Below are 72,089 nucleotides of genomic sequence, written 5' to 3' on the forward strand. Positions count from 1 at the left end.
TAATTACCTTTATATGTTGAGTGCACTGAGGTCATTGCATGATTTAAGTGTGTGTGTGAGGGGGGGGGGGGGGGAGGTGTCAATTCAAGTAAGAATTATTGATAGTTGTAGAGCATTGTCACAAAGATTAAAAGTGCCTAAATTTTTTTTCTTGTTTTGGTAAGATAAATGTTTTAATTCCTTGCTTGGATACATTATGAGAGTTGAAGTTTTTTGAAATTCCATCTAATGTGATGAACACCTTCTGATGAGAATAGTAATGGGTTTGTTAAGGATAATAACGGTTTTTTGCAGTCGGAGGGCAAACAGAAAAATCACAGACAACCCTAGTCGAATCGAGGGTTGCCCTAGCCACCACTACTCCATGTGTGCATGGCTTCAAGAACTCCACTCAAACTCAACTACCTCCATGCGTGCAAGACTTAAAGAACCAGACTCAAACTCAACTTTTCAAGAGACTTCAGCAGGTTAAATCTCATCCACAAGTGGATCAAACTCAGAGTTACACTCAAACACAAAAAAGACATAGTTCATACCAAACACAAATAGATAACTTGAGTAAATCAAACCCTAGAGTTAGGGTCTAAGATTAATATTGAACACGACTCTTGTAACTATAAAATGTAATATGTACTACAGTCAATCTCAAGGAAGCAAATCACATTCACTTGGACGTAGGTTGCAGAGAACAACCGAACCACGTAAAACTGAGTCTCTCTCTCCATCACCCAGAATCATGTCTCTCTAACCCTAACTCTTGGCCTCTAACATGGAATCAGAGGTCCAGGTTCCCACCCATTCGTTTCCCTCCGCAATGGCTTCCTTCAACAAAGCTTAATGAGACGAATTATTTGTTATGGAGATCTCAGATTGTTCCTTTTCTGAAGACAAACAACCTATTTGAGATTGTCGATGGCTCTTCTCTTTGCCCATGCATTGCCATTCCCAATAAAGATGATGATGCAATCTTTCAACCAAATCTTGACTAACAAAAGTGGAATCATTAGGATCAACTATTGATGTGTTATATCATTGCTTCCCTTACTGAACCAGTTCATGCACAAGTTATTGGTTGCTCCACCTCTAGAGAAGTCTGGTCCAAGCTTGAGTGGCTCTACTCAACTTGCTCTTTCGCTCGCATAATGCAACTTTGCCTTCAGATCCAAAATATTTATAGAGGTAATAGTAGCATTCATGATTACCTTCTTCGCATAAAAAGTATTTATGATCAATTGGCTATTGTGGGACGGCTTGTGAATGATGAAGAACTCTGTTTTTATGTCTTCAATGGTTTGGGAGTTGAATACTCTCCATTTGTGACTGCCATACCATTCGCAATTCTCCCATCTCCTTTGATGAATTACGAGGTATGTTATTGACTCAAGTAGTTCAGTTAAGAGATGAACTAACGATTGTTCACTCTTCTTATCCTATGGAAAACATTGCCACTAGTCAACCCACCCCTATTAGGCCTCTATGTCAGCCTTACAGAGGGAGTTTTTCTCCAAGAGGCGGATCTGGCCGTGGTCGCTTTTCTCCTCATCGTGGCTCTCATACACATCAGCCACCTCATGAACTAGCGATCGTCTTATCTGTCAAATTTGTGATCGTCCTGGACATAGAGCCAAGGATTGTTACCAATGTTTCAATCATGCCATTCAAGGTACCTTTAATGCAACCCCATCTATGGATATATTTGAACTTTATAGTGCTTCTCTTCCAGATGAAATTGGTACCCTGACTGACGCTACACATCACATCACCAATGCTCTTGAGAATCTCCGTATTGCACAACCCTTCCATGGTTCAGATCGGGTTCAAGTTGGTAATGGCGCTGGTCTTCCTATTAGTAATATTGGTAACATGAATATTGGTACATCTTCTTCTCCAGTCTATATGAAATTTGTTCTTCATGTGCCCTCTGTAAGACAATAGCTGCATGGACATTGCAATCGAAGAAAACAAGTTTGCCAGATTCGAATACCCAAACACCAGCTTACCCATTGGCCCATTGTGTTAGTTAATCGCAGATGATTTGATTCACCAAGTACCACTATTGTTCTATCCAGCAAGTGGGGTTGATATCATCATCCGCAACAGAAAACGAACAACAATAAAATAGAAGGAGTTGCAACAGTAACATTAGAAATTGATACTTAGAGCTATCCAAGGAAGGTAGTACTACAAAATGCAAAAGGATGAAAAATATTTAATTCCAACTATATAAAACTGAGTGTAGAGAATTCCCACTTGAATTAGAGACAGAAAGAATATTGAAAAAAAAGTTTAGATATTCACATTTATATGGCTCTTTCTTTACACTTGCATAGTTTAGTTATCTTATTAAGGCTATAATACTTGCTCTAAACAGGCAGGCTGTCTCTTTAGATTGGCCAGGCTGCTGTCGGATTGATAAAATTTTGAAGTTTATGAATATGTTTGACTCTTTAAAATTCTGTATCATCCATAAATCAGAGAACTCTTTTGGCAGATCCACCTCCGTATATTGTAAATCCTTCTCTTTTAGCCTCTAAAGGGCTTTCTCTAGAGAGCTTATATAAGTTGTTGTTTTTTAAAAAAGATACAGTAGTTTGGCCACTAGAAAATGCATTGGTACTTGGAAGTCGGTTGCAAAGAAGGCTATACAGAGGTTTTTCTTCAAATTTAGAAAGTTTAGGAGGGGTCTTGTAAAATAAAAGATTTAGGACTTGTTTGATAACCAATCGAAAACTGTTTGTGGTGTTTATTGCTTCAAGAAGTAGAAAAATTGACCGAAAAGAATTTGATAAGAACGCTTTGTCTTCGCATGAATTTTGCAACATAAATTGAAAATTTTGAAATTTTTTCTTTGAGAAAGACTTTCAAACAACATCTGCTTGTTATCATGTATGTTTCTCAAAGCAGAAGTTGGCTGCAGGATTGGGTTTAAGTGAAACAGTTTTAGAAAAGGTATTTATGGAATTTGACACTCTAAACATAATAATGGCAAATTTCATAAATTTTATTACAATTTCTAAATTGCTTCAAGAAACAAATTTTATCAAATGCCTATGGATACTGTTTCTACTTCCATAATCAAGTTTGTCAAATGCCTAAAAAAGTGTTTCTGCTTCTAGAAACACAGAAACATTCAAAACTCTTTCTAGTGTTTCTCCAAGCAGAAACACTTGGTGAGTTATCAAACGAATCCTATTTTTTGTATCCATACCCCATGTATTTTCATTTGACATTGTTGGATCGATCTATGACATGTGGCAATCATTGTATATCTATTCTCTTGCTAATTTTTTTGTACAAGGTGAATAGTATTTGTATTAAATAATAACCAAAACACAACAGAATAGAAGACAGGATCAATCTGCTTACACTAGGAAAACAAGATTTGTATGGAGGTCTACTTTTAAGTCAAAACCCCCCATCAATCTTTACAATCCTTGTTCTTTTTGGTTTACGCAGAAAAGCCCCTATGAAGACCTAATCTTCCACAAATTTCATAGTCGACTCCTCAAATCTGCATTAGGGCATTATTAAACAAAAACACAAACCAACAACACTAAAACCATTTGACTTCAAATATAGAAATATTACAAGCAAACAGAACTCTTCCATTGAAGGTGGGAGCCAGTAAAAACTAACCATAAATAGGTCACTGTCCTTGCATCAATTCATGTAACTAATTAAGGATAGACTTCAATAAGAGACCTTAAACCCAGGACAGGATAGATCTTATATTGAGTAAACCCAGCCTCCAAGAAAAGCTCTCCCCATTCTTTCTCTGTGCGTTCTTTTCCATCTAGCAAAGTCATCATTAACAAGTCATAGAAGAGATGAGTTTCTCTTGATTTATTGTCTACCATTTTATCTTCCAGCACCATGTCTATGATGATCACCTTCCCTGGGGTTCCTTCCCTATCCTCACCAGAGATTGCATCTTTGCATCTTTTCAATATCTTTATGCATTGCTCATCATTCCAATCATGTAAAATCCACTGTTGACATGTCAAAGTTCATTTAATGTTAGGAAACAAACAATTGAAAAACAGTAACAATAATAATAAAATGGGGTTCACTAACTTTGAGCAAAACTGCATCTGCCTGGGGGACTTTCTCAAACATGTCACCTGCAATATATTTCAAATTCTCACTTCCTTCCATAGGAGCAACCACGTGTGGTAGGTCTAACACTGAGCATTTCAAGCTCGGAAATGTTTTACCAATGGTTTGAGCCAAAGTTCCAGTGCCACCTCCAACATCAATCAATGAACTTAAGCCCTCAAACACTACCTTGCACCGTGTAACAACCAAACTACTCACCAATCGAGCATCGCTTTCCATTCCTTCATTGAGGAATATGTTAAGCTCATTGTCTTCACCTGCATAGTCCCAAAGGCCCCTCCCGTGAGTAGTTTGAAATGGAGTAAGAACATCATCCCCCTGGAACCATGTGTCAAGGAAATTCCAAGGCGTCACCAAGATTGGATCAAGCATTGCTCGCAAGTAGGGTGACACACTTTTATCACTTCCCTTAAGAAGTAGCTTAGAAGACGATGTGAGCACATATCCTTCATTCTCTTGAATCGCAAAGAAACCTGAATGCACTAGTAAGCGCATGAGGCGAAATAGATAAACAGTCTTGATCTTTGGGATGGCAAGCTTCGTGACCAGCTCAAGGAGGGTGATGGGTTGGTGATGATTACGAACAATGTCTGGTATACCCAACTGAATTGCACATCTAAGTGCCATAGAATTTATAAAACTGAATAAATGGTTCCATATATGAGTTTGAGCATGGAACAACTCCTCCCCACTCAGCTCTTTCTCAATGAGATCCATAGATTTCCTCACCTTTTTGAAAAACCTTAGCTTTAATGCAAACCTAGATTATGCTGATAACTGAAACTGGTGCTTTATATAGAGAGAAATTCAAAGTTCAAAGTTAGGACTGCACATGTTTCATGAGATTTTAGGAACTATTTATACATAGAGTTTTTTTTTATTGTACCTCACTTAATTTGAGCCAAAACTCTTGTTGGCTTCCATAAGTGGTTTAAATTACTTATAACCCAAAACCAAAATTACCTCTAACTAACAACTAATGGTTCAGTTAAGACTCCAGATGAAGTGACCAAAATACCCTATTAGTATTAATTTATTAAACTACCCTTCTGTCATATTCCATACCCAACCCTTAGGTAGCTGAAGGGAACTACCAATTCAATAATTAAGAAATAGATATCTACCTAAAAAAAGCCAAAGTAAGGTGGAAATGTTGGCATCTGCCAAACGAGCCAGCCCTTTAATGATATCATGTTAGAAGTTACATCACTTTCAACTAGGCAACTGGCATGAAGCCATGAATGCAATAACTACACTACTCAAAGCATCATTTGTGGGGGAGACAGAGATACTTGTGTTGGGCACGTAGCCACTATCAGCCTTTACCTTATAAAGAAACAAAAAACATATCATGTCTCCAAATCAATGTGATAAGTTCTAATTGAGGCTTTTAAGATGGAAGATGAATTATCATGCTGGAAGATGTATTATCATAAGAAAAATGATTGAGAACAATGTGGAAGATGTATTATCATGCTGCAGAGTTTTCTCTGTGGTCACGTAACCCGCCTTCACCCCCACCACCCAAACTGCCAGAAAGAGAAGCCCAGTTAAGTACTTCACACGGTTGTGATTTGTGAAGGGGAGTGGAGTTGCATTGCCTTGTGCTTTCATGGAGTAAGCAGCTCCAATCAATTTGGATGAATTGAGAGGAAAAAACTCCAACCAACTTTACTCGATGTGTCGAAGTAAATTAACTTGAAGCTAATCAAAGAAGTACTCTTTTATCAGCAAAAAATTTGTTGACTTCATTGTCTTCACATAGATGGTCCCAAACGCCCCCTCCATGAGCTGTTCGGAATGGAGTCAGATCACCATTGAGGAATATTTATGCACTAAGGGCCTGTTTGGTTACATGAATCTAGGGATTTGAAATGAAATGGGATTTCAAATCTAATGGTTCAAAAATTAACTGTTTGGTTAGCCTCAAATCTATCGAAGTTCATAGAGTTCTTGGGGTTATTCTGCGTGAACCCGCAAATTTCATTCATTTTGTACTTAGGGTGGAATCTATGGAACTTAACAAATACCCAAGAATGGTTTAATTCATGTTTTTAGGCAAAAAACTGAAATCCTTGGATTTATGTTTTACAACCAAACAGGTATAAATCTTCGATTCATGAATCCGGAGATTCAAAATCCCTAAATTCAAATAACCAAACAGACCCTCAGGAAATTCCAAGGCATCAACTAGGGATGTCAATCTTGGAACCAACCCAAACCGCTTTGGTAAAAATTGACCCGCACCAGATTGATTCTTAAACAGATCAGTCAAAAAACTAGACCCATTATAAATAGATTAGTTCGGGTTTCTCTACTAGACACAGCCTTGGCATTATTCATAAGGAGGAGCCTAGAATTGTGGTGGAAATACGTCCAACAAGTTGATCGATATGTACAAAACCGATATGGTAATAAAGATATACTATGGAAGAAATGCGAAGACAATAATTTGTGTGCTTCAGCATGAAAGATCTGCATGTTGAAATTCATTCCATAATACCTCGGCTGTTCACCCTAAACCCATTACTAATCCTGAATTGATGAGAATTCTCTGATGTTTAGAACTTTTGAATACCAACTCCATCTTCAAGCTAACAATCACTGCACCTGACTTTCATCCTCATGCTTCTGCCCATCTCACACATCATCTGACTTCCCATGTTTCAGCCCCTTCCTTCCATCAAATGGCCATTGCCATTGAAGGGGTGGTTGGTGGTCACGGTCACTGCGGTCGCCACAGTCATTTTTTTCCTGAGCATTCTGATGCAAGGTGCTCCCATTTGTAATTGCCCAATCCCTCCACCAACCATTGGTATTACTATAACCAGTCCAAACATCCCCCTTTTCACCCCTTCCACCCCATTGCCCCACCAAGCATCAACTATACCACTGCATATTCATATCTTCCCACCCCCACCAGTCATCTACCCATTCCAATTGGTTTCGCGTTACTGGTGCTACTGACCATGTCATTCTGTACCTTTTCTTCTGTATCTTAGTACACAACTTAAAATGGTAAGGACAACTACATGTTGATCACGAAAAGAGTTTCTCACTCCACTGTATATTACCATTCCACAGGTGCCCTAGCCATCCTTTAGAGCCAACTTGATTTCTTGGTCCTCCCCTGAAAAATGCATAGTAGGGCACCTCTACTACAGAGGCCACACACAAGCAACTGGCAAATGCATCTACAGAGGCTGACCTAGCTGCAATTTCTACTTTGTGAATCTGGTGTGAAAAGCAATTGGTGCTGTCAAACTAATCTTTCATGCTTGTACCCTGCATACCAAGATTGCCTTTTCAGAAAATCAAAAGGTGACATTTTCAACTTCCCATGGGAATAGTGGTGCGGTTCTGTGTCCTCTGTCTAAGCAGGTAGCACACAAATTGATGTTCTTTTCCCTAAAGAAAAATCAAACAACAATCATGTAGTTTGATAAAACTGCTGAATTTTGAGTAATCTTGTAATCTTTGCTAATAAGTCATGTGGCAATGAATCTGAAATTTCTTTCAAATTAATTTCATGAAATAATCTCACATGAACTTCTGGTTAAGAAAATGCACTTGTTGTGGTTGCACCAATCTAAAATACTTCAAGCATAAGAAACCTAGGTGGATGATGCTAGTGGCAGAATGGTGGTGTCAATGGTGATGAGGCCATGCGGGCACTGTGGTGGTGAGGCCAACAGTTGAAGAAGGGTAACGTTTTATTACCTTGAAAATACTGTAATCCCATAAGATAAACTATATACTCAGTAAAGAGAAAGAGTGAAATCAATTTTAATTTCAAAAGGGCTTCCAATCTATATCAGAATTTCTGTCCATATTGTCTGCATAAGATGCAAAAATCAAATCAAACAACTAGTGAGATGGAAATCACCCACGATATTAGAACATTGATATCCATTCCAAATCATTCCATCCTTATTCTTGAAGATATACATGGATGGAGTTACAAGATGCAATGATCAATCAGCAGAAATCAAAACTACCTGTTTACCAACATTATGGCCAGTGAAGAGTCCAACCAGAGCTCCAGGTGCTTTTTCAAGGCCTTTGACGGTATCTTCTACATAAGTGATTTTCCCTTCTTTGATAAGAGGTAACATAAAATCCAGGAACTTGGGGTAAAGGTGCATGTAGTTGCGACACAAAAACCCTTCCATGCGAATCTGCTTACTAATAATGCAGAACAAATTGTGCACACCCTCCGAGTTTTGAAGGTTGTCCTGGGAGATCATCCCACAAACAGCAATGCGACCATTGATTTTCATGTTAAGGAGGACTGCATCAAGCATCTTCCCACCAACATTCTCAAAGTATAAGTCTATGCCTTCAGGAAAGTACCTGGGTAGCAGAAACAAAATTTTAATTTATTAAACAAGGTAAGAGTAGAAGTTTCAAAAACAGATCAGTAAACTTTGGCTCTAACATGGCATTGAGATTTCTCTTCCTGAAAGATACAGATACTTACCTCTTTAAAGCAGCATCCAAGTCATCCTCTTCTTTATAATTGAAAGCCTCATCCAACCCAATCTTGTTCTTCAACAGATCAACCTTAATTCATTAGAAAAAGAAAAACATTAAGAACCAGTAATCGATACTTCCATTTTGTTGCCCTTGTTTCAGAAAATTTGTAATTATCTACATTACATCTAACTCCTGAAGTTCAAATAAAGAAGTGAACTTAATAAACACAAACCTTTTCTTTGCTTCCAGCACTTCCAACCACATAACAACCCATTAACTTAGCATATTGCCCAACAAGTTGGCCAACTGCACCACATGCAGCTGATATGAATACTTTTTCTCCTTTCTTAGGAGAGCCAACCTCATAAAAACCAGCATAGGCAGTTATACCAGGCATCCCTAGGAACCAAAAAATGAACTGTCAAGTTGAATTGAGTTTAATCCATGCCACAGGGAATAAGATTAGAATCCAAAGAATCTTATGGATGGTTGTGTGCTTTTTGTTTGATTGAGTCCTGTTTTCTTTGCTTTGGTTCCCCTTTGCATTATTTCCCTTCCCCTGTTCTCTCATTTGGTTAACGAATTATTTATTCATCCAAAAAACATATTCATGGCTCCATCAACCCAACAAAAATAGGAGCTATAGGTATGTAAGTAAGCCATGATCCAAGGCTCCTATTAAATTCTAGCAGACAGGAGTACTCTTATCATCCCATGACATTATATAGGGGAGCAGTGATTAACTATGATACCAACAAGTGTATCTTAGACATGTATATATATTTCATGAACTGAAAAGTAAACTACTTACCAAGAATTCCTGTATAATAGGAAAGAGGTACATCAGTGTGTTCAATTTTAAGCAGTAGGTTTGTCATCGTAATCAGGCTATACTCTTCCCATCCTGTCATCCCCCACACCAAGTCACCTTCCTTGAAGTCTGGATGATTAGAGTCCACCACTTTCGACACACCACGGCCAATTATAACCTGCATGTTTTCAGCAAGGAAGTCACAGGTTCAAGCTCACACAAAGAGAAAGAGCTGCAAACCATGTCGTACTTTCAACAACTAATTCATAGACATTGTTATGAGCTCCACAAAAATCTTAAATCAGACCACCTTTCTGAGACCCTTCAGCTCAGATCTATAAAGAATGAACAAGTTCTGCATTTAAATCATTCCAAATCCTGAAATCCATTACTTGTTTGAACAATCAGAATCAGATGATAACTGACCAGTCTCCATTAAAAGACATGACTGAATTGAGCCCACTAAGTGAATTGTTCTACAGTAAGAAATTGCATTTACAGAGCAGAGATACAGAGCAGAGATGCTTTTCGAAAATTTAGAGGAACTTTTTTTTTTTTTTTTGGTAAACAATTTAAAGGAACTGTTATCCCAAAGAACAAGCAGGGTTTAATTTTCAGTGTCAATTATGTCTATGCATTACTTGAATCAGTAAACCCAAACTTTCCCACTTCCCCTCAGTTAAAAAATAACAGATAGAGCGGCATTATTCTTTTCATAATTAGCAGAACTCAAAACTAAAATCAAGACAGGCCAATGCTGAAAATCTCTTACCGATCCAGGCGAGAAAGGAGTAAAGCTGTAACAATCTCGACTCATACGAAGCTTCATGTATGGATCGCAAGATAAGTAGAGATTCTTCACTACAACTGCTTCCGAACCCTCCGGAGCCTTCAACCTTATCACTTCAGTGTTGAAAACCATGTCTGTTTCTTTCGGGCACCCAACAATGTAATCTTTGAACAGAACCTGTTTGTTACTAACCTCCTCTCCCCCCGCCATTTCTGATTTCTCTCTCTGCAAATTCTCAATGTTGAAGTCTCTGTAAAGATTTGATCAGAAACTCTACTCTTATGAACTGTGTCCAGTGCGTGACAGAATTCTGGTAGGCTCCACCGGGCCGGAAACTCCATACAAAATAAAAACCCCATCGCCAAGAAACCTTAAAATATGGTTTGAAGAGACGTTACACCTATAATCCGAACCAGCACTCCGTCAGGAAAGCACTCACACCTAATGGTCGCAGACTTATTGTTTCAGTCCTGTCTACCCAATTGAAATAAAATAAAATAAAAATTTGTTTCAGTCCTTTCGAGCAGCATAATGGCACTTTTAGTAGTTACGGATTCTACTCTCCGTCGGTAGATCGATAATGATAGAACTTCAAAAGCCGTTCGTTCAACAAGAACCAGAGAGGACGGGAATGAAACCGTTCTCGTGAAAATCCACAAGAACCTTTAAATGATGAACCGACAAGCAAGGACATTTGTTATTGATTTCTTTTTAACATAGTAGATATAATTGATTAGAAATTCAAGAGTCTCTTTGTAAATTTTGTTTTTGGCGTCCAATCACTTTACAAATTGATTGTGTTTGCGTTTACTCTTTTTTTTTTTTTCCGTAAAAAAATAGTTTCCTGCATTATTTTTCCTTGGCAACCTTGAAATATAAGCTAATGGATTTTTTTTTTTGGAAAAAAGAAAAGCTCCATTCATTAAACTTGGAAGAAGAAAAAAAAAAAAGAAGATGAAGAATACTGAAACATAGATGCATAAAAGCACAAGGTTTGGATAGAAACATCCGAAACTAAAGAGTGGAATTCGACCAAACTGTTATACATGCAAATAGACAAAGTCGTCCAGGTTAAGGTATGGATCAATCCCAATAAAATCTCAGAAATAAATATGTAAATATAATAGCAACCAATACGTTCAAAAGATATGAAATATACATCCTCCATCACAAATGCCCAAATAGGCAAAAATACGCCACAGAGGCGAAAACTAACACGTCAAATGGGCGGAGAGAAAACACACCATAGAAGCGGAAAGATAACACACCACAAGGGCAAAGAGATAATGCGCCACAAGAGCAGAGCAGCTATAGCTTGAGCAACTACTGGATCTAATGGGAAGTCAAACATGCAAGGAAGTTTCGCCACTGGACTTCGTACTTCGGCAATGGTGACTTTTCCTACACCAGATCTATGGTAGGATAATGTTGCGGAAGGGGGCTTTAACTAAGGAGTTGTAGGGGCCGTGATGGTGACAAATAACAGAACAAAGGCTACAACATAGGAATGCAACATCAGAACTTCCAAATCCGAGGGAGTTGCTTCTAAATCTGGCATCTACAAGAAATAAGGGAAAAGAAGAGGAAGCAGGAGAAAGGAGAAAGATTTGTGAGAATTTAAGACTAGAGGATGTATGGGAAAAGAGGAAGAGAAAGAAGAAGAAGAAGAAAAGGCAAAGAGAGGAGGCAGAGGAAGAAGAAGAAAAAGAAGATTTGCTAAAGAGTTCTCCTCCCTAGGAATACGAAACAAAGCTACATGACTTAAAGGATATTCATCAATAGAGGTGTGCATTCTAGTGGCCAAGGGATGCTCTTAGGTGCTGGGATCAATTGGAGAATGTGCTGGTTACCACACCATATTTGATTATATATATTTAAGTAAATGGAATCTCTCATCTCTAAAAGAGATAAGACACATCTATATATAATCAATGTACATATACAGAATATGAAAGGACTATGAGATTACATATCATAGTGACGGTCTATCATCCTTAATACCCTCCCTCAAAGTCAAGGGCCCTTTAAGGACCTTGAGTTTGGAACGAAGAAGCTGGAAGCGAGCAGGAGAGAGACCTTTGGTAAGGATGTCAGCAAGTTGCTCACTAGTAGAAATATAGTGAACCACAAGATCTTTCTTGGCAACTTTATCATAAACAAAATGAAAATCAATCTCAATATGTATCATACGAGCATGAAAGACCGAGGTTGGCAGAAAGATAAGTAGCGCCAACATTATCCCACCAAAGACGTGGGGAATGAGCTTGAAAAACACCCAACTCATTTAATAAAGACTATATCCAAGTAAGCTCAGTAGTAGCCAAAGCAAGAGCGCAATATTCACTCTCCGTACTAGAACGAGCAACAGTCGGTTGTTTGCGTGATTGCCAAGATACTAAGTTGGAGCCAAAAAAGATGAGAAATCTACCTTGAGAGAAATCTACCTTGAGACTTTCTATCATCAGGGCAACCAGCCCTAGTGTGCATCAGAATAAGCCTCTAAAGTAGTAGTGGTGGAAGAAGTAAGATGAAGGCCAAAAAGAATGGTCCCCTTGAGATACTTTAAGAGCCTCTTTAGAGCAAGCCAATGATCCTCTGTTGGAGCAGCAAGAAATTGACAAAGTTTATTGACTGAAAAGGACAAGTCCGGTCTTGTAAGTGTAACATACTGGAGACCCCCTACCAAGCTTCGATATAGGGTGGGATCAGCTAAGGGATTTCCACAAGAGGTCAAGTGAAGAGAAGACACCATGGGTTTAGAAATGGGCTTAGCATCCAAGAAGCCAGCACAAGATAATAATCCATAGATGTATTTCTGTTAAGAGAGAAGAATACCAAAAGCAAGAGGTATCATCTCAACTCCCAAGAAATATTGAGCCTCACCAAGATCCTTTAGAGCAAACTCCATGGAAAGAGTATGAATAAGCTCAGTAATCATCAGAGAAGAAGGGCTAGTGACAAGTATATCATCCACATAAACTAAAACATATAAGGGTGTAGTAGAATGTGCCCGGATGAAGAGAGATGAGTTAGTCTTAGAACCCTCAAAGCCAATTTGAAGAAGAAAAGTATTGAGTCGGTGAAACCAAGCCCGAGGTGCCCGCTTAAGACCGTATAAGGACCGTTGTAGTTTGCAAACATGAGATGGAAATCAAGAATCCATATATCTAGGTGGTTGTTGCATATACACATCCTCTAAAAGGGAACCATGCAAAAAAGCATTATTAACATCCAACTGGCGAACACTCCAATTTGAAGAAACGGCTAGGGAAAGTATAATGCGAATAGTTGTCGGTTTGACAACGGGGCTAAACGTATCTTCATAATCAATACCATATTCCTAAGTGTAGCCTTTTGCCACCAAACGGGCCTTGTGGCGGTCAATAGTACCATCCGACTTGTGCTTAATGCAATACAACCATTTACAACCAATAATGCGACGATTAGTCGGTGGTGGAGTGAGAACCCATGTCTTATTAAGAAGCAAAGCATTAAACTCATTGTCCATAGCTTGGCGCCAAACAATAGACTTAAATGCTTGACTAAAACATGTAGGCTCAAGATCACTAATGGCAGCAACAGTAAGTGCTACAAGTAAGGGATGCTTAGTGGCAAAGTAACTCTTTGGAATTTTGGGAACTCGAGTTCCATCCTGTGAGCGAGTGAGCATAGAGTAAGTACATGTAGGAGGTAAGACCACTAAGGATTCGGTGATGGGCCCAGCAGCAACATTTGACCCATTATCAGATAAGGCCACCAAAGAATCAATGATGGGCCCAGCAGCAACATTCAGCCCATGAGATAACAAACCATTATCAACAGTAGGAATCATAGTAGGCAAACCAACAAAATTGAAAACAAAATTATGAGCAAGCCCATCAAGAGTCCGATCCAGTCCATTAGTTATTATAGAACCATTAACAGGTAAAGCACTAGAAAAATGTAAATCTTTTGAACATAGATCAACTGGAGGACAACAAGAGACATCTGGAGAGTGCTCTATTGAAGCAGCTAACACCACTTGAGCAACACAATCAACCGAATGAGGAGACACCGAAGTGGCAGCCGGTGGAACAAGACCATTTGAAGAATCATGCTGCATAGGCTGCACATCAGAATGCTACAACGTATGTGAAAACACAGGCTGCCCAGTATGCTGCTGTAACATGTCTTCAGAGAACAAACCAAACTGATTGTGAGAACATGCAGGTGGTGAAGAATGTGGAATAGTAGAACAAATAGTAGGCTGTCCTAGAAAATACAGCAACAGCAGGAGAACTACATACTACCCCAGAAGGCAGAAAAACAGAGTGATCAGAATAGGGAATAGGACATACGAGAGAGGAAGGAAAAACATTAGAAGAGAAATCATGAAATGGGAAGTGGGATTCATTAAAACAACATGCCTGGAAATGATGATTTTCCCTGTAGAAATATTCAAACATTTATAACCATGATGTTTGGGACTGTAGCCAAGAAAAACACAAGGAGTGGAACGAAAATCAAGTTTGTGTTTATTGAAAGACCGAAGCATGGGAAAACAAGAACATCCAAAAACTCGAAGAAAACTATAATCGGGATGACGATGAAAAACTCTATAAAAAGGAGAGTCAAAATTTAATGCAGCATTGGGTAAACAATTTATTAGAAAAACAGCAGTAGTGAAAACATCCCCCCAAAACCAAAAGGGTAAGCCAGAATGAGCTAACAAAGTCAACCCCATATCAACGATTTGTCGATGTTTTCTTTCCATCCTTCCATTTTGTTCAGACGTATGGGGACAGGATAGTCTGTGATGAATACCACACCTTTGAAGAAAAGAAGAGAAACTACGATATTCACCCCCCCCGAGTCAGATTGAAAAGACTTGATAGTAGAAGAGAACAGATTTTCAACAAGTATTTCAACAAGTACTTCAAAAATCTGAAAATTTTGGAAAGCATCAGATTTATGAGAGATAGGATATATCCAAGTAAAATGAGTGTAATCATCCACAAAAGACACATAGAAACGATGTCCTTCAGTAGAGGGTGTGTGAGAAGGCCCCCAAAGATCAGAGTACACTAATTGAAAAGAAGCAGTAGACAACATACTAGATCTATTAAAAGGAAGTTTATGAGATTTTCCTATCTGACAAGAAGAACAAACTGTTGTAGTTGGAACACCAATAGAAGGCAAATGAAAATGCCATATTAGCCTATTCATTGTTGGATACTGAGCATGACCAAGTCTAAAATGCCACAAATCTGGAGAAGAATGCAAAGTAGACAATGCCAAAACAGAATCCTTAGAGCACATCACCACAGGAAGTTTGTACATACCATGTTCAACAGGTCCGGTGTGGAGGACATGGCCCGAGCAAGGATCCTTAATGTGAAAATAATTTGCATGAAATTCAAAATAGACATGGTTATCAGTTGCAAACTTGTGAACAGAGAGTAAGTTGTGTGATGCCGAAAGAAAATGAAGTACAGTTTTTAGACTATAAGATTTATCAACTAGTTGAAAAGAAGAGTCACCAGAGTGTTGAATATACATACCCGAGCCATCTCCAATTCTAACAGTATCATTACCCAAAAGTTCTGAAGGAGAACTAATAGAACTTAGATCAGAAGTGACATGATGAGATGCTCCTATATCAGGTATCCAGTGCATAACATTGCTAGAATGAATAGGAAGCTAAGATTGAGGAGAAGTGGATGACCAGGCAATGTGAGCTTGAGGTGAAAAGGGCATAGCACCATGACCAGAATTTTGTGAAAGTTGATAACAAATCTTGGCATGATGACTTGGTTTATCGCACAATTGACAATGTATGCTACCTTGAGAATAGCCAAATCTACCAGTGGGTCGCCCTCCCTGAAAATTCCCTCTACCAAATCGACCAAAAGATCTAAATCCACGAGTGCCAGAAAATTGGTGAGAAACAGGGGAATTTCTTGATGTTCTTGAAGAACCAAAATCCAAAGTGGTGGAAGCCAAATTTACAAACAAATTTGTAAGATCTTGAAAAGCATTTACAACACGCATTTCTTCACAATACAATAAACCATGTAGATCAACCAATTTGACAAGAGTATCACGAGTTGTGACAGAGGTCACAAAAGCTTGGTAATTAGACCCCAAACCACCAAGAATGTAAAGAGATAGATCGAATTCAGAGAGGGGTTGTGAAGCTAAAGCCAGAGCATCAGAAAACTTCTTGATCTTTAACAGATAAGTAGACATAGAATCAAAACCTTTTCGAATCGTGTGGAGTTGCATCCATAATTGCGTAACTCTGGCTTGAGATGCAGAGGCATAAGTGGAAGCCAGAGCTTGCCAAACCTCGCGAGAAGTACGCAAACTGACAACTTGCGAGTGAACCGCATCACTTAAAGAAGATAGTAACCAATTGAGGAGAACTTGATCTTGATGATTCCAAGTGAGATACGCCGGATTTGCCACTGGATTTGCAGCAGTAGGATCCAAGAACGGTGATGGAGGTAGTTGAGAACCATCAACAAAACTCATAAATCCAGAAGTGCTGAGAATAGGTAGAAATTGAGATCTCCATATGAGATAATTTTCACCAGACAACTTGATTGTAAGATAATGATGCATACTTGAGAATGGAATTGACGCTGCAATTGATGATGTTGTAGCAAAAATGGAAGGAGCAGAGGTTACGGAGTCGAAGCCATGAACAAAAAACTCCAGAGAGCAAACCCTAGAAAATAACTCGAAAAGAAAAACAGAAAAGAACGCAAGAACCAAGACTCAATAACCTCAGAGAAATAACCGTGCTCATGATACCATATCAAAGTAAATGGAATCTCTCATCTCTAAGAGAGATAAGACACGTCTATATATAGTCAATGTACATATACAAAATATGAAAGGACTATGAGATTACATATCATATTGATGGTCTATCATCCTTAATAATATAGAGGCTACGAGATTTCGCCTTTTGGTCCCTCAACTATTCCTTGTAATTCAGCGTGAATAATATCAGTTCCTTCCAGCTGGCTTCTTGGCTTCTCAATGGTTGAGGAACCAAGTTCGAGGCTGGTGAAGAGAAAGAAAAACACAACATCAGTTCCTTCCACCTTCTCAACACTATAACGTGGAACTTATCCATATGGAGAAGTCCCCATGTATAGCCTGTTCTCCTCCAATCTTGCTGCAATATTCATGCACACAACAAGGTTATATTGTTGTCATATTTAAGGGTGTTTGGAGTTGTGCAAATACAGCTACCGACATTTGGGTACATATATAGGAAATGTTCACATCCTCAATATACCCTGGTGGTTTAAGTTGTAATTCTCTCGACCGGTGAGAGATATAATTCAAAACTTTACTTGGGTCAGTTGTTTTTTTTTTTGAAAAAGTGACTTCATCTGTAATAACCAAATTGCATAGCATGTTATCATAATTATTGAAAACACACAATGTAATGTAAGAACTGCAAACAAAGAAGCAAATTGTTATGATTGAACATTTCTACTCTTAGGCCAAGCGGCCATGCTGCCCATATGTTGTTTACTTCAATCACAATCAACAAAGAGGTGACAATCTGGATTCTGAGCTATCTCCACAAAGCACACAATGAGGGTGGACTGCTATCCAATGGGAAAGATCCTCTTTGACAGGAATTCCTGTGTGTAGCAAGCGCCAGAAAGATAAAGATTAAAAAAAAAAAAAAACTTATATTAATGGACATTAATTTTTCAACTTAAGATTTTATCTGAAATTATGGGCATTCCTTAATTCTGGTTACTTAATTGATGATGCGACATATTTGTATTTTTTTTAAATTTAAAAACAACCTATTTAGGAGAAAAAAATTCAGCTAGGTTCACAGCTTGTGGAATTAGAATTACTATGATAGAAGTCACAGAATATATCAGGATTTTGAGTATACCCAATGGGAAATTGAAACCATGAATGCCTGGAGTACTCATTCACAAGCAACCACCACAACGTATTTCAGACCAACCACATCTCTAGGTACATTTTCAAGGCCTTCAACAACTTCTACATAAGTTAGCTCCCCTGCTTTTGATAATAAGTAAAATAAATCCAAGAAATTAGGGTAAAGGTGCATGTAGTTGCCAACTGCTTACTAACAAGGCATAACAAATTGTGGACACCTTTTATGTTTTCAAAGCTATATTGTGAGATCATTCAACAAATAGTAATGGGACCATCAATTTTCATGTTGAGAAGGGCTGCATCAAGCGTTTTCCCACCAAAAATTTCAAAGTATATGTCTACAACTTTAGGAAAGTACCTAGGTAGCAGAACCTGTATGTCAATTATCAAACATATGGCAGAGAAGAAGTTCCAAGAACACACCAATACACTTCAGCTTTCATATGATCATGAGATTTCTTTTACTAAGATATACAAATACTATACTAACCTCCTTAAAGTGGCATCCAAGTCATTCTCTTCTTTATAATTGAAAGCCTCATCAAATCCAAACTTGTTCTCCAACAAATCAAAACCTTGATTTTCATTCCAAAAGAAATCATTTACCACGAAAAATTTGTCAATGTCTTCTTCATGTCTAGCTACTGAAATTCTTGGGTTTATATGTGCTTAAGAGATCTATCTGAACATCCACAGAAAGATCATCACTTTCATCTTCTCTCTCCCTCATTCTTCACCTTATTCTTTCTCAAAATTACATGGTATCAGAGCTGTATGTCTTCCCTTTCCTTTCCTTTCCTTCAATCCTACAATTACTTGCAAAAATGAATCTAAAGAGAGGAAAAGAGATCATACCTAGTTTAAGGGTCATATTCAAAAAAAATTAAGGGAAGACAAAGCCTCACATTGCAACTATATGGAATTTCTGGTTGAAGGTATGTTCTAGAGTTCGATCGTTGGTGAACTGGGGCAACTCCTGGTTGGTATCGATAGAGGTTAGTACCCATTTTTGTGTTTTTCTTTAGTGGAGGAGTATTTGATTACTGTTTGCCTTGGTGTTTGTCGAAGTTTTGTTAGAAATTTTTTTTTCTGGTGTAGAAATTATGAGATCTGGAGAAGTTGTAGAAGTCTACGATTTGGAGAAGACAATTTGAAGAAGAAAGGGTTTTAAGGTTGGTTCACTTATTGGTTCTATTGGCTTTGGTTTGACTGGTTTTGAGTTAAATTGCTAAATCAATCTGGTTCTCTTTGGTTTGATTGGTTTTGAGTTAGTTTGATGGTTCAATCTGGTTCTTTTAATGGGATTAATTTTAATTCTGATTTCTGAAACTAATCTAGTTTTTTTTCTAGGATTAATCTGATTATGATTTCTAAAACTAATCTGGATCTGATTTCTAAGATTAATCTGATTTGGTTTTAATTGTGCTTGGATATGGGAGAAACTGCAAGTAAATTATTTCTCCATCCTCTCATCAGTTAAGTGAGAAGAAATTGGAGGGTGTATCAAATTTCCTACCAGTGGACGGCTATATTTAGAATTTTTCTTACTAGACGTGGACAGACAGATCATTTAACTTAGACTGTATCTAAAGACGGTGACACTTGGGCAGATGTTTAATTTCTTGGCCAATAATATTGTTGATTTGGTTACTCACGTATAAACTGTGAAGGAATTATGGGAGTATTTGACTATGTTGTATTCTGGTTAGAATAATCTGACTAGAATTTACGAATTGTCCCAAGAATTTTATCGACTAGATAGGAAAGGATAGAGATATACTCAATATTTTGCAGATTTTAAAAGAATGAATGAAGAACTAAACTTTGCTCTACCTATGTCCTATGATGTCAAAACTATGCAAAATCAAAGAGAGCAATTAGCTTTTATGAGTTTTTTGGGAGGCCTTAGAAAGGAGTTGAGGCAATTAGAGCACAAATTCTTGGTAGTGATCATGTACCAACATTAGCTAACACATTTTCAAGAGTTCTTTGTGTTGCAAGGGAGAGTACCAATAACTCACAAAAAATTTAATTTTAGCAATAGTTTCCTGCGACACTTCTAGATGACAGGCCCCTAATGGATAGAATATATGACGAACTCTAGGAAATAAATATTGGAAAAATTTGGGTTCACACAACTCTATTGACATTACAGGACAAGTTAAGACTTATCATCATCATGATCATCCAAGACATATTCAACGATAATGTTGGAAGCTTCATGGGAAGCCCCCACACATGGTTAATGTAGTCACCACCTTTGAACCAGCCTCTACACCTACTAAAGTTCATCTTGAGGCTAAGACTGTAAAGATGACTGTGGACGATTATATTCCTTTCATTCAATTTTTGGCAACTCACCCACAACTTTCCACTGCCACTACCACCCTTGTTCAGACAGGTAATGCTACCACTTGCCTTTCAACCACATCTTGCCCTTGGATCATTGATATAGGATCTTCTGATCATATGATCGGGTCTACATGTATATTTTCCTCTTTTGTTCCATCATCCTCTTTGGTTACACTTGCTGATGGTTCTTATATCAATGTGAAAGGAATGGGTACAGTTCAACTCACTCCATCCATTACCCTACCCTCAGTTCTTTACATACCTAATTTACCTTTTAACTTATTATTTGTTCATAAATTTACTTCTATTAATAATTGTTTGGTAAAATTCTTTCCTTGATATTGTTTATTTCAGGATCTTATAATGAAGAAAATGTTTGGTGGAGACCGTATGTCAGGGGGTTGTATCTGTTTAAGGAGATATCATTTACTGCTTGTTCTAGTATTTTTATCCCCCCATCAAATACATTGTCGATTGGGGCATCCCTCTTTGGAAAACTTAAAATTGGTAGATAAGCTTTCATTCTCTTTCTAAGTTGGACTGTGAGTCGTGTCAGTTTGGAAAACTTCATCGTGTGAATTTTCCCCTTGTATAAATAAAAGATCAGACCACCCTTTCTCTTTAGTTCATTATGATGTGTGGGGACCTTGTCATGTTACTTCTATTTCAAGTTACAGATACTTTGTTAAATTTGTGGATGACTTTTCAATAGTCACTTGGCTTTATTTAATAAAAAACTTGTTTAGAATTATTTGACATATTCTGCAATTTTGTTATTGAAATGCGTACTCAATTTAGTGTTCCTATTAATACTTTTCATAGTGATAGTGCTAAAGAATATTTCTATGATCCCTTTTGTAAATTTATGGCTTCTAATGGAATTCTTCATCAATCCTCTTGTGTTGATATTCCTCAACAAAATGGGGTTGCAGAAAGAATAAATACATTTATTGGAGGTCACCCGTTCTCTCTTATTTGAGATGAAGGTTCCTAAATCCTTTTGGGCTGATGCAATTTCAACTGTTTGTTATCTCATTGACAGGATGTCTTCATCTGTATTAAAAGATGGCATTCCTCATTCTCTGTTATTTTCTTCATCTCTCTTATTTGCCTTGCAACCCCTCCCCCGGCGTATTTGGTTGTGTATGTTACATTCGTTATCATCGCCATGGAATCTCTACACTCGATCCTCATGCACTTAAGTGTATGTTTGTATGGTACTCTCGAACCTAAAAGGGATATTGTTGTTATTCTTTCGACTTATGAAAATATTTTATTATTACAAATGTGTCATTTTTTGTCCACTCCTTTTTCTACTAAATCTGTTAGCTTAACTAACCTAAATGATGATATATGTATTATCCAAAGTGTTTTTCCATAGAACACAGTTCCTTCACCTCCACCTTTGCCAGGCATTACCAAAGTGTACATACGCCGTCCAATACCTCATGCTCCTCCCTTTGCACCTACGGTGCCAACTTCGTTTGTTGATCCTGAGGATGTTCCTGCCACATTTGACCTTGATATTCCCATTGCTTTTGGGAATGGTACTCGTCCTTGTGTTCATTATCCCATTTCTAACTTTATTTCATATTTTGCTTTATCACTTGGGTTTTCTATTGTTCTATCTACTATAGAGACTTATAATATTCTTAAGAATGTTCTTGAAGCCTTGTCTGATCTTGGGTGGGTCAGTGCAATGAACAAAGAATTACAAGCCTTAGAAGACAATCAAACTATGGATCTTGTGCCTTTATCCTCAGGAAAGACTGTTATTAGTTGTCGGTGGATATTCAGTATGAAAGTTAATCCTGATGGTTCTTTAGCTTGCCTGAAAGCTTGTCTCATTACAGAGGGATATGCTCAAGTTTATGGCGTGGATTATGTAGATACTTTTTCGCCTGTTGGCAAGCTTACTTCCATCGGCATTTTAATCTCTCTTGTTGCTACCTACCAGTGGCCCTTGTTTCAGTTGGATGTGAAGAATGCATTCCTTCATAGAGATCTGCATGAGGCAATGTGTATGGAACAACCACCTGGGTTTGCTACTTAGGGGGAGAAGAGTAAAGTTTGTCGCCTCCGCAAATCATTATAGGGTCTCAAGCAGTCACCTCCAGCATGGTTAGATGATTCACCACTGTTGTAATAGAATTTGGGATGACTCGCTATGAAAGTGATCTCTCTATATTCTTTAAAAACTATGATGCAAGCAAAATCTTTCTTGTATTTTATGTTGATGATATTGTCATTACAGGATATGATACTTCAGGAATTGATGGGTTAAAGACCTATTTACAAAAGAAATTTCAGACCAAAGACTTGGGCAAGTTAAAATATTTTTTAGTAGTTGAAGTTGCCCAATTAACAAAGGGCATCTTCTTGTCTCAACAGAAGTATGTGTTGGATTTTGCTCTCTGAAACAAAAATGTTGGGTTCAAAATCCCTAGACACTCCCATGGAAACTAACTTAAAGTTAATGCCAAAAGATGGAACCATTCCTGACGATTTAGAGAAGTATAGAAGGCTTGTTGGGAAATTGAATTATCTAACTGTGACTCGACCTGACATCCCCTTTCTTGTCAGTGTTGTGAGTCAATTTTTGTCTACCCCCCAAACAACACACTGGGATGCAATTATTCGAATTCCGCGGTATCTTAAGAAAGCATCAAGACATGGACTTCTTTACACTAATCATGGACATAGAAATGTTGAAGGATTCTTTGATTCTGACCGGGCTAGATCACCTATTGATAGAAGATCAACTACAGGCTATTGCACATTTATTAGAGGAAATCTTGTGTCGTGGAAGAGTAAGAAACAAACTATGGCAGCAAGATCAAGTGCATAATTTGAGTATTGTGCTATGGCACAAGCCACATGCGGGATGGTATGGATAAAGCAATTACTCTACGAATTAGGATTTTGTTGATGACACACAAATGAAGTTATGGTGTGATAATCAAGTTGCAGTTCATCTAGCATCAACTCCAATCTTTCATGAATGTACCAAACATATTGAAGTTGATTGCCACTTTGTTTGGGAGAAGTTACTACAAGGCATAATATCCCCCAGGCATGTGAGGATTGAAGAACAACTCGCAAATTTGTTCACCAAAGCTTTGGGGAATATAAGGGTCACCTATATTTCTAACAAGTTGGGCATGAGTAATATATATACTCCAGTTTGAGGGGAAGTGTTAGGAAGGGCAATTTGGGAAAGGAAAGTTCCATTAACTTTCGATAGGAAAAGGAGGTGGTAATTAGGTGTTCTATACCAATCGAACTTGGTTGATGCTCTCCTATTTTGCTTCTACTTTGTTTCCCATATAGAATGAACTTGTAAATTAGCCTATAAATAGTGAAGTCATTTTGAGAGTGCTCAGGAGATCTATCTGAGCCACCACAACAAAATCATCACTTCCATCTTCCTCCTCTCCCTCGTTCTTCACCTTATTCTTTCTCAAAATTACAATATGTTTTAAATAAAGAACTGATCATAATGAAGATTGACATTTTCTTTGCTTCCAGCACTTCAACCATATAACAACCCGTCAACTTAGCAAATTGTCCAACAAGTTGGCCAACTGCACCAGATGCAAATGATATGAACATATTTTCTCCTTCCTTAGAAGGGCAAACCTCATGAAAACCAGCATATGCAGTCATACCAGGCATTCCTGGCAACCAAACAAATGAACTGTTACTGAGTTTAGTCCACACCACCAGGAGTAAGATTAGAATCCAAAGAATCTTTTGGATGGCAGCAGCAACCTTCCAAACCCCACTGGCCCAGCAAAATAGGAGACAGAGATATGTAAGCCCTGATCCATTGCTTCTATTGAATTCTAAGCATTTCCATGTATATACAAGGGGGGAAACTAATCAACAATGATACTAACAGCTCTGTCTTGGGCATGTATATATGCTTCATGAACTAAAACTAAACTACTTACCAAGGATTCCTATACATCCGTGTGTTTTCAATTTTACGTTGAAAGGTGGTCTCTATAATCAAGCTATACTCCCATCCAATTGGGAACCCCCACACCAAGTCTCCTTCCTTCAAGTTTGGATGATTAGAATCCATTAAATTAGACACACCATCCCCAGATGTAACCTGCATGTTTTTGACAAGGAACTCACAGATTCAAGGTTAGACAAAGAAATGGAGCTGCCAGAGCGCAAGTAATGCGTTGTACTTTCGACAACTAATTGATAGACATTGTTATGAGCTTTAATAGTGACCTTCAATCCAACCAATTCTCTGAAACCTCAACTCAGATCTTATAAAGAATAAACAGCTTCTTTGTTTAAACCATTCCAGATCCTGAATTTAGGCCTTTTTTTTTGGGTAACCCAGACCCCAAATTAACTTGTGTTCATAGTTTGAAGAATCAGAATCAGATCAAAACTGAAATCTCCACTAAACTAGGGCTGTGTTGATTCTATTCAACCATGGCTGTGTTGGACTCCATTCAATGAATTGTTCTACAGCAAGAAACTCCTGTTACAGATTGAGATGTTTTATCCTAATTAAGAGGAACCGTTGTCCCAAACACTAGGGGTTAAAATTCTCTGTTTTTCAAATATCTACAGGATCAGATCAGGAACCCCACACTTTCCTCTTCTATCTCAATAAATTAGTAAACAAATAACAGAGACGATTAACATATTTCATGCTCAGTAGAATGCAGAATTAAAAAAATTCCACAAACAGTACCCATAACTGCAGGCATGTAATTCAAAAGGATCTTACAGAGCCAGGCATGAAAGAAGGTATGAATTAAGCTGAATCTATCTTGCTTCTTCATGAGGGAACTCATGTATGGGTTGCAAGAGAAGTAAAGATTATTCACTACAATTGCTTCCGAACCCCCTGGAGCTTTCAATGCTATGATTCCAGTGTTGAAAACTGTTATGTACATTGTGGTTTAGACCATTAAACTGGTGTGAGCCATTTCATTGAGAAAATTTTGATAAACTCTTCGAAGGAGTTGCTCAAGTACTTTTTGATATGCCACTTCTTGGAAGAATGCTGGCTTTGAAGAATGTCTTTCAGTGAATGCCACATGGCATTTGGGACTTCTCGATTAACACCTTACCTGGTGCCCGGGATGTCACTTCCAGGAAAAAGTAGCACTACGAAGGGATTCAGCTCATCTTTATCCAAACGTCAATCAATGCATTAAATTCAACATTAAATGCTTTGGGATGCATTAAATGCCCAACGCTCATAGGGAAGCCTCTCATTCGTTCATGTCTTTTCAAGTGTTGTTCCCTTACGTTTTGTTTGTTGGATTAAGGGATAGCTGTCACATCTGAGTGCACGTGACTCTGAGCTCTTGATCAATTTGGGATAAAGGGCAATTAGGTTGAAGCTTTTACAGGAAGATTGAACTCCTAACTTGGTGATTAAATTATCCATCGTGAGCAATCTCAACCCTTCATCCTAAGGTGGAAGATTCTATGGTCACGATACATCTTCACAATATCAGAGGTATGGAGTTGATATATAGCAATACACTCAGAACAAATGAGGGTAAGCCTAGGTAGAATAACTTTGGCATTAATTTCCTGCAAGTTCCAAAGAGGGCATTCTTTCTTGGAGCATTTACTTCTCAATACGAGGATTTGTGTTTTTCTGAATCTGACTTAATCATTGAAGGTGGCTTCCCATCCCCAGAGGTAGCCCACTCTGACATCTCTTTGATCTCTAGGAACCTGTTATGGGCTCAAAGTGGACTAGATTGCACGCAGGCAAAATTTAGAACAACAAAAACCAAATATGTTTCTTTTGGAAACCCAACAACGTAATCTTTCAATAGAACCTGTTTGTTACTGATCTCTTCTCCTTTCGCCATTTTTGAAAATCAAAGAAGCTTGTTTTATCTCTCCTTACGTCTCTCTGTGAAGTCTTGATTCGAAACCTACTCTCATGAATTGTGTTAAATGCGTAACAGAATTCTAGCCGGTTCAAGATGAAAACACCATTACACCATCACTAAAAAAAAGATGTCCACCTAAAAGTAGGTTAGGAGAATCGTTACACCATGTGGCCGCGCAACTTAATGGTGTTGTTGCCAAACGCTTCACGCATCATTTAACTCTGTAATCTATTTTATAATACTCTTCTTCAAATAAAAATTTAAGAATTTTGTAGAGAAATTTGGATGCTACAATAATTTTAGTGCAAATTGCACGACACCCCAAAATGGAAGCCTTAAAGCACTAACACTCCACTTTATGTTTAAAAAGCATAGATATTCCAAAATTGGGTTTTTATTGGATATATTTGTCCAATTTATCACTGAAAACTTTTTAGACATTGTTTATTATAGGGATATTTTTTGAAAATAAACAGTAATTTAACTGTTTTTAGTGATAAATTTGACAAATATATCCAATGAAAATTCAATTTTGGGGTATCTGTGCTTTTTAAACATAAAGTGGATTATCAGTGCTTTAAGGCCTCCATTTTGGGGTGCCAGTGCAATTTGCTCATAATTTTATCTCCATTAAGATGTTGAGGAAGAGTAATTTTCTAGAGGAAAAATATGAAAGACGGCCTTTTGACCTTTTGACGATAAGATAGATGAAATCATTAAATCCTCGGAACCTAATTGGTGGAGTGTCATCTCTCCTCTGTCTCTAGCAATTATTAAGCAAAGTAGAAGGGAAACCAAATAAGTAGAGGCTCTTCACTAAATCGCTTACCAACCCTGTGGAGCCTTAACCTGATGAATCTAGTGGTTTCATTTCTCTGGGAGACCCAACAATACTATCATTATAGTTACAGAACCCGGTTGATTTCTCTCTATGATTCTGCTCTATGCAAGATCAAAGAAACCCTTTTTCTCCCTCCATTTTATGTTTCTTTTTCTCTGCAAGAAACCCTAATCTCGTGATATGTGTTGGAAAACATTCAAGAATTCTCGCAAGTGTCACCGAAAACGAGTGTGATTCAACATCCCTGAGGATGGCATATATTGTCAAAGAATTATGTGATGATAGTTGCAGGTCCCGTTTCCATTTCCTCAGGATTTTGAAAGAAAATGGTGATTCCAACTACCTTACCTAACTCAAGTAGAAAATATACAGGAAAATGTAGTCGTACAGGGAAATGACAAATTTTTTCTTCATTTATTTATATATATATATATAGGGAACTGAGCAACCCTAACACTATATGCACACACATAGAACAGTGACAAGGCTAGGAATGCACGCCATGACATTTTCTTACATATCAACTGAAGCTTCCCTTAAACACTCATTCTCGAGCAACCACCACAACCTGTTTACCAACATTGCGGCCACTGTAGAGTCCAACCAGAGCTCCAGGTGCATTCTCAAGGCCTTCAGCAATATCTTCTACATATGTTATCTTCCCTTCTTTGATAAGTGGTATTGTGAACTCAATAAACTTGGGGTATTCATGATAGTAGCTGAATACTGCGAAACCTTCCATGCGAATCTGCTTGCCAAGCAGATGGAACAAATTGTGCAGGCCTTCAGGCTTTTCGACATTGTACTGGGAGATCATCCCACACACAGCAATCCTGCCCTTAATTTTCATATTGAGAAGGACTGCATCAAGCATCTTCCCTCCAACATTGTCAAAGTAAATGTCTATACCTTCAGGGAAACACCTACGTAGAAGAAAATGAAAATTTTAACTCCAAATAGATTTCAAATTAGGTAGAAGTTCAAAAACATGGGCCACCAACCAGTAAATATAGTGTTTCATGTGATATTGAGATTTCTCTAATGAAGAAACTAATACTGACCTCTTTAAAGCAGCATCTAAGTCATTCTCTTCCTTATAGTTGAAAGCCTCATCAAATCCTAACTCGTTCTTCAAGAGATCAACCTTAATTTTTGGCCAAAAGAAATCATTAGCCACTGTCCTCATTGTATTGAGTTTTCTGACATTCCGCAATTAAAACGCACAGCAGGAAGTGGATGTGATGAAGACTCACCTTTTCTTTGGTTCCGGTACTTCCAACAACATAACAACCCATTAGCTTGGCAAATTGTCCCACAACTTGGCCAACTGCACCAGCTGCAGCTGATATAAACACAGTTTCTCCTTTCTTAGGTGAGCACACCTCATAAAAACCAGCATAAGCAGTCATCCCAGGCATCCCTATGAAGCAACAATTGTATCATTAGGATGAATTGAGTTCATTGTGAAATCATACTAACAGGTGGATATACACACCACCAGTGCAATCACAAAAGTAGCCAGACACAGGGAAGATGGCTAAAGGCACAGGTAAAGGCACAGCAATATGAAGCTGTACTTGATACAATAATGAATGGCTTCACATATTGTCGGAGGATAGGCTCCACGATAAGGAGACACTGTAGAAAACAAACCAGGATTCACGCTCCAGAAAAGCAAGTAAAAGAGAGAATGGGGGAAACGAAGGCCTTCCTCTTCCCCCAAAAACTATAACTAGGAATGTACTTCCATTCACAGATTGAATTCAGACTACAGCATGTCCAAGAAAGAAGAAGAAGAAAGAATATTTTTTTTTATTTTTTATTTTTTATCATATTGTAGGTGTTGTTGTTCGAATCATACAAAAATGCAATCTCCTTTATTCATATTTCAGTCATGCATTTAATATTCCTAGTTCACTTAATATAACAACTTATACAAGCTACACAATTAATCTACAAACCCAGAAAGTTGTCTACCAATCACCAGGGAGTCAACAAGAGTACACAAGCAAATGCACAATTGGAATTGGGTTGTAAGGCTAAACCAAGACAAAAAGGATATCTCAGCTCACAGTTACATAAACCTTTCAGGAAGAACTTCCTAATTATATTCTCACAACACAACTAATAGATAGGAAGGAAGGTTGGTAAGCACAACAAAATAAAGTAAAGAGAAATGTAAGAAGGAAGCCCTGCTCCTGCCTCCTGGGCTCTCACAAAATTCTAAGCACGAGGAGGATTATTCTAATAATTTCGTAACATTGGAAAAGGGAAAAACAAATCAACAATGATCCTAACAGGCATATCTTGGTTAACATCCACAAGCATGTATGCTTTTTGAATTGAGATAAAAGGACTTACCAAGTAATCCTGTATAGTAGGAAAGTGGCACATCCGTGTGTTCAATTTTAAACAGAGAATCCAGCTTTGTAATCAAGCTATACTCTTCCCATCCAGTCATCCCCGACACCAGGTTACCTTCCTTGAACTTTGGATTATTAGAATCCACCACTTTTGCCACACCATACCCAGTTATAGGCTGCATGTTTTCAACAGGAATTCACATACAGTTTCTAATAAACAACAATGACCATAGTATTATACACTGTCATGAGCTTAAAAACAATCTTAGGTTTGTCCAACCCTATACAATCTCAGCTTGGTCAGTTAAAGTTTCTGTAAAACCACTATACCAATTCTGAGTTGCCTCCTACTCATACTGGAAGTTTAGGCTTCAAGTATATCCAATCGAATAAAAAACCAGATTCATAGAATCCGATTCTCTAGCTGATTCCATCTAGTTGAACCATGGCTGAGTTGATTCCAGTCAGGAAAGTGGTCTACAATATGAAAATACAGGTAACAGCATAACAGAGTCCATTATAGTTTTTTATATTAGTAGAACTTAAAAAGCTAGAATTCCACAAACAATATTCAAAGACCCAATACTGAAAAACAGAGAATTCTCTGAATCTTACAGAGCCAGGCGTCAAAGAGGGGAAATAGCTGAGCTCAACTTGCTTCGTCATGAGAAATTTCATGTATGGATCGCAAGATAAGTAGAGATTCTTCACTAAAATCGCATCCGAACCCTCTGGAACCTTCAACCTTATGGTTCCATTGTTGAGAACCATATCAGTTTCTTTCAGGAACCCAACAACATAATCTTTTAGCAGAACCTGTTTGTTACCAACCACTTCTCCCTTCGCCATTGCTGACTTCTCACTCTCTCTGCGAATTGCTTTCACTGGAAGCAGGGGCTCAGCTACCAGATAATACAGAGCAAGAAGCACTATCTATGGTTGCGAACAAGAAGCACCATCGACAAGCCTTTGAAGGGTCGAATGTTGACATCTGTCACTATAGAAGAAACTTCAAGATGCCTCCAATTTCCTCCATGCTGGGTGGAATACTTCCCATCATTCGTAATCACTTACGAAATTTAGGATTGCAACACAGAACCTTTGAGTCCATCTAGGTGCATGGTTGTTGGATGTTCCATCCGTGGTATATTAATTTGTAACCATATTCCTCCCCAATTTCAACTACGAAAAGATTGTGTTCCCTTATTTTGTGCAAAGTGTAAAGCTACAGTAACGTCACTCTCAAAAACATTAATGCTAATCTTTTGTAATCACTGACAAAATTTTGAATTGCAACGCAGAGCCTCTGCGGCCGTCAAGCCACATATTTGGCAACTTATAGTTACTATGGGCAAGGCATTCAATGGCGATATGCCTGATGGAGGCCCTGCCTGGACACAAACAATAAGAATTGGGCTTATCCAACCAGCAAATTAAAAATAAATAAATAAATATTGACACCATTAGTTTTAATTAATTTTTCATTTATCAATTACGAATATTAGTGTCACATCCTAAGTTTAAAAATGCTGCCAATGAATCACATTTTGAAAACTTTGTGAGGATTTACCATTAGGACTGGAAGAGTTAGTACACAATAGAGGAAGACAAAAAAGGGAGTAGAGCATAAGGTTCTTTTATTCAAGGTTTTTGTCTTTTAACGTGCTTATAATTGGATTTGGAGTTCCTCCCCATGAGGAGGATGGCCCATTATTTAATGAATGTCCATATAGTTGGAAACTTGAAGCCTATATGAGAGGCTAATTTCATATTTCTCTGACTCCTAAAGAGAGCTTAATTCTTGGTTGGAATCGAAGAAATAAAAAGTAAAGAGAAAAACTCAATCCTAGAGAAGAAAAAGAGTGAATCTCGTTTTCTAGGGGTTTTGCTTAGTTTTGATCAAGTACTTCATTGGATGTTCATACAGTGTTGAGTTCCGTTAATTTTTGGACAACAAGCCTGTAACTTCTTGCTCTTCAATTTCAACACTTAGATTGTGTGTTGGGGACCTCGTCAAACTGTGCTGAGGTTGCCCAAGATCCACCCAGATCTATGCTCGAACCGGGGTACTTGTTAGCTACGATATAAGGAAAATTAGTGGTACCGTATCCATAGATCCGGACTTTTGGAGCAATGACAAACGCTTGATCCTACATTGTGCATTAAAAGTTTGTTACTTAGTGCAATTGATATATTACTGTTATTTCAATTTGGTGTCTATGTTTTTGATTGGGCCAGCCTAGTATGAAATAAATTAAAGAGTTTGACTCAACTCGCTCTATCAATTTCGGAGCTTTTAGCGCACTAGTCAAATACCTAACTGTTGGAAAATGCCATGTCAGCATTTTGCCACATCGGCCTCCATTGGTTTTGATGATAACAAACATGAAACTTGAATTCACCATGTTTTGATGATAACAAACATGAATTAGAATTCACCATGGAAAAACATGAAAATAACATGCATATGAATGAGTGTTTATTTGCTATTAATTACCATTCATATTTTCCAATCATTCATGTGTTTATCATCATCAAAAAGGGGGAGATTGTTGGGAAATGCCATGTCAGCATTTGCCACATCAGCCTCTATTGGTTTTGATGATAATAAGCATGAATTACTAATAGCTATATTGAGTTATGATGTTTTAGTTCAAGATGAGAACAAGTGGACCAACTCCAAGTCAAAGCCATATGCAAGTCAAAGCCAAGATCATGCCAAGATAGACATGAAGATGGACATGAAGTCTAAGTCAAGATGACCATGCTAAGATGGACATGAAGACCGTTGCACAAAATCAAGTCGAAGATCAAGTCGAAGATCAAGACTTAGGTTGAATTAGGGTTTAGGACACTCTCGCATACACATTCATGTAAATGCATCAATTATATGTAATTCATATTACTAGAGTGACCTAGGACATGTTAGTGAGGTGTACAATGCTTAGGGTTGACCAAAAAGTCCAAAAACCCAAGCCATGTCCCAACCCCAACTTAAGCCGCAAAATAGAGTTCGGACGGACAGCCGTCCGAGCGGACGGATGTCCCCCTGCATGCGATAACCTCGTTTCTCGAGAAAACAACGAAGGCCAGACGGATGTCCGTCGCGGCAGACGGATGTCCGTCTGAGCCGATCCAGCCAAATGGATGTCCGTGCCGGGCAGATGGATGTCCGTCGAGCCGGGCAGACGGATGTCCGTCCGAGCCGATCCAGACGGATGTCCGTCTGACGATCCGAGCCAGGCAGACGAACGTCCGTCTGGCCCAGATTTGACTATAACGGCTAGTTTAAAGAGAATATCCTCTGACTGTTTGCAACGGATATTTTTGAGACGGATGACCGTTTGACCAGACGGACGTCCATCTAGGGTGAAAAACAGGACAAAAATGTGTCCGTTTTCTATCCGTTGGGGATTGGGTTTTGGCACTCAAAGGTGCTCTATATAAACCCAATTCACCTCATTTGAGAGCAAGAAGACTCACACTTGATCACCCACTGCCCAAGTGATCCTAAAGCTCTCAAATTGCAAGAAAGCCTTGTGCTTTGCCTTTCACCTTCTCCCCAACCTTGAAGAACATACCAAGGTGTTAAAGTAAGCTTGTGGAAGTCAAGCTTGAGGTGATTAAAGGCTTTGGTGGTGCATGCATTTCATATCTTGAGCATACAACTCTTATTGCATCACACACACACAAGAGGTAAAGTGTCACACCTCTTGTTAAGGTAACATCATTCTCTTGTAACTGTTTTCAATTCTAGTCTTGGTAGATTAGAATTGGTTTTGGGTACTCTTGCCCGTGAACAAAGATTTGTTGGGGCTCTTGCCCGTGAACAAAGATTGAAAAGAGGGTGCTCTTGCCCTAAGATAAACAAAGATTGTAAAGGGTGCTCTTGCCCCGCAACAAAGATTATTGTAAGGGTTTGATCTCTACCCATTGTATTGAAAGAGAATCAATAGTGGAATACTCTCTTGAGGCCAAGAGAGGAGTGGACATAGACTTGTATAGTCGAACCACTATAAATCTCGTGTTGTGGTTGCTTGTATTGTTTAGTTTCATTTGAATTTTCAATTTACCGTGTATTTCCGCACAAACCGAAAAATTTGGACAATCCACTAGTTGCAACCTAATCACCCCCCCTCTAGGTTGCACCAACACTAACATTTGGAATTAGAGCTAACACTAGGCCAAGGGTTCGAATCCCATAAAGGGATACCTAAAGTAGAGGGAAAGCTGCCAACAAAGGGTTACCTCGCCACCCCCCCCCCACCCCACAAAAAAAAAAAAAAAAGGAGCGAGCATTAAGGGAGTAGAGTGAGCCACTTAGAGAGGGCTATCAAACCCAAGTTGTGAGCCTACTTGAGTGATAGCTGTCAAAGACGACGAGTGTAGAAGCATGGTGGTATATTATGTGCTTAATGGGGCCCAATTTTGTGTATGAGCACTTGATTGGGCAAACCTAATATGGAGTTGAGAGGGACATACGTTCTATTGTGTATAGAATGCTCCACCATAACACATATACCATATTATGTGTGCCTAGCATCATTGGAAATGAGAGGATGGATCCTTGCTCTTTTCATTGTGTGAGTCCTGAACTTTATGGTCCATTAGTGACTTCAAACGATGTTATGGAACGAGGGGTTGATGTGGCTACTTTAGGGTGTTATCCATGGTCATGATTTATTCGACCTAAAGGCCCATTACTAGGAAAGGAGTCAATCCCAAGTGTAGTGATGGTCTAGAGCGAAAGGAAATGTTTGATTCAACTACACATTAAGAGTGTTTGTTGGTGCCAATTGTATTAGTTACAGTAGCAAACATTTTAAGGACAAGATTGTGATCTTTTAGAGGGATCGAGATACTTTTTGTCTAGTGAGTTTGAATAAACCTAGGACACTATGGTATGCTAATGCTTATTTGATATGTATCTTTGAGTGGTGTTGTCATTATGGCCTTCTGGGAAGGTTTCTGGGGCTCACGAGTACAGGTATATCACCGGTCGCATGATCCATTTACTAGTATGACTTGTGGATGTTGGTGTCTGAGACACAAATGGTCTATGTATCTAGGATACATGGTAGAGAGATTGAAACATGTATATCTGGGATATACATGTGTGTCTGGGACACATTATGACAGAGAGATCGATACTTGCCCTTGTGCAAGTGTGAGATGTTGGGATTTTTTAATATGCCAAAGGGCAATTGTGAAAGTTCACTTAATAGGCGGTTATAGAATATAGGGACATATTTTGGTAACCGTCAGACCACTACACTCAACAATTGAGTTATGGCATTCAATTTTGGAAACGACTCTTGTTCTCTCTCTCTCTCTCCCCCAAGGAATGCAGAAACAAGGAAAGCTTATTGAAGGTTTTCTTCTCCCATGTTTTGATTTCGATCTTCAACCATCTACCCACAACAGTATTTGGGTTGTGGACTTTCTTCCCTTTCCTCAAGATTGTGGAGTATTTGCCAATGACGATTTCGTGGAAGAACGAAAACATGGATTCTAGTTTTCTTCTGTTGTAATCTTTCTTATTTGGGATAAGTGAATCTAGGTAAAGATCTATCTCTCATCTTTTGATAGATTAGTTTGAACCAACACATGGTGTATAGTATTAAATTACAGTTACCAAGTAGTGGAATTTTGCACTAATTCAGTTACAGTTACCAGGTAGAGGAATTTTGGGCTAATTCAGAGGATCTGATTGTTCCAAAGACAATTACTTTTTTGGGCTGAGTTGATTTCACTCAAAAAAGCGGTATTCAGAAATATGAGATTACTCTTGACCACATAGGATATGCTTGTTCCAAAGAACAAGGTTTACTTGTTTGTGGTTATAAATTCATAAACAAATTACATAGCCCATTATTTTTTGTTCCACCATTTGGATTCAAAACTGAAAAATTCCACACAGTAATATTCAAAGACCCAAACGTTAATTAAAACAGAAATAAGACAAAGCAAAAAACAAAATTCAGAATCTTACAGAATCAAGCGTGAAAGGAGGAATATAGCTGAGTTTATCTTGCGTCGACATACGTCCTCTCTCATGTAAGGATTGAAAGATAAGTAGAGATTCTTCACAACAATTGATTCTGATCATTCAATATCATGGTTACAATGCTCTGGACCATGTCTGTTTCTTTTGGGAATCCAACAACATAATTTTGTTGAAAGAGGGTTTTAGTCCCACATCGGAAGATGTGGGAGAAGTTGGGATGGGTAGAGGCTATAGAAGGATGCCTCCCCTTCCACATGTAATTCATTCCAAAATTATTTCCTCTTGTATAATTATTTATCTATAGTGGAGTTTTCTCTGTTGCCCATGGGTTTTTTTTTTTTTTTTTTTTTTTCCTTTAAGGGTTTTCCACCTAAATTATTGTGTTCTCCTTTTATGTAATTTTTCTTTTATTTGCTGATTGCTCTATTCGAGGGGGTTTTTTATTACCCAACAAATCTTTCAACAAAATCTGTTTGTTACTCACTTCTTCTCCCTTCGCCATTTCTTATCACTCAAAGAAGATGATTCTAATCTCTCTCGAAAAATTTTATCAGAAATCCAGAAATGTAATGAAATACTAAAAGAAAACTAAGAAACAAATTTTCAATAGAGCCCACCATGGGTCCCCCTCTTATTATATAGTATAAAAGCATTAGGGGAGCTGATCTGGACTTGGTTCGAAGTATCATGCGATAGAATATAATACTAGTCAATATGTATCCAGCTGACAATCAACTCGTACTGTTTAAAACCCGTCAAGGCTTTACAAAGACTTCCACGTAACTCCTTAGATTGGGTGTGTTGTGGATTGGTGGAAGAAATTATGGCGCTCTGCTTTCAGTTTGAGTCTTTTATATTTCAATTTATCTCAAAATATCACAACTTGATGCTGATTTTCTTTCTAGAAGCACTAAGATTTTATATGTTACGAATGTTTGGTGGTGATGTGTCTAAAATCTGCTCAGCCTTGAGATGCTTGAGGAATCACCTACAAAATAGTGTTAGACGTGGCCCGACCTTGGGGTTCGGACGCCACCTCCGAAGGCTAAGTCAGGTAAGGAACTGATCACAAAGCTCTGGCTAGTTGCAAAGTAAAAATTGAATACGATAGTAAGGGAAATGATTTAGATACCTCTGCTTTGTGCGACCCTTTAGTTTATATAGGGTTCACCTCTTGTTCTCTATCGTTGGATTCGTTCATGATCCTTCTTGATGGCCGTCCGAGTATAGGGTTTTTCCCTTTTCTCCAGGGATGGAAGCGGATTCCATGTTTAACACAATTTCCCACTCCTCAGAGTAGTAGTAAACGTTTATAAGTCAATAACGCATCCCGAACTCTTTGGGGTCATGTCTATATCTATAACTGTAGAGTCAGTCATCCTCACGCAACTAATCTATGGTTTAAACCAAGAACCAGTCTCGACCATGCCATGGCCGTTGCTAACTAGGATCTATGACTCGATCGTGGTTCAACCGGGTTCGGTAATATTTTATCCATAACAGGTGGTTACAATCTTAAAACTAAGGGTGTAAATGGATATGGATTGGACAGTGGTAATACCATATCCACATCCTATTATAATCGATCAGATTCAGATAATATTCTATCAGTCATCAGATGGATTTTTTAGATTCGAGTGATTGTCGGATAGTTTTTTTTCTTAAGTAGATTCTTCTAAATTGGTATGAATACAAATTGAATACAAGTTTTCGACTATCTACTGACATCTTTATCATTTTATTGTGAGGACTGTGTTTGAAATTTAAGAATTTAGCAAATTTGATAGCTATCTTAGTAGAAAATCTAAACAAAAATCACATATCTCAAGTAAAAAAGTTATAAAAATAAGAAAATTAATAAATCCAAGTAAGTAACTTAATTGGATAATTTTATCAGATGAACAATAATCGGAAGGAAAGTGATACACTATATTTATATCCCATTAGTAATCGGACGGATTTGGACATCTCTAAACTGATGCAGATGCGAATTTGGAGGCAGATTTCAATTATCCATTTACACTAGTACTTACAACCACCCAGGCATCTTGTAGACTTTGATTTTATTGCCTCTATGAGGATTTCTCAGGAGAACCTAATGTACTTCATTTTTGACACAAAAAAAAAAAATGTACTGAGCTGAAACAATACGTATTGATATGTTTCTTACGGACATATATTTGAATTGCATCAAAATGTATTGTTCAGTATGATATAATATTCGATATGAGACACTACATGACAATAATGAAAGCAAATATATAATGACTTCATCTTGGCCTCTTGGGACCATCCATGTGCCCATGAATCCATCTAGGTTCATTTCTAGTTAAAATAAATAACTACTAGGATACTACAGTTCCTTAAAGATAAAAGATGTTACTTAGAAAACCTTATTCTAAATAAAAAAAATAGAAGTTTAGACTTATGTTAATTGATTTAGAATATAAAATAAACCTAAATTAGAAATTGGGAAAATTTTAATCCGATGTCAAGTGTATTTATAAAGGCCTGCAAATCAAGAAAAACGTAAAGTGTAAACCATTACCTACTCAGAACAAAACATTACTCTAACTAAAGATAATATTATTATTATTATTATTATTTCTTTCTTGAGACCAAAGAGAATATATAAATATATATAAGAGGAATAACACAATAGTACTACAGAGCAAATTATAGTCTCATAAAAACTCTCCCACCAGCCTCCTCAGCCACAATGGCTTTGAGGCTTTCAGGGGAACCCCCCCCCCGGTTCAAAAATCACCTCCTTATTATTAGTCATCTAACTTGCCAAGAAGTCAGCACCTCAATTTGTCTCTCTAACTTGATGAACCACCTCACATTGTTGCAACTTCCCTATGGAAACACAAATCTCTTCAAGTAAAAAAAGTACTTCAAGTGAGTATTCACCACTTTCTTGACCATGTCCACGCAATACTTCGAGTTTGAGTAAAGCACCACCTTGCTATATCCTTGAGAGACAACCTCCCTAAGGCCACTAGCCATCCCCATGAGCTCACAAGAAGTGATATCCTGCACCTCAACACCACCCGCTATAGCAAAAACACCATCACCAGCATGGTTACGGCATAGAGCACCATAACCACCCCTATTATTTTTAACCAATCCATCGGTATTAAGGACTACCCAGCCATTGTCCGGATGATTCCAATGATGAAACGACGGCAATCGGAGAGCATAAGAAACAGAAATACCCCACTTCCCAAAAAAGTCACGATGAAGAGAGTGGTATCTTCCACCAAAAGCACATCATCTAAGAACCTGTATTGTACCATACGAATGATTCTGCAAAACAACTGAGTAATAGTGTTTTGCCCCCTCCCAAACACTCTATTATTGCGTTCTTGCCAAATGGAGTAGACTAAGATATTAAAACTAAAGCAGCAAACAACACTCATTAGAGAGTTCCTAGCAAAATGTTCCAATACCCATTGTACCGTCTCACCCCATGGCATAAGAGCATGCATAAAAAACCCATTGAGATGAAGGATATATTTCCAAAGATCAGCTAAAACAGAGCAACTAAATAAGAGATGATCAATGTCTTCCTCACCTGAATTGCATAAGGGACAAGTAACATCCATAAACACTCCCCAAGAGGCCAAACGCTTCTTTGTGGGCGATTGAGAATAGTAAGCCAACTTATAAATGAAATTGTATTATATTATATTATGTTACTTGGAATAACGTGAAACGAGTGTAACTCAAAAGGAAATTGTTTACTAATTAATATTAGTTTGAATAAGGTTTCCAAGACATGTTTTTGTCAGTTTTCATAATATATAACATGCTACTCTATATGGATTGAGAGAAACTCTATAGTTGTAACAATAATGAACTAAATTCATTTAGGTCATAACTGTAACAAGTAATGGATAACAGGATAAGGGATTTAAAATTTCTACCTCCATCAATCACTAACAACACAAGGGGTCAATCAATAACAAATGATGAACATAATATCTGTTGATGTCTCATTTCTAAATCTTGTGCTTACCCACTTTAAATCTCTAAATTGCATCACAGGGCACCTAAATAATGCACAACTCTATTGGAAGCATGGGCAATGAGTATTCTCCAAGGGATCAAGACAGCAAAAGATTATAGTATCAACCTAAAGGCAATCTGGTGTGATGAACAAGCCATAAAGACCAAACACATACCAAATCCATTGAACTTTGTGGTTTTAAATCCCACCAAATCAAGCAAATGACACAAGCATTCTAACAATGTAATTGTAGAACAGCTAAAGCCTTTATATGTTTTCTTTTCTTATTTAAAAAAGGTTAATCATATTAATCTGGAGATGCGGGGTATCGATCCCCGTACCTCTCGCATGCTAAGCGAGCGCTCTACCATCTGAGCTACATCCCCAGGATGAGAGACCGTCCATTCAGAACTAATAAGAACACTGAAACTGTTTGAATATAATTCGGCACGACTATAATACTGTGAACATGTGATTATCCCAAACTAAGTCCGATCCAATCAGAACATTAATAGTAGGTAACTAGGTATTAGGTAAGGTGGAGAAGGAAAATTACAGAAGTAGCACTACTGGATTGAAACTTGATAGGTCTGGTAAGAAGGATAGCAGGGGTGGGCGGCAGGTGAAGGTGAGTGATGGTCCAAGTGTTGATGGTGAGTATCTTGATTGTAATTTGTCTAGACATCAACCACTTTATCTGCCATTTCCTATCGTGCTTGAACTAGATTTTTTCCATAAACCCTAATTTGGGGACATACCTAAACCATAATCATGCACAATATTTAGAAATTGTGAAACTAAAACAAGAGCAAAGCTGCTGTTTCAAATATCTTACAACCCTAATTAAGACCTGTTATGACAAAGAATTTCATAGGTCTTTGAACTAATATGAACCATCTGAACCATAAGTAACTGGTTTTCATTTATCCGGGTGACCAGATAAATGACTTTCCGGAATTAACTTCTCGGAATGCGCTGTTAGTTAACGGAGCCATACTAGGGATGACCATTCGATGGACTTCTCAATGACCACTTCTCGGCAAAGACATTTCAGTACAAGGCAATCCCTTATAGAGGGCACATGCATTAGGACATTAAATTCAACATTTAATGCTCCGTACCTATACATTAAATGCCCTGCTCTTATCAGGAGATATGTCTATACGTCAAGATCTCTAGGTATGGCTTCCAGCCATTTTGCTAAGGAAACATATCACATCTGAAAAGTACATTTGGTAGAATTCTCTACCATCCTAGTGGAATGTGCACCAAACCCAAAGCTTCCCACACAAGCTTTATCCTAGTTTGATTATTTCTACTACGAAAAGATTTGGGGGATCGAACGGCTAGGATTCATCTCCCACATAATCTTTCATTCTTCTATAATAATGGTGAGACAATTTGAATCGGATAAGCCAAGAAAAACTAGTATTAACTTCTGCAACTACCCTCTTTGAGAGGATTTGTGTTACTTCTAATCTAACTTCATCATTGGAGGCGGCTTCCCATCCACAGAGGCAATCCGCTCTCGTTGGTTCTCTTTGTTTGCTGATCTTTGGTTCAAAAACTCCCTTGGTTGAACGTGAGTAGGGAGATTCGGAACAACATTTGGCGCCGTCTGTGGGAAAGGACATACATTTCTTATTATTCTTTCCTATGCTTTAAAAGTCTTTAGCAATAATGGCAAGAGAAAATTCAAATAACAACGGTTTAAAGTCATAAGGTCGTGGATGTGGTGGTCGAAAGAAAAGACCCAAAGCTCATAAGGAGGGAATGTCCAAAGAAGCTCCTCTTGTACCACTACGTGAAACACAACATTTAGAACAAGCAGCTTTGAACACAAGCCTTCCCATGCAAGGAGCAACTCCTACGTTTGACTTCATTAAAGCTCAAGCCTTAGAACAAAGGATGATGGAGATGATGAATTCTTTTTAGGCCATAGTGACCAATTGGAGTTAGTTCATCCTCCCCAAGGGTCCTACTATTGCTCTTCCAAAAACAATGGTACCCTTTCCTATCAATCAGCAAGATGGGGCCTAAGGAATTGGAGTAGCATTGCTCCCAACTGATTCCGCTAGATCCTTGGAAGAAGAAGAGCAAAGGTAGGAAGGAGATCACCGCTCAATGTTTGATAGACTAGGAGTGCCGAGAGGCAAACATTTGTTTCCAGGAGTTGTAATGGGGGCAACCTTAAAAACATAAGAAAGTCCAAAGGGAGCATAGCATGGAGTCAAGTGGATCAATGAGCATTGATGGGGCTCCTTAAAGACATCCTACTAGTGGGGACGAAAATCTTTACCAGCAGATCAAAGCCATGAATAAGCATTTGTGTCAACTAGATCAAAAAGTTCCTGATGAAATGCAGCATATGCTTAATTAGGACCCCTTTGTTCATGAGATTATGGTGGCACCTCCACCTTTGGGCTTCCAAACCCTCTCTTTCACCGTATAAGATGGAACAACGGATCCTATGGCACATGTTAGTCATTTTAACTCAATCATGACTATGTGTGGTGGAGGAGATGCGATCAAATGTAAGTGCTTCCTAGCATCCTTGACTGGCCCAGCCACCACCTAGTATGGAGTATGCCTAAACATTCCATCCACATCTTCACTGAATTAGAATATGCTTTTGCTGCTCGATTTAAGAGTGGGATTAAGAAAGACAAGATGGAAGACAACCTTTTGGCTTTGAAGCAAGGTTGTTCTAAGTCTATCTATGATTTCATAACGCGCTTCAACAGTGTGTCCATCCTAATCAACGATCTCAATGAAAAAGTAGCTTTCACTGCATTTAAAAGGGGGGTAACCAGTGAACGGTTAGTAGTTGCTATCATCCTAAGAAACACCCAAGATATTAGCTGAGTTATTGGACCATGGGTATGAGATAGCCACTGTGGATGAATTACTGGAAGCCAACTGAAGCAATTACAAAAGTGGAGGAAGGCGAACAAACGTGGGGGGGGGGGGAAACGCTCCAGCAAAGACCCGGAGGAAGGAGCAAAGGAATGGGTAGGAGTAGAGAAACCCGCAGAGCTGATGATGAGGATGAAAAAGCCTTCACCCTCTTGAACAAGTCACGATCTGCCATTTTAATGCATATTCGAGACTCTGGGACCTAGGTTACTCAAAAAAATCGGGGAAATTGCATGCCAAGCTGGAAAACAAGGCTAACATGTCAAAGTATTGTCTCTATCACAAAGACAAGGGACATCATACCAATCGTCTTATGCTTAAGAATAGAGACCAAGAAGTTGATTGTAGGTGGCCATTTAAACCAGTTTGTTAAATCAGAGAGTACCGGGGGAAGATCACCCATTCGAAGACTTAATAGAACTCCACCGAGAGAAAGGGATGATTCTAGAGGAAAAGCTCCAGCAACTTTTCAAGACGAGGACCTCCCAAAATCAATATTATCTTTGGGAGACCCACACCAGAGTCGATCCAACAAGCTAAGAGAAATACCAAAGTTGTGGGTGTTGTACAAGAAACTCTTGATTTGCTCACAGTGAGCCTATAACATTTTATAAAATGGAACTTGTAGATGTGCACACTCCTCATGATGATGTCATAGTCATCAAAGTAAGGTTGGTGAATCATATGGTGTATAGAGTTTTGCTGGACACTGGCACCTCTAATAATATTCTATCGTTGGAGGTGTTCCATCACCTCAAGATAGATCAAGAGGCTTTGACAACCAATGGGACCCTCCTCTATGGGTTTGCGGGAAGTTCGACCACCGTGGAAGGTAACATACAACTCGACATCACTATGGGCACCTACCCTCGACAAGTAACTTTTCTAACCATGTTCATGGTGGTCAGAAATATTTTGACCTATAACATCATTCGGGGAGACCGACTCTAAGGTGCATTAGGGTTCATACTCTCACCTCAACACATGATGATGAAGTTCCCTACTGAGGGAGGGGTAGGTGTAAGCAAAACAAATCAAAGGTCATTGAGAAATTGTTATTTGAACTTCATCAAGAAGCATCCCTCTATCCTAACTGGCAAATTAAAGCTTACTATGGAAGTACTAGGTGGTAGAGATGAAGATCAAGTTCAAAGAGGGGAACCTATAGAGAAGTTCCAGCGAGGTCCCCCTAAGCCAAGTTTAACCCTTCTCAAGGGGCCATGATTGGCTCAGAGCAAGGTGAAGAATTTCAAGCAAAAGATTGCAGCATTCCTCGAGCAAAACCCGGACATTTATTCTTGGTCTACTGAGGACATGACAAGAATTGACCGAAATGTAGCCAAACATAGTTTGTGGATTAACAAGGGTTCCAGGCCAATTATTCAAAAGAGAAGGAACTTCTCAATCAAAAAACATCAAGCTATTCATGTAGAAATTGAGAAGCTGGAAAAATCTGGTTTCATCCAACCCATTGAATGTCCCACGTGACTGGCTAACATGGTCTTGGTAAGGAAAGCAAGCAGAAAATGGAGGATGTGCATAGATTACATAGATCTTAACCATGCATGTCCCAAAGATTGTTACCCCCTCCCTAGAATAGACTTTTGATTGATGCCACTGATGGGTATGAGATCTTAAGCTTGATGGATGCCTATTCTGGGTATAACTAGATTCTAATAAAGCCATAGGATAAAATTCACATAGCTTTTATGCCTAGCAGGGAAAACTATTACTGTATTGTAATGCCCTTTGGTCTTAAAAATGTTTGAGCTACCTATCAAAGTGTTGTAAACAAAATATTTTATAAGCAAATTGGGTGCAACAAGGAGGTTTATGTCGATGACATGTTGGTCAAGAGTGTGGAACGAGGAGACCATATCAACACATTTGGTGTCTCTTCCAGAAAGTTCCTAGGTTTCATGGTCTCGATGAGAAGACTAGAGGGCAAATCCTGAGAAAATTAAGGCCATTCTCAAGATGCAACTGCCAAAAACCATCAAGGAGGTTCAGTGCCTAACTAGAAGGGTAGCAGCTCTTAATCATTTCATCTCACATTCAAGGGATAAATGCTTGCCATTTTTAAGGCCCTGAATCCCTAAGAACTACAAAAGGGAAATTTTGGAGTGAGGGATTGCCATAAGGTTTTTGAAGATCTTAAGAAGAATTAAGTTCCTCTTGACTGGTCATTGGCCCAACCCCAAGAAAATAACTTTTTTGTATCTTACAACTTCCTCTAATGATGTAAGTTCCATCTTAATCCAAGAAGATGAGGGCATCTAAAAGCCCATTTATTATGTGAGTCATGTTTCACTTAAAGCTGAAACCAGATACCCTGAGATAGAAAAACAAGCTTGAGCATTGATGATGTCCATATAAAAGCTTAGAACTTATTTTCAAGCTCACTTTGTAATAGTTTTAACCATTGTACCTTTGAAAAAGGTCCTACACCACCTTGATTTAGAAGGGAGGATGGTGTCTTGGGCAGTTGAATTGAGCGAGCACCAAGTAGATCTCAAACCTAGAAGTGCAATCAAAGGTTAAGCTCTAGCTAACTTCATGGTAGAATCTTTCACGGCATGGAGCTTAGGATTACAACAACAACAACAATAAGCCTTTCCCAACAAATGGGGCGGCTGACAGGACTTGCCCCCATGCTCGGCCAGCGATCAAGGCCTAAGCTATACATATCCTTCTCACCACTCCCTAAGGTATCTGGTCTCCCCTAGCTCTTCTAGTTCCTTCAATATGGATTATATCACTTCTCCGAACAGGCGCACTTAGGATTAAAACCTAAAAAATCAACTGAGGTATGGATGCTTTTTGTTGATGGAGTGAGTAATGCGACTGGGAATGGAGCTGGTGAGGTATTGCAAAGCCCCGACAGTTTTGTCATCAACTACGCCCTTTTCTTCATGTTCTCAGCAACTAACAATGTTGCCAAATATGAAGCTTTGGTGGTTGGATTATGTTTGGTCAAGTCCTTGTGTCTCAATTACATTAACGTCTGCAGGCACATTAACGTCTCCAACAATTACCAATTGGTGGTGAACCAAGTAGAAGGGACATATGAGGCAAAAGAAGAGAGAATGGCTCAATACTTGAATAAGATCAATGAGTTGAAGATTCTTTTCCAAAGCTTTCACATCAAACACATCCCTCGGGGAAACAATGGTAAAGTTGACATATTGGTCACACTGGCATCCACTGGATATGAAGACATTGAAGCATTTGTATATTAGGAAACTCTACACGAGTCAAGTATCGATGTGGGGGAGTTAATGGGCATAGACAAAGTAGGGCCATCATGGATGGACCCTTTGATTTCCTATTTAAAAAATAATCATCTTCCTGAAGACAAGTAGCAAGCACGAATCATCCAGCAAAGAGTGGCTAAGTTCACTTTGGTAGAAGGAAAATTATACAAGAGATCCATTGAGGGACCCCTATTGAGGTGCATAGTATATGCAAATGCTCAATATGCTTTGGCTGAAGTACATGAAGGGATTTGTGGATATCACATGGAGGCTAGAGCTCTAGCATGCAAGATCTTGAGACAAGGTATTTACTAGCCAACGATGGTGAAGGACGCAAAGGAATACGTACGCAGATGCGAGCAATGTCAAATACATTCCCCGATTTAGAGAGCACCTACAGTACCTTTAACTTCCACTTTAAGTCCTATTCCCTTTGTGAGGTGGGGAATGGATATCTTTGAGTCATTTCCTCCTACGTTTGCTGGAAGAAAGTTTCAAATTGGACAATCGATTACTTCACCAAGTGGGTAGAAGCAAAGCCAAGAGCATCTATCACTGAGAAGCAAATGGAGAAGTTTACCTTGACCAAGGTAATACATCGGTTTGGACTTCCTAAAATCCTTTTGACAAATAATGGTTCCCAGTTTGATATTCCAACCTTTAAGAAGTTTTGCGAAAAGTATCATATTGACTTTCGCAATGCTATAGTTGCCTTACCCCCAGTGCAATGGCCAAGTGGAGGTCACCAATAGAACTTTACTTGACGGGTTGAAACGAAGGTTGGATAAGTGCAACCGGTACTAGGTGGAAGAGTTACACCACGTCCTATGGGCTTATAGAACCACTACGATGACTCCAACAGGGGAAACACCTTTGAAGTTGTCTTACGGCACTGAAGCCTTGGTACCAATGGAGGTTTTAGCAGGATCATTCAAATCAACCCATTATAATCTAGAGGTTAATGAAGAAAGACTTAGAGCCAACCTGGATGTTTTAGATGAAGTTCAATAAGAAGAACTTTACAAGAACATTGCTTACCAAAAGAAAGTAGCTAAGTACTACAACACTAGGGTATGGAGCAAGACTTTCCAAGCAAGTGATCTAGTGCTACATCAAGCAAATGTCTCCAATCCAAGAGGCAGAAACAAGCTATCACCGAGATGGGAAGGTCCCTACCTAATTATTCGTGAGTTACAACCTGGAACTTACAAACTTAAAGATTTAAAGTTAGAGAAAGAGCTAGCCCATGCTTGAAACCCATACATCTATAGAAGTTCTATCCATAAAGCTATGTTCGATGAACTTGTTATTTTCTCCAAAAGTGACTATACGGATACCGCCAGTTACGTGTACTTAGTAAATTTTGTTGTAACTTTCTCATAAGTCAATTATTCATTTCACACTAAAGTACCATGCCTGAGGGGGCTGGCTATAGAGAAATCGTAGTTTACAATTAAATTTTTTATAAGTCATGGCACTTTCCATCACGCAAAGGGATTTTTCATTAAAAAGTTAGAAAAAGATCTACATTGATTCACATAAAAAAGAAGAGAAAAAGAACAAAAATTAAGTTAAAAATTACAATAATCACACAGACACACGCACAACATCTTCATTTTTGAGACATGACAACATTAGAGGTTTTCATAGGAGGGGCACTTTCTCGAGGATCATTCTCTTGGGGGTTTGTGGTAGAGTCAGGCCCTATGATATCCTTCAACATTTCTTCTAGAAAAGTTTACTCCGGAGCATCCGGGAAAGGTGCATTTGGAGGCAAACCCTTAGCAAAGAAATTTGAGGTATCTTCAATGTTTTCAGAGACGGAGGAGGATGTTTGTGTTATAGAACTTAGAGGAGACATTCATTCATCAATGGGGATCTTCAGTCTTAGGTAGGTATTAGCATTGAAGGGAATGAGATGAAATAGACAAAGTGTTTCTTCAAGAAGCTTCTCAGTCGTAAGTAGACATGTAGTGTCCAATTCCTATTGAAAGGTTGGCATCGATGCCTTGATCAACTGATTTTGATAATCCTGAGATGTCCTAAAGTCACCCAAGACCCTCTCTTTGATGGTTAAAGCTTACTCTTTGAGCTTAGAGACTTGCTCATCCATCTCCTACAGCTCAACGTCAACTCCCTTTTTATTTGCTTCCAATTTGGAGCATTGAGTAGAAAGCTTGATGTTTTTAGCTTTGAGCTTCTCCACTTCTTGCTCAAGATCTTTTGTTTCTTTCCTACTCCATTTCACATCAACTATAGCTTCCTCCTTCTCCTTGGCCTCAATGGCGAGGCTTTCTCTTTTCTTGGCTTCCTCCTTTTCAATTTTGTGATACTGTGCATATGTGTGAAGCTCCCCACATTTCTTCTCTGCAACCTCCAAACTTTTTCATTGTAACCTTCAGGCTCCTTGACACCACCGCGAGCTTAAGAGCTGAATCCTCAAACTCGTTAAAGTTTCAAATTGGCCTCCGTCAACCTTTCTCTTAGTCTTCATGACCTCAAAATTGAGAACCCAACTCCTTTTGTGAAGCTCAAACATTTCACCAACCACCAAGTAAAGATCCTTGCAATACTGACAAGTCAACAAGCAAAAAAGAGAAGAAATCGAATAAATGAGCTGGTGTAGCTAACTCACATGCCGGTGGCATTATCAATCTATCCAATTGACATGTCTTGGAACGACTTTCGATCAATGGAAGTAAAAGGCATTCTCTACCCACTCTGCAACTTTGAAGGAGTCTCCCAACACAATATTGCCTTCTGCTATGCTCCATTTTGGAGCCCATCTTTTGAAGGGTTTCTTCTGGACGGATCTCCTAGCTATAGTAAGAGCTATCCTCGTTGTTGTTGGCACTTTGGAGGTTAGACTTGAAGTGGCAGTTGTTGTCACTACTTCATTTGGAATTGGTGTTGTTGTTGTTGCGTGGATGGAACAATGGTTTCCACAATTGGCACCTCAATACCCACCATGGATGCCTCCATGGGTGTTGCAGCCCCTGCTATTGTTGTTTCACTAGGAAGTGGATACCCATGTTTGTCAACAACGGCTGGCTTCCAAATGTCCCGAATGTAATTGGAGCCAAAACCAATGTCAGCTCCAATTAGTTCTTAATATGCCAAAGCTTCCACATCCTTGACTAGGGGAGGGCCTGAACTAGCAACCTTGGTCACCTTCTCCTTCCCTTTCTGTGGGGATGAGGGATGCTTCTAGTCATCCCTGACTACAACACTTGAATGAGCCGGAGGTCTAGTGGTTTGAGGTTGTGGTTTGGTAGCAACTTGCATCCCAACATCTTCTTTTCGAAAAACAGTCTGCCGAGAAGTGCCCTTTCTCATCTCTTCATCCAATTCCTTCTAAGTCTTCATTTTGGACTTAGGAGAAACTTTAGCCATGGGGCGAGGAAGATGCTTCACTTCAACAGGAGGCCCTTCCATTGGCCTTTCGTCTTCTCACTCTCTTCATATGCGGTAGCTTGAGCCGCCAATTAAGATGCAAAAGAGAGCTTCTCGACTAGCCATTGTGGGTCCTAAGAAGAAAAGAAAGCATAATCATTAGAAGGATGCTTCTTGAGGACATGACAAAGTAAGCAGAGTAGCAAGGTGCAAGGGGGCTCACCCTCCAAGATTTCCTACTTCATCAAGGGAACAACAAAGCCCATCTCCCTGCCATGGATAGGAACCCCCTCTCACTAAACGAAACCTCGATACATTAAATCCTCCTCTGCTGATAGTTGTGGTTTAGTATTAATCTTTCTTAGGCCACTCTTGGAGTAAGTAAGCCACTCTCACATAGTGCAATTATACCACGGCTAGCAGGCAATGTACCGATCCCTCCAACCTTTATTGTTAGATGGCAGTGTGCCATCCACGAATACTGCAAACATCACTTTTGATCCCTCTCCTACTGAAACTATACCAACCATCATGTTCAATGGTCTTGAGGAGGAAAATGCAATGAAATACATTCAAATTGAGATTGACTCCTAAGTTATGGTAGTACCCTGTAAAGCCTATGAGACTCCTCCACCCATTGGGAGCCAACATCCCAAGGTTGAGGTTATAACTATACAAAACTTGCATTACAAAGGCATGAAGAGGGACTCTCATTCCACCCAATATTGAATCAAAATAAAGGGGGAGCTCTCCTTCCCTTCGAAGACAAAGCCCTCTCATTTGGCTCAGAAATCCTAACTTCAAAGTCAGATGGTGTTTGGAACACCGTCTTCATCAATTCTAAATTTTGGGGACGAAGAAGACTGGAAATTAAGAACTTGGAGCTTGACCTAATGTTGAAACTTGAATGTCTCCTATCTAAATGGGTTCTTAAAACAAAGGGAGAGGGAGAACTATCATCAACAATGACCTCTAAAGAATCATCTTCTCGGGCGGTTTTAGACCATCTACTCCCAAAGGCAAAAGCAGGGTCAGAAGAAGGGTCAGGGGGAGCTCCTATGAAAGGGTCTCCTCTAATCCCATAATCCTTCTAGGGTTCTTCAGGGACATTTAGATTCCCTTGGACATCGTACTTCCTAATCAACTTTCTACCCATGGATGGAGATCCGGTTTGTAAAGAACTTACGGTGAGGGTAAAAGCTTTGGAAAAGATGAGGAAAGATGAAGGAGCTTCGATCACACTTGCTAGAGTATCTTTAAGTTTCAGAAATCACAATTGCAATAAAAAGAGAGTAAGACAAAGGAAAACAAAAGTCTTATACCCTAATAAAATTCAAATGGATGATGTAGATCGTTCTTGATCTACATTTACCAAGAGGCGACATTTAGGTTTTGAGTAACGCTCGCAAGAAAGACAAATGTGGCATCATGGGAAGCGCCTCGGGCGGTGCATACGTCTTTTCGATTACTAACAAGTTGTCATGAAAATTAATGCTCTATTTGAGGAATCATCTTGATGCTTCCAGCTCTTGGGAAGAAGCCTAAAACGAGAGATTTGAGAAGTCATATTTCAAATTGGTTTATGAATGACAACTCCGAAGACTAGGGGGCTAATGTTATGACAAAATTTCTTAGGCCTCTGAACTAATACAAACCATCTTAACCATAAGTAACCGGTTTTCGTTTATCTCGGTAGCCAAACAAATGACTTTCCAAATTAACTTTTCGGAACACGCTATCAATTCATGGAGCCATACCAAGGGTGAGCGTTCTATGGACTTATTGAGGACCACTTCTCGGCAAAGACATTTTAGTACAAGGCAATCCCTTATAGAGGGCACGCATATTAGGACGTTAAATTCAGCATTTAATGCTCCGTACCTATACATTAAATGCGTTGCTCTTATCATGAGATATGTCAATACGTCCAAATCTCTAGATAGAGCTTTCAGCTATTTTTCTAAGGAAACATATCACATCTGAAAAATACATTTGACAGAATTCTCTACCATCCTCGTAGAATGTGCACCAAACCCAAAGCTTCCCATGCAAGCTTGATCCTAGTTTGATTCTTCCTTCTACAAAGAGATTTGGGGGATCGAACAGCTAGGATTCATCTCCTACACAATCTTTCATTCTTCTATAATAACAGTGAGACAAGATGAATCGGGAAAGCCAAGAAAAACTAATATTAACTTTTGAAACTGCCCTCCTTGAGAGGATCTGAGATTCCCAAAATCTAACTTCATCATTGGAGGCAGCTTCTTGTCCACAGAGGCAATCCGCTCTCATTGGTTCTCTTTGTTTGCAGATCTCTGGTTCAAAAACTGCCTTGGATGAACCAGAGTAGGGAGACTCTGGAACAACAAGACCAAAAACATAATAACAGAATGACTTAAGTGCCACTCTCGTGAAGCAAAACAAAAATTAAAATTTTCTTTTCTTTTTCATACGTTTCTTGCCAATGAAACACGGCTTAAGAGACCCCTGAAAAGCTTCATAATGCAAAATGAAACCATTTAAGGCCAACATATCCATCCTTTTTTCTTTTTTTGTCTCTTTTTTGGTAGAACCCAAGATATCCACTTGCCACACTAGAGACTGGTGGAATTACAAAATGCAGCAGTCATTCACGGGCAACCACCACAACTTGTTTCCCAACATTTCCGTTGAAGAGTCCAATCAAAGCTCCAGGAGCTTTATCAAGGCCTTCAACAGTATCTTCTACATATGCTACCTTCCCTTGTTTGATAGATGGTATAATGAACTCAAGAAACTGGGGGTATTGGTGATAGTAGCTGGAAACCAAGAATCCTTCCATGCGAATTTGCTTAGTAATAAGAAAGAACAAATTGTGCACACCCTCCGGCTTTTCCAGGTTGTAATGGGAGATCATCCCACAGGCTGCAATCCGACCCTTGACTTTCATGTTTAGGAGGACTGCATCAAGCATCTTTCCACCAACATTTTCAAAGTATATGTCTATGCCTTCAGGAAAGTACCTGGGTAGAAGATGCAGAAGTTCAATTATCAAACAAGGTAGAAAAGCAAGGATATGATTCATGGGTCATGCATTGTTGTTGTAAATAAGGTACACAAGAAGTTTTAATAACATGGTCAAGACAAACAAGCAAATAAAGTATGAAGCTTCTCCTTTGATATGATATTGAGGTTTTTCTGATGATCAATGCAAATGCAATGGATCGATAGACCAAGATATCAGTTTTGACAATATTAGGAGAAGGCCATTTGTTTTGTGCAGGGCTTTGTGTTCTATAGCTGAAGCAGATGTACATAATCTTTTACCATATTTAATCTTTAATACAACTAATCTTTACCCCCCAAAAAAATGATTGAAGATACTGATACTGACCTCCTTAAAGCAGCATCCAAGTCATTCTCTTCTTTATAATTGAAAGCCTCATCAAATCCAAACTTGTTCTTCAACAGATCAACCTTAATTTTCAACCCCAAGAGAACAATCAACCCATTAGCCCCTGACAATGCTCACTTCTTTCTATTTTTTCCATCAAATAAACCAGTGACTGTCCTCAGCATATCTAGTAACTGTAGTTCCTGGGTTAACATGTTCATGGAAAGAAGTGAACTTGATAAGCACTCACCTTTTCTTTGCTTCCAGCACTTCCCACCACATAACAACCCATTAACTTAGCGAACTGTCCAACAAGCTGGCCAATTACACCAGATGCAGCTGATACATACACAGTTTCTCCTTTCTTAGGAGAGCACACCTCATGAAAACCAGCATAAGCAGTCATTCCAGGCATCCCTAAGAAGCAACAATCTTATAGTTAAGATGAATTCTGCTTCGTACGTAAAGCATAAAGATGTGGGTGTGCGTGCCACCGGTGAAACAGTCAACTATAGAAATGCAAGTGAACCCTGCTCCAGGGCACCCATAAAGTCCGGAGCAAAGAGAGCAGTATTTTTAACGTTTCATAAAAATATGATGAAAATTAAAAACCAACCAACAATGATCAAATATAGTAGTTATCTTGGTTAACACTCACAAGCATGTATTGAAGCTAAAAAGACTTACCAAGTATTCCTGTATAGTAGGAAAGTGGCACATCAGTGTGTTCAATTTTAAACAGGGAGTCCAGCATTGTAATCAAGCTATACTCTTCCCATCCAGTCATCCCCCACACCAAGTCACCTTGCTTGAACTTTGGACTACTAGAATCCATCACTTTGGCCACACCACACCCAGTTATAGGCTGCACGTTTACAAAACAAAGATTCACAAATGCAAGCTCAAACATAGAGTTTGCCAGTAATCAAAAAAATTTTAGGATCTTCAACAATGATCATAAAAATTTTCCAACTCTAAAAAATATCAGGTTGCTTGTCATTTAAAGTTTCTATAAAATCAATGTTGCCTCACAACCTGTCAAGAACAAATTCAGAACTGGATACCGCTGAGTTCACAGTTTAAAGAATCAGGGTTTAATTCGAATCTTACAGAGCCAGGCGTGAAAGGAGGAATATAGCTGGGTCTATCTTGCTTCGACATACGTCCTCTCATGTAAGAATCACAAGATAAGTAGAGATTCTTCACCACAATCGCTTCTGATCCTTCTGGAACCTTCAACTTCATGGTTCCAGTGCTCTGAACCATATCTGTCTCTTTCGGGAACCCAACAACATAATCTTTCAGCAGGATCTGTTTGTTACTCACCTCTTTCGCCATTTCTGATCTCTCAATGAAGAGTGAAGACAAATCTAATCTCTGGGAAATTTCTATCAGAAACCCTGAAATGTAAATGTGTTAAAGGGAGTGAAGATTGTTCTTGTAGGTTCCCATTACGCCACATTTGAAAAAGTCTTAATAATGTTTTCATGTAATACAGCTCTGAATGACTGAATGAGCTTCTAGCACAATGGGGACAATTTCTTAAGTAGAAATAGTCAATTTAAGGAGATTTTAGATTTGAACATCGGTCCTTCCACGTTTTTCTCCCCTCTTGATGACTATTTCATGAGCAGAAATAATCAATTTTTTTTTTTTTTTTTTTGGGTAAACGCAGAAATAATCAACTTAAGGAGATCTTAGATTAACATCTGTCCTTTTATATTTTTCTCCCTTCTTTTCATCCCTATTCAATTAGATGTAAATCCTTATGACTGGACTGAAATAACAATTCATATGATACATATATATCATATCATCATACTAATACTAATACTAACTATTATAAAAGCATGAACTCAAAAGTCATGGCTACATTTTTATTTCCCAAAATAGCCTCCTTCCCTAACTACATTGACATAATTAATTACGTCTAAAATTGTAAATTCTTATTTTATACTTTCAATAATATTATATTAATTACAGGTTTACATAAATCATTAACAATAAGCCTAAGGAATAGGAAGAATTTTTCTTAAAAACTAAGAAATATTAATTGAAGAAGAAGAAACTAATCAAAATCAAGCATCTAAACCTTAAAAATACGGCTCATTTAAAAAAAAATAACAATTAACAACAACTAGCCTAAGGAGCAGGAAAACCTTCAACTAAAAACTAGGAAACCTTAATCGAAAATGAAAAAACTAATAAGCATCTAAACGTTTGAATATCGATTAATAAATGTAATAATGATATAACATTAAAAAAATATATAGTACAAATAATAGGAAGAATTTCTCTCAAAAATAAAAAAATATTAATGAAGGAAGAATAAACAGTTTTAAGAAGTAATTAATATTAAGTGTACACGTATACATATACAATGATACAGCCTATCATGAACCTAGAGAAGTTGAAAAGACCGGAACTGGGAATTAATTCTCCACAGTGTAGTTACACATGTAAGCCTAATCAGTTATCTAGAGAATGAATGCAAACTTCTGGCCGATGCGTTTTAGTTGTTGAGTGGGTGAAAAATCATTTAGAATATAAACAAAATTAGAAGAAAAAAAAAGAGTAATCTAGAAGCCTTCTGTGGTGTCTACAATTCATGGATTTCACGACCCAGAAACCCATCAACTCCAGGTATGTGGAAACAAGAGTTTCAGAAGAAGAAGATGAAGGAGAGATAGTTATTGTTGTACCTTATGCTGAGTTCAGAGAAGCTGATGAGCCATCTCCTCCTGCTTCTATTAACCCATATACCAGCCCAGCTTCAGAAGATGAAATGGCAACTCTACTTGATATTGAAGATGTTAAATCTATTGCTCATGTCTCTATTGTTGCCAAGATCAAAGTTTCCAAAGATGGTTTGCCAAAAGAGAAAAAGATAAAGCATTACAAAAGTTCGCAGAAGATACTGTCGGTTGGGGAGGGAGATTTCTCCTCTGCTTGTTTGGCCAAGGCTTTTGGTTCTGCTGAGAACGTGATTGCCACTTCTCTCAATTCAAAAGGTATTTCAGTTTCAATTAAATTCGTTTAAGATTATAAACAATATTTGAGTTTTGCACTTCTGTCAAAGATTGTTGGTTTTGTATTGCAAATTTTTTCAAGAAACTCTACAGCAATGCCACGTCTAATATTGATGATTTGGAGAGTAGAGGGTGTATGGTTCTTCATGGAGTCGATGCTTCAATAAGTTTCTCAAGGGCATGAAATTTGATCGGATCGTTTTTAATTTCCCGTGCTGGTTTTTCCCATAAGGAATTGGAGTCATCCCAACTCAAGTAAACTATTTGGAGAGCTAAAGAATCTTTCTGTGTTTGAATCCATTGAAGTCACATTTTTGTTTAAAAAAATAGAAAAACACTCAAAATTCATTAAAGACTTTTTGTTTATCATGAATTTTAGTTAATAAATTTTGATAGACGTTTTGTTTATCATGAACTTTAGATAATAATTTTTTTCTATTAAGTAGAATTGAGAGTATAAATATAAATCATACATTCTTTTTACCATACTTTCTTTTTATAAAAATCATACGATCGGGAATAAGGTAACTATTTATTGTGAAAAACCAAATCAGCCCCTCCTGTTTTCATCTATCTGGAAATAATTACTTCCAAACTCTACTTCTGTGTTTTGATGAAATGTAGTTTTCCTTCACTTTAGTCTTCTTGAATCAAATTTGATGGCAAATCTTTCTTGCACAACTGTGTCATCAATCTCAATCTCCAACTCTCACATCACTAGCAAGAAGAAGAAGAAGAAGAAAGACAGGGAACAGCCAATCGAAACCCAACAGTTTGAGGACAGTGATCTTGAAGCCGCCACCAATGGTTTCTTAGACCAGAAATTTCTGCACAGAGATAGGCTTTGTCCATTGTACTTCCCCCAACATTGTCCAAAACCCTCAAACAAAGGTATCTGAACTCGCAGGATTGCTTCTATATATATATATATATATATATATCTTTTCGGGCAAATATCTGAATTGAAAACTTACACGTTGCACTCAATGGTGGAGGACTAAAGTTCACGAGTCTGGAACAGAATCAATGCATGAGAAGACAACAGCTGCTCTGAAGAAACCCTAGCGCCGCTGCTTTAAAGAAATCGAATCTTGCCGCCGCTCTTTGAGGAATCTTATAATAATTCTTTAAATGAATCTGTCTCTCCACCTCCACCCTCTCTCCACCTCTCCGTTTCATTTTCTCTCTCCCTCACCTCCTCTCTCCGCCTTTTGTGCGTCTTCTCCACCTCCACCCCTCTTCTTTGTCTCTCTGTGTGTCTTCTCCACCTCCACCGCTCTCTCTGCCTCTCTGGTCTTCTCCAACTCTCTCTGCCTCGTTCCAGTGAAGTTCCTGTTTAGAAAAAGAAAAAAAAAAATATCATATTATCATACTATCATACTATTATACTATCATATCATTCATACTACTATTATAAAAGTATGAACTCAAGGGACATGGCTACATTTTATATTCCATAAATGCCCTTTGTATTCAATCAATTAAGTATTTGAATAAATAATAAATAATGTCTAAAATTGTAAATTCAAATTATTTTAATTAAATTTAATTATCAAATTATGCTCAATTCGTTTCCAATAAATCATTAATGAGTTGATACGTTATTCAATGTTTCATTGTTTTGTTACAAAAGTGAGATTTAAATTAATTACACACGTTATTTCCCAGGTAATAAAATCCACCAAGTAACGGGTGAATTAAAGAATGCCCAAAGCACATAGGAACACGAAACATTCTTCAAATTCCAATGTTAATTACAATGAAACTAAACTTAATTGAAACGCACACCTTTAGGCCATAGAGGAAAAAGAAACGCTTCCTACCAAAAAAGAGGAAGAAGGAACGCTGGAGCGCTTACCAGGTCCATTATTTTATACCTAATGTGAAGTTGTGAACTCTCTTCTATTCTCTGGTAGCCATCGGCGACAGTCTCTTTACTTAACCGATAGTCTTCCTCTCTCACATTGTTTCTCCTTTTCGTTTTTCTCTAACAAACTTGCAAATGTGTTGTTATGTTTCACCTCTTTGGTCTTCTCTACCAAAATCGATCTCCCTATTGATTCTTTCTCAGTTATTCTATGACTCCCTCTCTCTCGCCGCTCAAATACCACTGGTGTCTCTACTTAATTACACCGTCCCAACACATCTGCGCTGGTTTCTTTGGCGCACCTCGATTGGAGAAAGCGGAAGATAAGACGACATCTGCGGGATCTGCTGCCACTCCTGTATCCAATCTTGACAAAAAGACGCGTCATGCTGAGCATTATTCAATTCAATTCCTCTCAAGAGAAACCTTACCTTATTATGATAACTATTCCAAAAAATGGCGCCCTAGGGACTTCCTATTTTGGAGTACTGGTATTTCCCTATATTCTGCTCTCTCTTTTTCTCCATTAGCTTGATATGTTGTTTAGTGATCTAGATTCGTAGATTCCAATGCCTTTGTTGCTTAGTAAAATTCGATTCTTTGATCAACTTCAAGCGATGAGATTGTGTAAAATCAATTGTGTATAGTTTTTTAACTCTTTATCAGGTAATAGTTAGGATGCGACGTCCAAAAAAAAGGAGAAGAGGAAGGAGAGTTGCTGGTAAAGAAAGTTTCCCAGTGACTCCTTAGCGGTCCTTGGGCACAACTTCACCTACCATTCAGTCACTCACGCAAGCTCTAAAATAGGTGGGATTTCCTTCAACTTTGTCTATTTTCTTGGTTAATGAGACCTGAAAAGAAATTCTACTTTTTCCGGACATTTCTTTCAGAATTTTCCCAATTTTACTTCTGCTAAATTTCGAGAAGACATTTCCAACTTGGAGGAGCACTGTGGTCGAGAACTATGGATGGGTTTAATAGTTCCATCTTTGCATATGAGCAGGTAATTCACCTAATGGTTTTTTTTGTCAGAAATTCTACATAGTCCTCTCCTTCCTTCTCTTTTTGGTTTTGATATGGAGGAGCACAGGAGGAGAGGAGCACAGGACGCATATATGACGCGCAATTCATAAATATAAGATTGTGATCCAAATGAGATCAGGACACAAACAGGACACCGAAGGGCGCGGCAAACCGCATCTGCGCCCTCTCTCTCTATCCGATTCTGACCGATTCTTTGGTCTCTAACCAAAGGCCCGACGGACACGCCGCCCATCCGGCGCCCACCAGGGCCATCGGTTTGTCTCCCACAACGAGTTTCCCAATGTCACCACCAACGGAACCCCGAGAACACCGAGGCGAGCAACTCCCGCCGAGGGTATGATGGGTTGATTGATGGTACTAAACCTAAACCTTCACGATTTGAACTGATTCGGCTCACCAACGAAAAGACTCCTCACGGCGACCAAGATCAACTCTCTTAGTTGGATGTCGAGCCTCACGGAAGTCACTCGAAGGCGGCTAACGCGAGGCGGGCGCGGCGCGCGGCTCGTCTTCTCGGGGAGAGTAGCGCACGAGCAACACATCATGTTAAAAAGGGCGATTCCATGGTGACATTTGCTAAAACTCAAGAAGATTCGATGCCTTGCTCTCGCATCACCCGGGGAGGACGGGGTCATCTGGTGGTTTGAGCCGAGATCGGGCGGTCACCGCACTACGGACACCCGATCAAGATGTCGATCGATGGTCTTCTATATTGTGAAGAGATGGCGCCCGTGCAAGATCTACAAAGCTGCTCAAGGGGACCACGCGCATCCGCGGGGTTGCTACGTCCTCAACTCCGATTTTCTAATGGCCGTTGGTGGGTGTGTCCTCGGAGGGGCATGGGGGCGGTTCTTCCGTTGGATCTGCGATCGCCGGTCATAATGCAAAATCTGCTTTCATCTTCAACGCATGCTTGAGATGCTTGGGTTCTACTCATCTTGGAACTCTCCTCAAGCTAATCTTGCTACGAAATCATGGTGTTATGAATTGGATACCGATTCGGGGCTCTCACACATCACGAGGGGTGCTCCGGGCTCGGAATATCTGGTCGAGCGCCTGGTGATGATTGGTCTTCATCTCTCATCGGTTCTCATCATTCGAAGATCATAGTTTTCACCTGATAATGTTCTTCAGTGCCTCGTGCTCATAACTGTTGTCGACACGGTGCGGATAATGATGTGTGATTGAATTGGTGCATATGGTTTTGTTGTTAAGGATGGGTGGGGCCTCTCGAGGTCGCGATAATGGCATTTATAAACTCCAGGATGTGATGCAACGAAGCTCTAGTCTCGGTTTCGATGTTGGCACGCTAGGCCAGCAGCCACCGGACTGAATAAACAACACTACACCGGCCGCACCCGGCCGCGCAACAGGTAAACACACCGCACCCATCGCCCACACACAGCCCCACAATAGACCACGGGCCTCCGCCACGAAGGTCATCGAAATCAGTGGAGATACGACACATGGCACACCATTGCTAAAAAGCCGATGCTCCAGGCAAACAAAGCTCGCGAAAACAACCCCAAAAGCAACACCGGGGGGGAAAGGAGCCACACCAGAGCGGGCAATACACGGCAGTCCCACACACGAACAAAATGGCGGCAACGTAAACATCGCATATTGGAAATGGGCCGCGCCACGCCCAGAAAGGCCGAGGCAGCCACCCAAAACGCGCCACAACAAGACACCCCATAAACAACGACACCGAAACCCTAAAGGGGATGCGGCCCCCAAGGCCCAAAACACAAACGAAGGTCGACGCCAGCACGAGCCTAAACATCAGGAAAAGGCACCGAAAGATTGCACGAGTACGATGAACCCCACATTGAGCAGCCACCCACACAATCCCAAGCGCCACCCGCAAAATGGAAACCCAGACCGCATCCGCGACAGGAACCCAAAACACCACAAACGCAAGACACAAGCACGCCCCCACCATGCAAGACAAAACAGCAGACCACACGGGAAGCTCCAAGGGCGTCAGCTAGCACGGAAGACTCACACCCAGCCCGATGAATGAACCAGCGACCGGGAAAAATGATGTACTGGATCGCTGAAAAATGAAGTGTGTCCACGAAGGATGACACTGTCCTACCACCGCAGTGATTCGGGTCATTGGCTGAAAATGCAGGGCTACATGTGATCAGTCCAAATGGATCTAATACGAATGGTGGTCGACTGCGCTCCATCTCACTGAAACACCAGACAACACCCACATATGGGCCTACTAATGAAGTTACATGTTGGGCTGGACATCCACTAGGTAATGGGCCCCGATCATATGATGTAACTAAAACAGGACGTGATAAACAATCGAGACGCCAAATAAGGCCGCCAACACATCCCCGTGATACAAAACATCCAGTAACTCGCCATGGATGGGACCCATTCCCAAAGACCTAAAAGACAGCGATATCCACTCGCTCCTACCATCTCATCCGAGGATGAACCAACGTATAGTCAAGCCTCAAACACATCGCGCCAGGATAGAGAATGCCGTCCAACAACGGCACCCCTCCACCAGATCCGAAAAGGATGAAGGGCACGGTAAACGAAGGCAAGACCAAGAACCACAAGGCCGCAGTAGCTAAAGGAATACACAAGAATACGGTGATAGACGAGACCACGAAAACCTACACCATCGCAACGCCGCGCTCCCAAATGGCCATTCGACTGATGTCAACAATGCCTCAATGGTAATCTAATGAAGAAAATAGCACCAACCGCCAGGGATGGGACTTGACATCCTCATGTGCAAACCAAACCCATCCTCAAACAAGCACCAAGGGCAGGCAACGCAGTACCTCCAACATGGAGATGGCAAAACGACAACATCGGCACACCCACAACAACGAGGACGGATGATAACCAACGCCACATACAGATGCCCATCCACGCACGAGGCCCAAAGACAGGTCCGAGGGTAACTCATCCTCCAAAAATGGGACATCTCAACAAAAAAAACTACACAACCGAGCGGCAGGATGCGAAGCCACCACCCAGCCCCCACCACAGCACAGCCCAACACCACACAACGGAGGGGGGGTCCAAAAACCACTCACGACAAACGGGAAAAGCTCAACCCCCAAGAGGTCAGGAGCCAAAAGACCACAAGACGGGACCACACCACCAGAGGCCACGAGCGAGGCGCACGAAAACGCAGAGGGAAACGGGCCCAACAGCAACAAAAAAACGCCCCACACCAGAGGAAACGGCAGCCCCCACACAGCACGGACCGCCCGGAAGAGGACCCAAGCCCCCGGCAGGGGAAAAGGGACAACCAAACCAACCGAAGCACAGAGGGATTCACCGAAAGGTCTAAACAGAGCACACAAAATCAACGAAAAAAGCCCCGCATTGGACACGCCCAAACCAAGGCGAGGGACCCACGCGGGAGGGTGTTAGAGGTACACATGGTATGGTTAGAGTGTAGCAATGTGTATGTTTTTCATATATTGTACTGCTGTCATATTCTATAAATATAAGATTGTGATCTCAAATGAGATCAAGGATTTCAGTCATTTAACATATATGATTCTCTTGTCCTCTTAACTTGGCTTGATAGTCTTGATTGGTAGTGTAAAGACATACACAATTTGGGATCTGCCAACGCCTTGTTGGAAGAAAACCTATCGACCAACCAACAGGGGTTGACACTGGTCTTTGAGAAGCTTTTGGCACGCATAAATGAGGTGAGATTCAATATCATTCATATATTTCTAAGCCTTCCCCCTCTGTATTAATTTAGATTTTAAATCTTTTTCTTCCACCGATTGCAAGTTTTGTCCCCTACATGTTTATCTCTCACTACCATATATTGGATATCATGATATGGCTGTTAAATAACCTGGTTAGACCTTTATTATTAATTTTTTATCCAACTTGGTGTAGAAAAATTTATCAGTGAGTTTTTTACAAAATTGATCCTTAAGTCTTTCTACTTTTACATAAACACACATTTTGTAGGTTTGCAAGGAGTTTCAGTGGATCCACCCCACTCATCATGTGTCAAAACATTTTTGGACCTAGATAATTGACTATAGAGTTGCATCCACATAATTGTAGTTTCTAACTTTAATTCTATTGAATGTTAACTTGAGCTGAACATCCTGTTTGATTATTAAAGCCATTGAATCAGTTAACTCTTTATAGCTCACGGGACTTTATTCATAGCTTTTTCCTTGAGAGACTTTTAGGTGCAAATCATAAAAACTCAGTGCCATAAACTAACGTTTGGCTCCATGAAGTGCATTACTTGAAAATTTTGTTTCATATTTGTTGCTTTGATTTATTTATATGTAAAACAGTGAAGCAAATGTATGCTTTTTCTACAGCCTTGCATCTAATTTTAAAAATTGTAGATAATATCATTGAGATTTGTCTCATCCAACTCTATGAGCATGCTCGACATGCCAAGACATGGAACTGGTCATTTTGAACTTGCAACCATGTAGCTTGGTATACTAACTTATTTTGTTCATTTTTCCTTTCTTTTAATAGAGTATTTTATTCACATCATTTTCAGCATTAGTAAAATTATTATTTTTTGGTCATTTTTAATCTCTTTTTGAAGATGAGTGTGTATTTTTCAAGGAAAATATTTGAATATTTAAATTTTACAAGTATAGCCTTTCTGATGAACCCATGGATATGTCAAACCTTCTAAAAGCTCAACCGAAAGGATAATCAAGGACAAGGAGTCTGACGTGAATAACCACACGTGCATCTGGACGTGCGTCCTTACTAGTATATATATATATATATATATATATATATATACTCAGTTTTCTCAGTCTCTCGATCTCTATCTGTTTTTTCTCCAGTCCCTCTCACCACATCTTTTCTCTAGTCGTCCACCCTTATCTCTTTGTTTATCTCTTCTCTCTGTCTCTTTGTCTCTCTGTTTTTAGGACTTTCGGTTGAAGAACAAGAAAGAAAAAAAAACAAAAACCAAAGGTTGAAGCGAGTCTTCGTACCTTGAGCAGAAAAAACTCCAGATTTGGAAGTGCCAATTCTGCTGCGGCATGCTCTTGCAAGTAGTCCACCATTGCTACTGGTCTTCGCATCTACAGGAGCGACAGATGACAATTTAGGACCGTCTTCACAATACTGGTGCTACCACCGCGACAACCAAATTTCCCCCTTGTGGCCAGGGCGGACCTATGCAGGGGCCGAGGGGCCATGCCCCCCCCCTCCGGATTTTTAAAATTTTTATATAAATTCCCTTAATTCCCTTGTTTTTCCACTTTTTTCTCTTCTTATATGTGAAATGTCACTATCTCCCCCCCCCCCAATATTGAGAACAATTTTTAATAGTAAAATAATGGGCACATATGTCATTCTTAATTAAAAGCTAATTCCTCAATCCCTTTTCTTCCTATTTATTATCTTCTGTTTCTATAAACCTAGTTAAAGGAAATTTTTGAAAAAACATCTTATTAGGTATTCAAAATGTCATTCATAATTAGAAAGTAACTCTTCAATCCCTATTTATTCTCTTCTATATCCTCTCTCCTCTCTCTCCTCTTTCTTCTTATTTATTCTCTTCCTTTTCTTTCTTTATATTTATTCTCTTCACTTTTCATAAGCGTGGGTTAAGAAAATTTGGAAAAAAAAATCTACTCCACAATTAGGTATTCTTTCTCAATTTATTTATCGTTTCTCTTTTTCTCCCTTTTTTTTATTCTTTTTATTTGATTTTATTCTATGTTTCTTTATTTCTTCTGCAATTTTTGTTATTTGATTTTGAATTGTGAATAAAATGTCTATAGTTAGTAGGTAACTAATTGCCATTGGTTTGCATCTCTTACCTAAAAAAAAATTTGGTTTACATCTCCTACCAAAGAAAATATTGGCTTGCATCTAACTTTTTAGGGTTGAAGTCATGTTTATATTTTTTTTTCTATATTGTTGCTTTAATTTTAACTATATTTTGTCGAAAAAAAATATCATTATCAATAATTTACCTTTTTTTTCAAATATGTGTGGCCCCACAAAATATATGTGGGTATATTCTTTAATATAATAAAATAATTTAGAGGAGGGACCTCAAATAAATCTTATAAGGGCCCACATAATATGTATGACAAAAAAGCATTAGTGCTTCCCTAACCGGAAGACTATCTCGCTTTCATTCTTCGCCCCCCCCCCCCAATATTTCATCCTGGGTCTGCCCCTGCTTGTGGCGTGATCTGTCTCCACCCTTGTGGCGTGTTTTATCTCCGCCCTTGTGGCGTGTACGTCTCCGCCTTTGTAATAGATGATACATTTATTGTATCCATTGTGCTTAACCATTGTTGTGCTTGTTACAGCTCTAGCTCTAAGGGTTTATTGGGCTTGTCCTATCCCTTAATTTGGATGACTCTGTCTATTGCATGTACGACAGTTTGGTCAATTTCTGCTCCTTGGTTCGAACCGAACCTTGTGTGTCATGCATCTATCCTTTGTATTTTTCTTTTTTTTTGTGTCAGTAATTTCTAGTTTATGAATGAAAATGAAGTCTCTGACTTCTTACCAAAAATATAATATAGATATATATCATACTATCATACTACTATATTAAAAGTATGAACTCAATTGTAGATGGCTACATTTAGTATTCCACAATTACCCCTTTGAATTGACACAATTTTAATTTGCATTAATTGAGAAGTATGTCTACAATTGTAAATATCAATTATTGAATTCATTATATTTCATTTAATTATGGAGATGATCCTCATATGGAATTAAATTCAATTAGAATCCACACTGAAGAATCCTCAATTTCAGTAAATTATGAGGAGAATCCACCGTTATGGTAAGTGGATTCAATTGATAACTCTTATAACCATTTTTCATTTTTGAATGAATGAAATCAGTGAACAATGATGAGGCGCTAATAACCCTTATATCGTTTTTAAAATTGACATTTTATTTCAAATTTAATTATTATTCACTCAATGAAGAATCCACAATTTCAGTAAATTATGAGGAGAATCCACCGTTATGGTAAGTGGATTGAATTGATAACTCTTATAACCGTTTTTAAATTTTTGAATGAATGAAATCAGTGAACAATGATGAAGCGCTAATAACCCTTATATCATTTTTAAAATTGCCTCTTTTTTCTTTCAAATTTAATTATTATTCACTCAATGAAGAATCCACAATTTCAGTAAATTATGGAGAGAATCCACCGTTATGGTAAGTGGATTGAATTGATAAATCTTATAACCATTTTTCCAATTGTCAATTTATTTCAAATTAAATTATCATTCACTCAATTAAGAATCCACAATTTCATTAAATTATGGAGAGAATCCACAATTGGAATTATTCACTAAATGAAGAGTGATTACTGTTAATCGTTATGGTAAATTACCGTAACCGTTATGGTAAATGGAATTGAATTTGGTATGGAATCACTAAACCTTTAAACTCTTTCTTCGTTTCTCCCTCTCCAAGATCTACCTCCACAACGAGATTCTACCCATGATCCTTTTAATCTTCTCTCTTTCTCTCTCTAACCTCTCCAAAGCCATTCCCTATACACCCTTTCTCGAACTTTTTGGACTTCACTGCAACTGTTCGAAATGGGAAATAAAGCAGTTAAACGGGTTTGAGTTTCTTTTCTCTTCCATTAGCTTGCGTTTGTTGATTAGTGAATAGTGATTTCTAAAGTAACTATTACTTGCAGGTTGCTAAAGTTGTCTCTTCTAATCCACCTACGAAATCAACAAAGAAAGGTATTAGCTTTTACACTTAATAAGCAGTTTCGTTGTTCTTGAGGTGTTTATGGTGATCAATTAACGTTTGTGTGGTTTTCTTTTGTTTCCTTTTCAAGTAAAAGGAATGCCAAGGAGAGTTTGGAGAAACTGGTGAGTGCCAAGAAGCAGAAGATAGCTAAGCAAGAGCTTTTGAAGAAACAGAACAGAAACGTTAAGACATAAAAGAAGAAAGACCCAACTAGCTCCGAGGATATTTCCTCGGAATCCGGAGAGGTCTGTTCTGGTGTTCTTTTAATCTCGGTTTTGTAATATCTCCGACTGTTTTGTTGCCTTTCATTGTTTTATCTATCATAGTTGTATATCAATATTCTCTTAACTCATTTTTCAGACACCATGAGTCAAAATATGCAGATAAGATTTAATACTATCTGGTTCTTTTCTCTTATCTTTTACTCATTTTGTTTTTTTATTTCTAAATTCCAATCGTTTTAGTTTCAGTTTAGAATGTAGTGTGCTAAGTGATTTCATTGTAATTGTTGATATTTTATTATTTTCTTAGGAAATTGAGGCTAGATCAGACGGTTAATGAATTGCTTGTTCGGTTGAATTGCCGGTTGCTTAAGACTATAAATGGCGTGAATCATGCAGAGATTTCAAAAAGCTTTACATTTACACATTGAGAAGAAATCATGACATCCCTAATTTTATGGAAATGATGGTTTTGATTTAGATGGCAGTGCAGGTGAGGATGATGTGAGTTTTGGTCTGAATTTTTATATTTTCTCAGCACCCAAAAATTGGTTAAAGTTGTCCCTCAAACAAACAAGTTGCCTCCGCTTGCAATCAGATGTGGAAGATGTGACTATTGTGTGAAATTTTCAATTAGAAAATGATTTTTCCTTCTAAGCGTAGGAGGAATAAATGTTCTGTGAATATCTAACAACATGGACAATTTATTTCTCTTCTTTTAGGGTAGGGTGGGGTTCGGGGTCAGGGTGTATACAGTGGTTGAATGAATATAATATGACTTTTACTAATGTCAAAACTTTACATTACATTGGGAACTGCTGAACATTGGTTATGTCTACTTGTGAGATACATCACCAAAAGGGGCTTGTTTGCTTAGGAACAAGTCTTAGAATGGGTTGTATACAGGGCCTTTGGTGCTTGGGGTCTGCTGATATAATATGCCACTTGAGAAATATCATTTCATTTCTTCAATAATTTTTACATATTGTTTTTTGTTTAGAAGCTTACTCATCTAGCTTCGCCAATTTTAATGCAGGAGGCACCACCTGCGGAGCTTTCTAATACCAATGCTAAAGCACCTAAGGACAACAATAATTCTGAGGATGGTTCATCTGACTAGGAAAGTGAGGAAGAAGGGGAAGAAGAACTTGCTGATAGTCCAAAAAATAATGTAAACTTCTCAAGCTTGATATTTTACTAAATTGATAATTCAAATCTGCAAAATTTTGTGATGTTCAATGGGATTTTTTTTCCTACAAAAATTATGGCAACCCGCTCTGCAGTTGTCAACAAAAGCATCAACTGAAAGCAATAATTCTGACGACTCATCTAATGAGGAGAAAAGTGAGGAGGAGCAACCAACTAAGAACCCAAAGAACAATGTAAGCAGTTTTTTCAACATATTTTGTGTTTGATTTCATATAACTAGCTTTTCTTTCTCAAAGATTAAATGGAAGGGGGGAGTGAATCCATGTTATTGGTATAAATTCAATCTTGCTTAGGGTCTGATCATACTTTTCCACCTTCATCTAAACCCCACAAACTCCATCCTTCATTGTTTGTTCATCCAGATAGAGCTGTTTTTATTTCTCCAATAGTAGAATAATGATACTGCTAATGGGCCACATCATACAAAGTGAACAATTGATCCTTTATTTTTATCTAATACTGGTGTTTATAGTCTTGTTCAGATAACACGGATCCGTATTTATTTTCTAGGTCAGACAACTGAACAAGGGATATGATGAAGATTACCTCAGAAGAAGCAATGGCGAGGAATCAAGATCCCTTGGGTTAAACAATAGATATGGTTTGAACAAGGTTGAATGGTGAAACGGTTTCATTTAGTGGATACCATTTGGTTATGAATAGGCTATCAGTTGAGTTGAATGTATTTCAAGGTGCGTGTTAAATGGGCGGAGTTCAGAATATACGGTCAATTCATTTTGTTGTAATATAAAAAGAGAAAGAAAGTATTGTGAAAGTTGAATTCCATAGTACTTGGTAATCTGTAATAGCACCAGGAATTGTTTAGACTCTTAAGAAACCAATTCATTCAAAGCGTATGCCAAATTCGAATATATAAGTTTTAGATTAAAATTCAACTCAAAGGGGTCAAAAATTTTAAAATTTGTAAATTACACAAAAAAATATATATTCATGAACACATCACATGTGCATTTGCACGTGCGTTATTACTAGTGTATATATATATATATATATATATATATATATATATATTTCTTTTCTTTTATGATTATATGTTGGATTATCTAGGTACAAACATTTGTCCTTCATGTTGCTACAAAACATTTCTGAAATAATACCAAGCCTAATACCTGCCATGTTCCTAGTAATAAAGAGCAAATTCAAGAAGCCAAAATTTTTCCTCGGCAACAATTATTCCAAACATCCTCAAAAACTAGACCCTTATTAACCCTTACTTTCCAACCAATCATTGGACAATCAAAAATAGCTTCCCTGTAAGTGCTAAATGTTTTTTGTGTCTGTGGCCTAGTACAGATACCCTCCTTCTTTCGCAACTGTCATTATCCACTTCCATTCCGGCCTTCTTTCTCTTCTTTGTTTGCAATAATCAAAGTATCACTTTTAATTGAATCCCAATTAGAAAAACCGAAATCTGTTTCCTGATTCTATATTTCATCTCATGCTTGGAAAAAGTATAAATGAAAGTATATTTCATCTGTTTTTGAAAGTATATTTCAGTGACTATCGTCCCATTGCAATCAGCAATCAAGTTTACAGGTTCATTGCCAAACTTCTGGCTAATCGAATCAAGATTATGCTGCACAAGGTCGTTGGCCTCAATCAGATTGCCTTCATGAAAGGTCGCCAAATATCTGATAACATTCTCCTTTGCAGAGAAGTAGTTCATGATTATCATCTCCAAAGGGGCCCTCCTAGGTTTGCTGCAAAAATTGACCTTCGCAAGGCCTTCGATTCGGTTCAATGGAGCTTCTTGTTTACCCTTCTTCACAAGCTCGATTTCCCTCTAGGTTTTATTGCTTGGATTTCAAGGTGCGTGGTAGACCCTAGCTATGTTATTTTTCTTAATGGATCCCAGTCATCTAGGTTTTATGCTAATCGCGGCCTTCGTCAAGGATGCCCTTTGTCTCCTATGTTATTCAACATTGTGCTTCAAGTCTTCCTTGATTCCATCTCTGATGCTGCAGTTGATGGGGATTTCGATTATCACTTACATTGTGCAGACCCTCTCATATGGCGATTGGAAGGATGGCACCACAAAACTCTCTCATATGGCGGGCGTTTAACTCTCATTCGATCAGTTCTTTGTGGTATTGTGAGTTATTGGATTGGCATCCTCGCCTTCCCCAAGGCCATTATAAACCGCCTCGAGTCCATATTCTGTAGATTTTTATGGAAGGGTACTTCTGGTGTGGGATCCTACAAAATTTCCTGGCAAGAGGTATGTAAACCTATTAAAGAAGGCGGGTTGGAATTACGTAGGCTTGAACTTTGGAACAAAACTGCCCTTCTTCGCCATACTTGGTGTCTGGCTTCAAAAGCTCCAACAAATTGGTGTGTGTATGTTTGCAAGAGGTGGTTTAGCTTTGACTCTATTTGGTCTATGCATATTCCTTGGGATTGTTCACATACCCTCAAGGTTATTCTGAACCTTCGTTCTACTCTTACACTTTGCAGTCGTTTTCTGATTAAAGATGGGAATCAAGTTATGTTATGGCATGACCCATGTCTTCCAAATGGTCCGATTGCCAAGCCAAATGACCTTATTGTGGAAGCCATTGGTCGTGGACATCATGATGCAGTATCTAAAATCATTTCTGCCGCCAATCAGTGGTTCAACCCTTGCAATGATCCTTTATTATGTGATAGATGGGAGGAGATCAAGACAACCAAAAAATGGCAGCGGCTTCAACAGGATTCCCTCATATGGTTACATACTTCCTCTGGTCATTTTTCTATGCAAAGTGCACATGAAGTTATCCGGCCTCATGCTCCAACCGTAAATTGGTGGTCTCTGGTGTGGCGGTCCATAGCACCAACTAGTTTCATGTTTGTTACTTGGATGGTTGCTCATCATTGGCTCCCTGTGAGAAGTCGACTGTTTAACTGGGGTGTTGCTCCTAACCCAACATGTGTTCTCTGTCTTGCTAAAGACGAGACACATGACCATTTATTTTTTTGCTGCGTATATTCAAAGCAGATCTGGAATTCGATTCTTCGATTACATGGTTTTAAGCCAAGTGATAGATCTAGCTGGGGCGAAGAGTTGACCTGGGCAGCTTCTCATTTCAACAACCAGGATTTGATGGGTAAACTATTTCGGTTCAGTTTTTGTTGCTTTCTCTATCGTCTTTGGATAGAGAGGAATAATCGCATTTTTCAGGGGAAGTCGGAGACTCACACTGATGTTTTAAACCGTATTATTTATGATACGAGGTTGAGATTCCTTGGGACAAAATTTCCAGTCATAGATAATGATCGCAATCGGTCTTTGTTTCATCGTTGGAAGATCAAGGTGCAATATAGGATTTCAAGACCACATGCTCTAACTTGGAATAAACCACCTGCAAAATGGGTTTCTCTCAATTGTGACGGCTTTGTCATGGGGAATCAAGGAGGATATGGGATTCTTGCGAGAAATGAGATGGGTGCAGTTATCTTCGCTGCTGCTGGTAGATGTCTGGAAACAAATGTTCTTTTCATGGAGCTCACGGCCATTCGTCGAGGACTAGTACTAGCTTTGGAACATTCTATCCAAAGAGTCCAGATTCGCTCTGATTCATCAAGTGCTATTGCGATGATTTTAGGTTGGTTTACCATACCATGGTATGCAACAGAGGATGTCTGTGACATTCGAGACTCATTGAGACGGTTATGCCAATATGGGCTTCATCATGTTGTCCGTGAGCTTAATGCTAGAGCAGATTTTTTGGCTGGGCTTTACCCATCTGTACATGAAATTTCTTTCTCTCCTCATTCTTTACCTGAAGCGTTGTCTCGTATTATAAAAGATGACGCTGAAGGGAAGACTTATTTGAGAACTTCTTCACACCCCACCCCCAAAAAAAGATTGACCCCCCCCAAAAAAAGTACAAGACAATAAGCAATGCCACACAGTTTCTTCCTGAATATCACAAAGATAGCAAGGTCCATTCAACTTGTTCCATTTTTGAGTAACGGTGATGACTAACAGTCCATTATTAGGAACTCCTCACAAGAAGGATTTAATCCTGGGATGCATTTTCTAATCTTTAAACACTTTCTAGAGTTTCATTTCATTTGCATTCTATTCTTCAAATGAATGTGTGATGATGAGACCCAAGTGGGGAAAACCAAATAGAACATGGAGAGTAGCGGAATCAAAGGCTAAACTAGTAGATCGAAGAATATCTAGTTTGTAACAGTCATGACGGGCGATGATGAAGTGGTGATACTGACGAAAAGAGATTCCTCGAGTGATTGTTTTAGGTACCTAGGTTCAATCATAAGTAAAAGAGGTGATTTAGAAGATGAGGTTTCCCAAAGAATTAAAAAGGGTGGATGAAGTGGAGAGGGCACCGGGGCTTAGGATCGGCGATTCCATTAAAGCAAAGGAAAATTATAGGACCGTGCCGACCAGCATGATGCTATTAAAAGAATCAATAGATAAACCGGGAAAGAGAATGCTAAGAT

At 38.7% G+C, this 72,089-nt stretch overlaps 3 protein-coding genes and 1 non-coding gene across 4 annotated transcripts; all 4 read right to left on the bottom strand.

The window, feature by feature from the left end:
• Window positions 1-3,505: 3,505 nt before the first annotated feature.
• Window positions 3,506-10,676, bottom strand: LOC149002484 (2-alkenal reductase (NADP(+)-dependent)-like). The gene is made up of 6 exons (XM_089136577.1): window positions 10,176-10,676; window positions 9,404-9,581; window positions 8,825-8,991; window positions 8,597-8,679; window positions 8,115-8,469; window positions 3,506-3,989 (listed from the first exon to the last, which is right to left on the bottom strand). The coding sequence occupies exons 1-6, from the start codon at window positions 10,401-10,403 to the stop codon at window positions 3,678-3,680; spliced, it is 1,323 nt and encodes a 440-aa protein (XP_088992703.1). The 5' UTR covers window positions 10,404-10,676; the 3' UTR covers window positions 3,506-3,677.
• Window positions 10,677-27,478: 16,802 nt separating this feature from the next.
• Window positions 27,479-30,443, bottom strand: LOC149002485 (2-alkenal reductase (NADP(+)-dependent)-like). The gene is made up of 5 exons (XM_089136579.1): window positions 30,170-30,443; window positions 29,553-29,730; window positions 28,445-28,611; window positions 28,253-28,335; window positions 27,479-28,114 (listed from the first exon to the last, which is right to left on the bottom strand). Exons 1-5 carry the CDS (start codon window positions 30,401-30,403, stop codon window positions 27,736-27,738), a joined length of 1,041 nt encoding a protein of 346 aa, XP_088992705.1. The 5' UTR covers window positions 30,404-30,443; the 3' UTR covers window positions 27,479-27,735.
• A 9,443-nt stretch (window positions 30,444-39,886) lies between these two features.
• Window positions 39,887-39,959, bottom strand: TRNAA-AGC (transfer RNA alanine (anticodon AGC)). Its single transcript has one exon. It is a non-coding gene; the product is annotated as a tRNA-Ala (tRNA).
• Window positions 39,960-51,701: 11,742 nt separating this feature from the next.
• LOC149002487 (2-alkenal reductase (NADP(+)-dependent)-like) lies at window positions 51,702-53,856 on the bottom strand. The gene is made up of 5 exons (XM_089136857.1): window positions 53,620-53,856; window positions 53,197-53,374; window positions 52,760-52,926; window positions 52,510-52,592; window positions 51,702-52,138 (listed from the first exon to the last, which is right to left on the bottom strand). The coding sequence occupies exons 1-5, from the start codon at window positions 53,845-53,847 to the stop codon at window positions 51,763-51,765; spliced, it is 1,032 nt and encodes a 343-aa protein (XP_088992983.1). The 5' UTR covers window positions 53,848-53,856; the 3' UTR covers window positions 51,702-51,762.
• Between the last annotated feature and the right edge of the window lie 18,233 nt (window positions 53,857-72,089).

The sequence above is a fragment of the Hakea prostrata genome, chromosome 10, assembly GCF_041222555.1.
Source record: "Hakea prostrata isolate BN-2017 chromosome 10, UWA_Hpros_2, whole genome shotgun sequence".
Taxonomy (NCBI): Eukaryota; Viridiplantae; Streptophyta; class Magnoliopsida; order Proteales; family Proteaceae; genus Hakea; species Hakea prostrata.

What these genes read in the sequence shown, in the direction of transcription:
- LOC149002484 (XM_089136577.1), bottom strand. Translation starts at nt 10,403, where the DNA reads ATGGCGGGGGGAGAGGAGGTTAGTAACAAACAGGTTCTGTTCAAAGAT. An exon ending in GTGCTGGAAGCAAAGAAAAG is followed by an intron (nt 8,680 to 8,824) that starts GTTTGTGTTTAT and finishes TAATGAATTAAG; the next exon opens with GTTGATCTGTTGAAGAACAA. An exon ending in TTGGATGCTGCTTTAAAGAG is followed by an intron (nt 8,470 to 8,596) that starts GTAAGTATCTGT and finishes TCTGCTACCCAG; the next exon opens with GTACTTTCCTGAAGGCATAG.
- LOC149002485 (XM_089136579.1), bottom strand. Translation starts at nt 30,403, where the DNA reads ATGGCGAAGGGAGAAGTGGTTGGTAACAAACAGGTTCTGCTAAAAGAT. An exon ending in CCTCTTTGACGCCTGGCTCT is followed by an intron (nt 29,731 to 30,169) that starts GTAAGATTCAGA and finishes GAAAACATGCAG; the next exon opens with CCTATAACTGGGTATGGTGT. An exon ending in TTAGATGCTGCTTTAAAGAG is followed by an intron (nt 28,115 to 28,252) that starts GTCAGTATTAGT and finishes TCTTCTACGTAG; the next exon opens with GTGTTTCCCTGAAGGTATAG.
- LOC149002487 (XM_089136857.1), bottom strand. Translation starts at nt 53,847, where the DNA reads ATGGCGAAAGAGGTGAGTAACAAACAGATCCTGCTGAAAGATTATGTT. An exon ending in CTACTATACAGGAATACTTG is followed by an intron (nt 52,927 to 53,196) that starts GTAAGTCTTTTT and finishes GTTGCTTCTTAG; the next exon opens with GGATGCCTGGAATGACTGCT. An exon ending in GTGCTGGAAGCAAAGAAAAG is followed by an intron (nt 52,593 to 52,759) that starts GTGAGTGCTTAT and finishes TTGAAAATTAAG; the next exon opens with GTTGATCTGTTGAAGAACAA.